We start from the raw sequence: 65,576 nt of genomic DNA, 5'->3' as shown, positions 1-65,576 counted from the left end.
ATTCGAGACATATTTTTTACCGTAAGGTAAGTGTCCCTGTGAATGACACTATTAGGAGGAAATTAAGACATTTACTCGGAAAACTACTTAACTATGACCCATACAGACTATTGGTGTATGCAGATTTATGAACCAGTCCTTCCTTAATATCAACGGAACAATACATTGTATAACCCTTCGGGTGGCAGCACCTCCGGTTGAACGGTAGGACAAATGGCGCGGCCATTTTTTTAAATATGCCTCGGCGTGGCAGAGGCCGCGAGAAGGTTCGGTCATAACAAGCCCGTAATTGGCAGAGACCGTCTCGCGGCCTCTGTGCGACGCTGCATTTCGCGCCTAAAATAAAACCGTGAAAACTATGCCTTGCTTGCTCACTCTTGCAAGATGCATTCGTCAATAAACAAGGATGGTATTCCCTAACGGTCGAATTCCCGCGTAAAACAAAGTTTGTTAGAAATGACGTGATGTTCCTGCCCCACCTCGCCCATTACGCGCCGACCGTCGTCGAGCCGCGAACATTCAAACGTAATCGCACTGATAAAAAGTGAAATAAACTGTGTGAATCGTGTTAAATGTATTGTTTTGTCATAAAGACTGCTTTTTCTACAATCAATTGTTTTATTTCGTAACTATACGTATTTTTACATGAAAGTAGAAAAAAATTGGTAATATGAGATTAGAACAAGTCTAGCATAATTCACATAAATAGAATAGAATTCATTGGTATACAATCAAATAACCCATTTTATGCTGAATTCAGTGATATATAGTTTGTATATATCATTCATAGATTTTTTTTGGGAAACGGTCATATTTCTAACACGCGCCAAATTCGCGATGATCACCCGTTGAGGCCCCGCCACTTGACGTATATTTTTCCAAAATGGCTGCGCCATTCAACCGGCTTGTTATGTCTGTCCGTCTCGCGGCCACCGCCACTTACCGTAGAGACCTCGAGGAGGACAATGCCACTCGAAGGGATAATAGTAATAACATTTATTAATTATTTAAGTTTTCCTCGACATCTGAAATTGTACCAGTGGATAACTGGCGAAATTTCGAATGTCCCATTGTATGACTATGAAAACAAAATGTCGTTGACCCAGTGTTTGACATGGAGGTGCATCAAGTTTACATGATAGCTGTAACCAATGTATGACACTAGTTATGACCCAGTGAATGACACCTCAATTCGTAACTGTCATTCACTCCACCTCCATAGTAAAACAGTGTATGACACTCATGTCAGATACTACTCATATGATCGAAAAATAATTGATTTTTACAGAGTATATTAAATGTATGTCTTACTTCCTTACAACATGGTCAATATTAAATTTCATAAAATAGTAATTTGTGCGAGTGAATGACATAGATGTCATACACTACTAAACGCTAATTTTTTTTTCCAGTGTATGACATGTCTTCAAAATACTAACGCAAGGAAAATAATCTACTTTTAATATACAATATCAATCGTTTGGTTTATTGTGTAACAATATGAATAAGCACTTACTAAGTACTCATAAATTCCTGTTTTTTATTGGCTGCTATTTAACTGATCACCAGATTTAGTAAAATTTAATACCAAAAAAATCTATTTTACCACCCTAAAATAATGAATGATCACCAAAATTATAACACCATTTTAATGTGAAATGATTACCAATTTTATTACACTTTACTATCCTTTTAAAGGAAATGACACCAAACTAATCATTATTAACCCAAAAATACTAAATGATTACCAAATTTCAAACCCCATTTTAATGTGAAATGATAACCAAATTTTTACATCTTGCTATCCTATTAAAGAAAATGACACCAAAATAATCATTGTAAACCCAAAAATAGTAAATGACCACCAAAATTTGAACTCCATTTTAATGTAAAATTATAACCAAATGTTTAAATCTTGATATCATATTAAAGCAAATGACTCCAAAATAATCATTGTAAACCCAAAAATTGTAAATGACCACCAAAATTGTAACCACATTTTAATTAAAAATGTGCAAATAATTAATATAATTACCGTTATCCTATTAAATTAATTAATCCACTTCGTCACCTTTTTCTAGTAGCATTTTATTTCTGTAACAGTCGCAGTTCTAACCTAACCTAACCCACTTTTCTAGTAGCATTTCGTTTCTGTAAGGGTCGCAGTTCAAACCTAACCTAACCTAACTCACTTTTCTAGTAGCATTTCTTTTCTGCAAGGGTCGCAGTTCAAACCTAACCTAACCCACTTTTCTAGTAGCATTTCTTTTCTGCAAGGTTCGCAGTTCAAACCTAACCTAACCCACTATTCTAGTAGCATTTCGTTTCTGTATGGGTCGCAGTTCAAACCTAACCTAACCCACTTCTCTAGTAGCATTTTTTTTCTGTAAGGGTCGCAGTTCAAACCTAACCTAACCCACTTTTCTAGTAGCATTTCTTTTTTGTAAGGGTTGCAGTTCAAACCTAACCTAACCCACTTTTCTAGTAGCATTTCTTTTTTGTAAGGGTTGCAGTTCAAACCTAACCTAACCCACTTTTCTAGTAGCATTTCTTTTCTGCAAGGGTCGCAGTTCAAACCTAACCTAACCCACTTTTCTAGTAGCATTTCTTTTCTGTAAGGGTCGCAGTTCAAACCTAACCTATCCCACTTTTCTAGTAGCATTTCTTTTCTGTAAGGGTCGCAGTTCAAACCTAACCTAACCCACTTTTCTTTTCTGTAAGGGTCGCAGTACAAACCTAACCTAACCCATTTTTCTAGTAGCATTTGGTTTCTGTAAGGGTCGCAGTTCAAACCTAACCTAACCCAATTTTCTGATAGCATTTCGTTTCTGTATGGGTCGCAGTTCAAACCTAACCTAACCCACTTTTCTAGTAGCATTTCGTATATGTATGGGTAGCAGTTGAAACTTAACCTAGCCCACTTTTTAGTAGCATTTTGGTTCTGTGAGGATCGCAGTTCTAACCTAACCTAACCCACTTTTATAGTAGCATTTCGTTTCTGTAAAGGTCGCAGTTCTAACCTAACCTACTTTTCTAGTACCATTTCGTTTCTGTAAGGGTCGCAGTGCTAACCTAACCCACTTAACTGATAGCAGTTTGACTTACTTTTCTAGTAGCATAACGAAATGCTACTAGAAAAGTAGATTAGGTAAGGTAGGTATGCGGTGCGGGGTACGGGGGGTTGAGCGGGAGGGGCTAGTAATTTTGGCATCAGTTTACTTTATTAGGTGAAAATATCGCATTAATTTGGTCTTCAAGATTTGGTGATCATTAATGATTTTTGGTGATCATTCAATATATTTGGTATTTGAATACAATTTGAAGTGCAGTCGTAATTAAAATGGTGGTACTTTTGTATTTTTAGGCCTTATTTTTTTGGTGTTCAGTAATTTTTTTTGGTAAGCATGATTTTTTTATTTAGGGTACCAAAGTATTTTTTGGTGGTCATTATATTTGTAGCCTTTTTTATTTACACTTTTAAGATGCAGTGTCTTAACAGATTTACTAAGAAACCCGACGCACAACTGAATCGATGCACCTCCTAGCAAAAATTACGTCACAAAGTGAAAAATATTTAACGTATTAATGACAGCTTCGGAACAAAATTCATAGATAACACATACAATCGATTAAGTCCTGTTTTTTGTTTATAGTAAAAACCGTTTTCTTATTTTTCAAAATAAACTGCGTAAAAGTCATACATTAGGTCAGTGTCATCCATACGGACGTTTACCTTATACCGTAGGGTCTTGACACCGGGAATGCGAGATTCTCGAAACGATTTTATCGAATGCGATACTCAGTGGCGCTTACGTTTACGTTGAGTCGTTCACACGGACAAACTGGTTTCTCGTATACGAGACGCGCGCGGGGGCAGGCAGCCGGCAGTTGTGTTTGAAACGTCGTTTGCAAAGGTAATTATGGAGGACGGATTGCCGATTACGATCGAGTTATTTAAAAGCTTATATGTTATGCTTATATATATATATGCTTATATATATTCAAAGCTGGTTATTGACATACGAAAATAATTAAAGAACACATGTTCATCATTTCTGATGTCTTGAAAAAACGCTTCGAATCTTCTTTGTCGGTGCCAACCTGTTTTTAATAAAGGATGGAACCAAAATCTTCTCGGGCGCCGATACCTCCTCCTTAAATACCAATATAAAAAAAATTGGAATACGGGGATCCATGTCGGCGTGCACTCAGTGCAGGTAAATTGTATCGAATAGACGCCGTGGGGGCGGCTATCACGTATACGGGAATACCGTATACGAGAAAAAACCGAATGGATCTTGCGCCGTGTGAACAGATGTCCCGTACACGATAAAACCGTATGCGAGAAAATATCGAATCGAATAGTCGCCGTGTGAACGTAGCCTTACGGTGGGGAGGAGGGGAGATACATCCAAGAACCAGTCATTGGCACATTTGTTGTGTCGACCGGTCTGGCCTAGCGGGTAGTGACCCTGCCTGTGAAGCCGATGGTCCTGGGTTCGAATCCCGGTGTATATTTGTTCCTGAGTCATGGATGTTTTCTATGTATTTAAGTATTTGTATATTATATATATCGTTGTCTGAGTACCCTCAACACAAGCCTTCTTGAGCTTACCGTGGGACTTAGGCAATTTGTGTAAGAATATGTCCCTAATAATATTTATAATTTAATTTAATTTTATAATTGTTCGCGACTATACCATTGCATCACTGTATTTAATATTGACTTGTATTGATTGTATATACCAATAATTAAAAGGGTGCAAGTAATAAGTAATGAAATAAAACACAATAGTTTCAAACAAATGTCAGACTAGCTTGCAATGGCTGATGCAAGACGAGTCTACGCATTTGCGTGTATTAATTGTCTACCACGACACGACACGACACGACACGACACGACAACGACAACGACACGAACTATGAACACACCACTACCTATATCCGAACACTTACCTATAACAGAACATACAAATAATCTTCAAAATATACCTACTCTGTGGGTATATGAACATTTTCATATTTTTTATAAAAACACTTAGACATATAGCTACTAGTTATCTAAGCTACGTATGTATATTTGTTATTACTTGTGAACACGCTACGTCATCGATATTATATATAATATTTATATTATATGAAATCACAACTCTACCGATATTAAGATGTAAGTACTTGAAATGTAAGAGAAAATGCTTATGTTTACATGATATATGATAACGGATCGATTCACCTAACAAGCAGACGCAGAGAGGCTCGATCAAGTTCAAATAATGATGTTAAGTATTCATTAGGCTACTTTATCTACGTTATCAATTTGCTAATATTTTGTGAGTATGTATTTTTCGTGAAATACGTTAAAATGTCAAACATGAAGCTTTTCAGCGCTACTTTGTAATTTTAAACTTTATTATTCCTATTAAAAGGAATTATATTAGTTCTATTTAATTATTCTAATTTATTAAAAAGTTATTAATTATATTACTAAATTCTTACACGTTGTCCGGCACACGACTATGTTGACTAGACTTTACTAAACTATGTATGTGATCCCATTACACTTGTTGTCATTATTACACATATATGACATATACTAATACCTACATATACACATACATCCAATATTTGTACTAACGCTATACTACGGCATCTCCGTATTCATTGCCCGAGAATACAGAAATGCACGTAGAATACCTACCTATTTGAAATTATATATCTTACATTAATATGTACAAGGGGTTTGCTTATTATTATGTCGCGTAAAGCATTCTTCAAAGAAGTAATAGTATTGCACAATTCAGTTATAGTCTTCCCAGCATAATATCATATTTACACAACATACACTTTATTATAATACGCCTAGATATAGTAGATATATCAAATGTTATAATTTTTTCTTGCATATACATAATACTTATAACTTTGAGAAAGATTATTACACGGTTATGACTTATGACATATATCTCGAGTATGTTTTTAAAACACGTACTACTTATTTACAGGCGTCTCGTGAGATTAGTAAAATGTAAATGTATATAAAATAATAATTCCTTATCTTATTCCGTTGTGTCAACAAGTATCCGGACACGGAGGTAAACAACATCCAATCTCAGATTACCTTACCTACAGCTACAGCTACAATCAATGTTTGACTTTCCTTAAATTCGACTTTCTCTAAAGGAAGCAGTAAATTTTTACAAAGTTATTATTTAAATATTATCTTTGGTTCGTTACAATGAGTTTCTAAAAATCGTTAACATTATATGTATTTTAAATCTAGAGATTAAGAGTTTTAAAACTGGTTAAAATTAGAAGATCTGAATTAAAGAGATCGTTAAATAAATCATTAATTTTAAGCTTATAAACACAACGTTGTAACATCGCTATGTAAGTAATCAACCAGATCAGTGTCCCACTATAAGATCTTTTTTCGTCGGTCTACTGTATATTTAGTCGAATTAAATTGAAATGAGATTAATAAAATGTTGACTAGTTACTAGAATGGCCTATTGTAAATAGAGTATAAATTAAGTATAAAATTATAGGGGAACACGAATGTAAGAATACATATATCGCCCGCCATTAGATAACCCCAATGGATTCCAGATCATGACAACAAGCGGTGTCCCACCAACAGACATATGTGGACTAAAAAAAGTAAATTCAAGTCAAAGCAACGATAGCAGAAGGGAATATTAGGTCTGAAATCTATCGAGGTCTGGACAATAAATAGAGAGATGGTCATGGTACTCATGGTATGTCAATATCGCCGGGTACCATCTGCCACGTTTACCTAACCAGAAGATCTTGTTTGTGGGGCTCACACCAGCCACTCGGTGGGCGGCTTGGCGTACAGCGGGGGTCCCGGGTCCCGTCACAGGCTGCAAACCGTTGCGTCCGCTGGAGGTATCGTCGTCACCTCCGGATTCATGATAGTCTTGACGCGCTGCCAACCAAGCACGTTGTTACGACACTTTCAGCAAGTAACAGAAATATCAATCAAGGAGACGAAGGCCATCATGTGAAATACTTAATACGGCGATGACAGTTGGTTTAGGCACGCAAAAGTGCAGTCGACTATAGTTTCGTTCGGGTCACTGGCTTTTATTTTACCTGTCGTGTGTGGAGGTCAAAAATCGAGGGTTTAAACCTCAGTCGTGAATGCAAAATATTACTCAAAATTCTTACTTCGCGTCTGATATTAAGTTTATCTGCCCAACGCAGTGTTGCGTGAGACGGCGGAAGAATTTGTAGGCGGTACAAAGAGCAGTAACTAACAGTGTCAGCGTGAGATGGTGCTCGATAGAGACAACGACTGGCAGAGAGACTACGCAGGTTCGATGTAATGGAATCACTCACGTTGTAGAAGTTCCCTGGTGGTGTGATGAGGAACTAGTAGATGATGTAGAGCGGGATGACGAAGACGGTGGTCCCTATCAGCCAGCCAGCCGACCTGGATGAACCAGGCGTGGTACTCGCCGCCGAGCATCTCCTGCTGCTGTAGCTACTCACGTTGTAGAAGTTCCCTGGTGTGATGAGGAACTTGTAGATGATGTAGACCGGGATGGCGGAGACGGTGGTCCCTGTGAGCAGCCAGCCAACCTGGATGGACCAGGCAGGGTACGTGTACTCGCCGCCCAGCATCTCCTCGTGCGCCAGCAGCGAGAACACGAACAGCACCAGCAGGAACACGGGACTATGGGGACATATAATAGAAATAAATTCGATTTATTTTGCTTAAAATATGGTACATAAGATATTGCAAAGCTTGATAGAGGTTCACACCAAGAAGTAGGTACCAGCATCCTGATATATATGATTTATTATGATTAACATGTGGCTACAGGACATTTTGTTATGTACACCATTCTTTGTATTTAGTTAATGGTTCAGTTTATAACGCATGCCAAATAAATAATTAGGTATTGGTAGGTATCAAGGTTTCGTTTATCGGTATCGACATCTTCGGCTGAGTTTCATTTCGCGGCAAACAGCTAAGTGTGCATTTTAAATAACTGGATGTAAATGTATTCCTTGCGGGCTCCCGACCATATTAACTGAGCCGATTGCAGAAGGAAAGTCGAAACTGTACACGAGCACACGGCCGCCCTCGCCACCCACCTGATGTAGGACTAGCAGGCGCGCTAGAATCCGCCCGGCACATGCCCCAGCATGCCCTTGACGTCCTGCGAGAAGCGGCCCACGCCGTACACCTAGCACTAGCGGCCGCCTTCAACACATGTAGGACTAGCAGGAGCGCCAGAAGTAGCCCGGCTCGTGATCCAGCATGCTCTTGACGTCCTGCGAGAAGTGGCCCACGCCATACACCTAGCAAACGCCGGCCGCCTCCAACACGCACCTGATGTACGACCAGCAGGCGCGCCAGAACCAGCCCGGTTCATGCCCCAGCATGGTCTTGACGTCCTGCGAGAAGCGGCCCACGCCGTACACCCAGCAGACGCCGGCCGCCTCCGCGAACACCACGAACAGGATGGCCAGGCCCGGCCCGTACACGTTCAGCAGGTCCACCAGGTACACGCCGCCCTGCATCACACCCAAACATAACACATGGCAGACACTTAGAGCGGTGTAGGGAAGAACAGCTTTACCAGCTTTAAGTTTTATGTGGCACCAGATTTACAATTTACAACTTTTGGAAAGCGTTTCAAAAATAGTGAATGAATTAAAGCCTGACAACAGTTTATTTGACCCTCGCCATTTTGCGGATTTTCAATGGTACTAATTTCTTTTACTGGCAACAAGAGTACTCTTTGACAACGAACGTTGGATGTCATCGAGTGTCACCGATGTATACAAACGGAAAATATCTACGAATATATTCAAATATGAACGGTTTTATTACAAAAATGCCAAAAAAAATTACCAAAGATGCGCAAAAAATTGTAGTGAATGCAATCAAATACTTACAGCTTAAAAAAGACGAAGGATTACATAGCATTCCTATAAACAATGTTTTAAAGTTGGTTGTTGACATGACCGGTATTGACATTTTATAGTGCGGTTTTATTGAACTGGTTAGTTGTTAGGTTTAAACTTTAATATTTCATTTAAGGTTTATGTAGATCGACGATAAAAATCCTATAATCGAATTGGAGACTGAACATTTTATAATCGAGGTTGGTGGTCCTGAAAGCGACACAACATCTGATGAAAATCAGACTTCGTCAGAGTAAGAAAACGAAGAATATAATAATATTGAATATTTAGAATCAGATTTTGACGAAAAGGTAAATTGAAAGAACCGAATTCTCTGTAAGCAATGTTTTGACATTACTTATACGAGTATCAACCACGTATCAACATGAAGCCAATGCCCACTACCCCGACTATACATGACGTACGCACATTATTGCCATACGTAAGCTGTTTGCAGCGACACTATCTCAGGGTTAAATAAACTGTTGTCAGGCTTTAATTATTGAATTAGTGAATTAATTATTATAAAAATGTCAGTATCAATTTATGAATATAATTAAAAATTATAGTGATATGTCATCTGTGAAAATACTCTTACTTTTAAGTAATTAATATAATAAAATATAAATAAATATAGCATTTGAGCGCTTAGGTAATCTTTAATTGAATAGTAACACTTTAGCAATAATAATTTAATTAATGCGAATGTCAATTAGAAGTAATATGTTTGATCGGCAACGCACTTACAACCACTGTTGTGTTGCGGGTGTCCATGGGCGGCGGTAATCTCTTAACATCAGTCGATTCATCTGCTCGTTTGCCTCCTAACTATATCATATAAAAAACCTACTGCCTATTGCCTGCCTACTGGAACTTTCAATGAAATTCGATAAACGATGTAACGATGAAAATGCCGCTACCGCTACCACTTCCATATCCGATAAATTTGCCTGTTGCAAAATTTTAGAATGAAATCGGTTAGAAGCAGAAACCCAATACCGGTATATTTTTCATTCAAAAAATCGGTATCACGGTTGTTTATGTACCTATATTTATGCACTTAATTTAACTATTGTGATCAATCATTATGCTTACCTAAATACTATTCTACAATATCAAAGAAATATTGTGAAAGGTGAGAAATGAGATATTTTGATTTTTAGTTATACCGGTAACAGTTCCTGATTTATTCCGGCTGATTACAGGTATATGTATAATAAACTAAGCGGAAAGATTTCAAAACTTAATGTAGATTTAGCTTGACGTGTTTGATTGAAAATAGGTTTTTATTACGATTGCATTAAGCACCCCAAACAGGAAAGAATTAAACTACGGTAAACATGACCGCATCAATATACGCCACTCCGCCTAATAGAAACCCTTGATTTTCAGCGCCCGTGGAACAGCGTCTCATCCATCTCACTACTTTTACACCTCCTCGTACATTACGCGCTATCAGCGCATTACAATAACTAAATAATTCATTCGCTCTCGCAATGACCGCGATAGTGACCGGACGAACGCGCCGATAAATTGCTGGGGAAGGCCGAAGGGGCACATTGCTAAAGACGTTTTCTGTTCTGCACACTCTAAACTTTTAAATGTCAGAAAAGAAAATGTGATCGAGCGTATGTATGTATGGCTAATTCTTTGGCACATCTGCAGCCTTAAACAATAAATGTTATATCATCAGGGGGCTCGGCCAAGATGAGAATCGAGTTACATCGACGAACAACCGAAGACGACATTGTTGGAACTCAGGTTAGCAATCCAATGCAATGATTTGTGGGCGTGAAATCAGATCCCGGGATTCGCAGGTCAGCTCCCTAACTCCATGTGAGACTATCGAGTGTTACAATTTGTGTGAAATGTGAGAGCTCCTCAAATCTGTTTTGTGGTTCCTCGATTGGGTCATTCGCAGAAGTGTTTGTGATAGCAAGTGCGATAGTCGCTTTACACAGTAGGTACCTATATGCAACTAATATTTATACCTTATGTACTGTCCTTCTAATCTAGCTTTTATCTCCAAATGCCTAAATGCCTGTAAAAATTATCGTTTTAATTGACACTTATTTTGTTAACCAAAATTTTTAATATTGGGTTCGGATTAATTGATTTAATATTGGACCCAATACTTAACCCGCCAAATGTAGGTTAATTAAAAGCAGTTGATTAAATCTCATTAAATCACCATCCATTACAATCATTTTTAGCTCCGTTTCGATATTACGAAGCGAAAAAGACATGCAAGGAGAAACCGAGGATAACTTACACAATATCGTAATTCATAACAACATACCACTCAGATCTTATAACATACCTAATAATTTAAACTTTCACGATTATTAAACATTATTGTGACGTCTAGGTTCTGTTGTACAGTCAACGGTAAAAATATGGGTGTAGACAACTTACTCAAAAATATGTCCCATAGTTCTTAATTCACTGACATAAGAGTTATGGGACATATTTTTGAGATGATTTGTACACCCATATTTTTACCGTTGACTGTATTACAAGGTGATAAATAAAACTCAGTTGGTCAGTCAGGTGCTTGCGACGACCCGCCCGCACGCCATGACAGTTGACAACAGAATGTCGACTTGCAGGGAGTTCGCAATGCACTTTTATTGTATAAACGTCACAATTATCAAACTACACAACGGGACTTAATCGCGTATTTAAGTTTTAAGATTTACCTCCGACGTTTCGAGGACGGCGTTGTCCCCGTGGTCTCGGAGAAGACTGGCTCAAGTTGACATCAACATCTTCTAGCCGCGCGAGTTTTTCGAACTACCCGCACTTGGTCTTGTTTATCAGTTTGACGATATTCGTTTCCGCTTACATTTACTAATGACTGGATTCCATGTGGATGAGATCTTAAAACCCTCGTCCCGATTAAAATTGCAATGTTTTTTTATTTCAATGGCTTCCCGCCCATTTCCACTGTAGAAATGGCGATCTGTGGAAAGGATTTTAGGGTTATGCAGCTCAATCCAGTGGTTTGGTCCTGACTCCAGCAAATGCTCAGCCACGGCAGACTTGTTCACCTGACGATTTTTGACAGCTGCGATATGTTCCTTAACTCTTTCTGCTATGGTGCGCTTAGTGCTGCTTTGGTGGTTTCTCACCACCATCCCCGTCACTTACAATCGGTGGTAGTGATCCAAAAGATTCGAGCCTTAGGAGCTCTTTTTTCAGGGCTCGCCTCATCTCTTGAAGCCTAAAAGGCTAAAAGCCTATTTAGCTCTTTAGCCCTCGAGCCTAGTTCTATTTAAGAGCCTAGACTCTTGGGGTTAATAACCTTATTAAGCCTCTAAAAAAAAGCCTATTTAGCTCTTTAGTCCCCGAGCCTAGTTCTATTTAAGATCCTAAACTCTTGGGGCTAATAACTTTATTAAGCCCCAAGAGTCTAGGCTCTTAAATATAATTAGGCTCGGGGGCTAAAGAGCTAAATAGCCTTTTAGGCGTCAAGAGATGAGGCGAGCCCTAAAAAAAGAGCTAAAAGGCTCGAGTCCTTTGGATCACTTCGGTGGTTACCTCGCTTGTAAACAGAGCACATGATTTGTGTGACCCTGAATATTTAAAGAGTGAGATGTCGTGTAGCAACAGGATAGTTGTAGGGTGACTGGAGAGGGTTAGAAGTGATAGGCTCGGTGTCTAGTATAATAATTCCATTTATTCTATTCGCTTATGCGTATATTTATATACATGTATTTTATCGCTGATACAAGCAATATGCATTATGTCGCAGCAATCCATGAAGTTACTGTTAAACACTAAATGTAGTTGTTTACTACATTACAGTCGCATATTCAGGAGGTACTAAGACGGAACGGGTACAAGGTAAAAAAGTGGCAACCCAGACGAAAGGCAAGAGGGAAACGTCCTGATGTCTCCAGACAGCCGGCATTTTTGCCATATGTAAAAGGGGTAACGGATAAAGTTGGCACAGTACTTGGAAAGTACTCTATAAAGACGGTGTACACTCCTTTATCCAAAGTTGCAGGGAGCCTAAGGTCACCGAATGACGTTATTCCGTTCCAGTCACCTGGCGTTTATAAAATAGATTGCAGTTGTGGTAGTTCCTGTATCGGAGAAACTAAGCGCACCATAGCAGAAAGAGTTAAGGAACATATCGCAGCTGTCAAAAAATCGTCAGGTGAACAAGTCTGCCGTGGCTGAGCATTTGCTGGAGTCAGGACCAAACCACTGGATTGAGCTGCATAACCCTAAAATCCTTTCCACAGATCGCCATTTCTACAGTAGAAAAGTGCGGGAAGCCATTGAAATAAAAAAACATTGCAATTTTAATCGGGACGAGGGTTTTAAGATCTCATCCACATGGAATCCAGTCATTAGTAAATGTAAGCGGAAACGAATATCGACAGTCGATAAATCGAATATCGTTAGTGTTGTGTGTCGACAGAGTAACATCCCTAATGCGCAAAACGTTCAAACTGATAAACAAGACCAAGTGCGGGTAGTTCGAAAAACTCGAGCGGCTAGAAGATGTTGATGTCAACTTGAGCCAGACTTCTCCGAGACCACGGGGACAACGCCGTCCTCGGAACGTCGGAGGTAAATCTTAAAACTTAAATACGCTATTAAGTCCCGTTGTGTAGTTTGATAATACCTAATAATGTCTGGGAGACCGAGCTTTGCTCGGAAAACATATAAAAACTCAAAGATGCGCGTTTTTTTATTTTTTATTTTATTTTATTCGGGATGCTTACTGCCTAATATACATAGGTTAATAGACTTATCTACTATATGCAAATTACAAGCTTCCCAGCGATAAGACCGATTCTAGATCGATTTATCGCCCCCGAAAACCTCCATATAGCAAATTTAATTGAAATCGTTGGAGCCGTTTCCGAGATCACCGAAATATAAATAAACCAGAATTGCTCGTTTAAAGGTATTAGATAAGTAGTAGCACAGGAACAACTCTATAGCTTTAAAGTTAAAAGTAAAGTGCATTTTACTTAATTGTTCTAAACGAGACGGCATCCAAAGCCGAAATCGAACCGCCGATCACAGACACATAAGTCTACACATCGGTAACTCGTGGCATTTAGGTAGCACTTAAAAGATTAGTTTAATTAATTCCTTTTTTTAGTGGTTTTTTTTCTCGACTCGTATAGGAAGAACATTGTCACATCACTAGTCTGTTAGAAACTGTCAAGTGCCACGAGTTACCGATGTGTGCTCATCACTAATCTTTTAAGTGCTACCTAAATGACACGAGTTACCGATGTGTACACATAACATAGTTGTATTATTTTCAAATATATAACACACAATACAAATATTTTATTTATCAAATAATTAGGTTTGTTCCGTAATTATATATTCAAACGAGCAAGTTTCAAGAGCTCTAATGCTCAAATAAATAGTAGGAAAATCGGTGAAATAATATTTTGTGCCGATGATGAAATTGACGAGGAGATGCAAAAAACGCAAAATGCGCAAAAAGAAATTGGAAGTCGTTCGGCATGATCCTGTGTTCTCGCGACGTTGCGGGGTGCTCCTGGTGCGGACGATGTGGTCTTTAATATATGATGATAGGGTCTGGTTTTGCTTGACCAAGTAATTTTTAAATGTAGGTAGTGCTCTGATGCCTTCAATAATAAAGGTAAAATAATAATATACATAAATGTCATGCTTGATATTTAATGAGCTGTTTATACGACGATGAAACGAGCAGTATACCTATAATTATAACAAGTATTATTTTATTTACGGGTTACGAGTTCATGTAGTATAATATACTACATAATCTTTCTTAACCTTGTAAAGGAATTTAGTTATGTATAATGAATAAAAGCCAAGCATTGTTAGGAAACAGACGACAGGATGTCAAGTTCACGATGAATACTTCTCGGTTAATTAGCTAATTACATTTTTTATTTTGTTCCTCTACAGTTATTTTTATTTATTTCAAAATGCCGTGAGTCGTTAATTAGTTAGTAGACTATATTGCCAAGGAAAGTTAAAGTACCATATCATACAGGGACTTTATAATTTGCACCTTATTCCTTCGTGTGTAACGTGTAAAGCAAGGCAAAGCGGCTCAGACAGTCGGCTCGAGTGGCTGCACATAGGCTCATGAAATGCGTTTTTGAAATTCACAGGCCAATTCGAACTGGCCTGACTGATCAGAATGACAACTAACTAATGGCACCCACCGCGTACTCTTAGTCTCTTACCCCGAATTACATGTTAAATATGTGCAGTACCAACCCTTGCATTTCAATAAAATTTCACCGCTGATAACGGGGTCTGTTCATTACGCTCGTACTTGTCCGTACATGTATTGGCGCCGGAGAGACACACAATAACTAAATAACACGATTCAAATATCATTCTGAGGTCAGTGTACGTTCGAAATGGCCTGTCAGTCTTTTACTGGCAAACCGTGGTCTGCAAGAGTTAGTTAATTCTAAATTTTTTAATAATTATTTGAAGATTATTTTTCATTTATTTTTTGCCTAGAGAAACCTACCTTATAACAGGTTGGTTAGGTGTGCGCCGTGTGCGAGCCATTTGCAGGAATCATTATGAAAATTCTGAGTTCCAATTCGTAAGAACTATAACGAGGAATGCTTAAAGAAAAAAATCCGGTTCTTTAATCCCAAACCAGTTCCCGAAGTATGCCATACTTACAAAGGTGCAGGTGGGTAACGCGCAGATATAGATGAGGCATAATAGCACAGCGACAAATATCTCTCGGTGTCGGCCCAGCGCGCGCGGGTACTCGTCGCAGAGGGCCGTCGTTACCGCCTCCAGACCTACACAAAAATTACCACTTCATTATTGTAAAATATAGATCATCAATTCATCAAGTATCACAGTGTATAAGGAACATAAGTTATGCCCTGCCCTGCCAGGCTTAAGGATGACTCACGCTAGACCGAGCCGGGGCCGGGCCGGAGGTTCCGGAGCTAAGTTTTCTACGGAAAGCACCACGTGATCACCGATCAGCCGTCATAGAAAATGACATATCGGACGCCTCGGTCCGGGCACGGCCCGGTCTAGCCTGAGCCATCCTTTATCCAAGAATTGTCAAAATGTGATTTATCCTAAAGATAAAGATAAAAGATAAAAAATAGTTTATTCAAGTAGGCATATTACAATGCGCTTATGAACGTCAAATAAAGCTATACCGGATCTTAAAACTGATGTATGGGAGCGTTTGAACACAGTTAATTTTTTTCCTCTCCAGCGTGGTATACAGTGCTCCAAATTCAAGTAAGATACTAGATTGTGTTAATCTCGACAGTCAAGTTTAGGCTGTTGTGGTGTTATTTATCAAAGTCTACAGACTAGATCCCGATTATGACACGTGAGGTAAAATAAAAGACTATAACAATAATGTCATGGTGGCGATGGCCTCGGGGTACACGATGAACACCAGCCCCAGGCCCTCAAGGCCCACCTCCTCGACGATCTCGTTGTTGAAGAGTTACCTCCGAAGGTGCTGTCCAGGCCCAGCGTGATGAGCATGAGGAAGAAGATGATGGCCCAGAAGACGGAGCCCGTCATGGTGGCGATGGCCTCGGGGTACACGATGAACACCAGCCCCGGGCCCTCAAGGCCCACCTCCTCGACGCTCTCGTTGTTGAAGAGTTACCTCCGAAGGTGCTGTCCAGGCCCAGCGTGATGAGCATGAGGAAGAAGATGATGGCCCAGAAGACGGAGCCCGTCATGGTGGCGATGGCCTCGGGGTACACGATGAAGACCAGCCCCGGGCCTTCCAGGCCCACCTCCTCGATGCTCTTGTTCTGCACGTGCGCCATGTACCTGCTCACAGAAAGAAAAAACAGGTTAGCACTGGAGGTGAACTGACTACTATCTGTGGTCTCAGGTTACACGTAATTTAGAAAAACTTTGCCATATACACCACGCCTAATTTACGATTCTATACAGTTTTATTTTGTGTACCTGACAAAGTTTTATATTCGTCGTTTTTGCCCAATCTGACTTATAATGTATCACTCATGGTGAACTTGGTATTTCTATTATCATTAAACAAATTGCAATACATATTTGTAATAAATTTGAATGTAGCTATGTTACCTTTACCTTGTGCTCTTCGCGGTAGCAGTTGCGGATAAATATGTCAAAGAAGAATTCTCACCCTAGGACGGAGAAGATTACAAAACCAGCAAGGAAACTAGTCAGGCAGTTGATGGAGGAGGTGACGAGTGCGTCGCGGTAGCAGTTGTTGTTGAACTTGTTGTAGGAAGACAGCGCGAGCAGCGTGCCGAACCCCGGACCCAGAGAAAAGAAGATTTGCGATGCCGCGTCGATCCACACCTGGCAACATGACTTATTATAGGTAATATACAGTGATGTGTCTGAAATGAACGCCCGTCAAGAGTAAAATAATCAAGAAAAAATAGCATTTGAAAACCATAGGCTCCATTATTGTAACTTGTAGTTAACTCAGGCGGTTCTCACCTTAGAGTTTTTAAGCTTGTGCCATTCGGGAGTGAGGTAGTAGCGGATGCCCTCGGTGGCGCCGGGCAGGGTAACTCCCCGCGCCAGTAGGATCAGTAGCACCACGTACGGAGCCAGCGCTGTCACCCACACCACCTGGCACAATAACAACACAGAGTACCATATGTATGCTTAGTAGCTATAGTCAGTCCATGAAAAGTCTGCAGCGGATTTGACCCACGCAGTGCACGTGTTATTTTAAACGTCAAACTTCTATGAAATTATGACGTATAAATGACACTTGCACTGCGTGGGCTATCAAATCCGCTGCAGACTATTCTTGGTCCAACTCTATGCGCACCATCATATGTGACACAAAAATGTCAAGTAGAATAAGTACTTTCTGTTCTAAGGCTGACGGTCGGAGTAGATTTAATCAGAGAATGACTTTGATCGGAAAAGATCTGATTATAGTGTTAAGAAAGGTAGATTAAATAAAACTAGTCCTTGACTTCTCTGAGAAAATATTAGTAAAATTTAAGTTGCTTAAGGAAGTATACCTTGCCGGCACTGCGCACGCCTTTCCAAAGCGAGAAGTAGACGAGCACGAAGACCCCAAACACGCAGAGTGCTAGCGATGGCTTGATGGGGCCCATGTCGTCCAGCCCGTTGGACCGCTGCTGCTCCAACACGTTGCGTCTGCGCACATTCATGTATTTCAATAACGAATACCTAACTGTAAACATGTCAAGAAGATTGATAACTAATAAGGTCTTGGAGGGATCCTATCTTGCCCACGTTTGTCCTATTCCCGGTAGATCTAGAGAGACTTCTAGCATATTTTCTTTTAGAATTATCGTAACGTAAAGAATTCGCTAACATTGAATACCTTAAGAATTAAGATTATTGATTAAAACAATTGATTCATTGTGCCTGATCTATTTGCTGGGAATATTATGCAGCTCGAAAGAATCAACAAACAAGCTCCACTAAAAGAAGATCGTTGCTCACGAAGTGGAGTTCATCAAGAAAGCGGCTCTATGCCACGGGCAGGAAATATAGGTCTTGGAAAAAAGGAAATGATATTTAATTCCAGCGGTTGTCTCTGGTCCAGAGCAGCTCCGAGTTGATGGAGGCACTGTGGTGGAGGTGTTAGGGTTTGTCTACTACGCAGTGATGGGGGAGCAGAGGAGGGTTTTCCAGGGGCTGTCTTTGATTCAGGGTCCGAGTTCCTAGAGCCCAGAGGATACTCACTCAAAGAACTCTTTGGCAGGGGTTGAGGCATTGGGGTTAGTTTGCTGCGCGGTGACGGGGGAGCAGAGCGGGGTGTTCCAGGGGTTGTCGCAGCTGGTCCAGGGCAGCTCGGAGTTGATGGAGGCCAGGGAGGCCACCAGGTAGTACACCGCCCAGCCGATGATGGTGTTGTAGTACATGCCCATGTAGATGTCGATCATGCAGATCGCGTAACCGACTCCTGGTAGCAAACACACATTTTAATCTCGAGCACAATTTGAATTTTAAATAGGTAATTTGTAAATAGAATGAATAACACGTGCGATTGAGGGGCCCACTGATTAACAGTCCGCCGGACGGTATCGGCCTGTCAGTTGTTCGGAACTGTCAAAATTTTGTTCTAACTGACAGGCCGATACCGTCCGGCGGACTGTTAATCAGTGGGCCCCTTAGTTTTTTGTTGGTATTTGGCAGAATAGGTAGATATGGTTAATTAATTAAGATACGTATGCGCTTCTTTGCTACAGGTAAAAAAGTTGTTGTATCAAATGGGCATTAGCATGTCAACGTAGCGTATTAGCGTGTACATCAAGCGTATGATCAAAAACGCACGTCAAGGATATGAAATAATTAAAAAGAATGTTATCAGACTTATAATTCTCATCGTAAGTCCGAAGAGGCCATTGTAGCAGACAGACGGACAAAGTAGGATTAATAGATTCAGAGCAGGCCGCACGCCGCACCCGAAGCCTGAACAAAGATGCACACAAAAAGCAAGCGACGGGTGCCGAGCGCCGAGCGCCTTTGAATGGCTTGGCTTTATACCTTTTTATTACCTACCCATTCTATTTGTGGGTACCACTACAGACCACTAGAAGAAATAATAACTAAATTGAAAGTCATGATTGAAAATCATTATGATATTATAATATATTCGAACGAGCGAGCGAAGCGAACGAAGTTCTTACATTCAACTTTCAACACGCGGCTGGCTAGCGGCACGTCCCGGTATTTCGATGTTTTTAAGCTGAACTGTCAGAAGATAGTTTGATACTCAATAACTAAAGTAAATTTGTTCTAATTTAAATGAAATTGGGTAAACATATAGTCGAGGGCATTATATTTTAGTCATTAAATTATGAGCAGGCTCAGTCAAGAGGTTATTGAGCTAGAAAAGCTTAGAAGGCCAAAAATTGAGGCTTGCTATTCTGGTCATTTTATTTGCAAGAAAGTATGGTCGAGTTTGGTATCAAATGAAAGTGCTCGCCTTACACTTTTATAATATTGTTTTTAAATTTACCATTTTGAAATAATTAGCAAGATAAAAATAAGCCATAGACCTATATAATAGGGACAAGACATATTGTTCTATACGTAAAATTGCTTATACAAATAGCACCCATTTTGACGGCACACACATAAATATATATCTATCTCGTTTTTACTCAGCACTGTTACCAACAGCAAAAAAAGATGACAGTATTTCAGTACGTACATAAAGTGTTTCATGAAAATACGTATTAATACCTAATGCGGCCGAAAATCCGCCATGTTTAGCGGCCCAAATGTCATTGTCAGTCAGTTCAGCCGGTACTTGTCCTGTCAAAAAGTCGAAGAAAACCACCAAATCAGCCATCTTTAACCTTACACAGGTACGCTATAATTTACATTAAAAATATTGGTTATTGTTAATGTTCCTGGGAAATTTAAAGATGTTTCACATTATAAATAGCAAGCTACTTATGTGCAGTTATAGGTAATGAAGTGATTTGCCTTGTTTAACTATATTTTTACGCTTAAATAATGTAAACATTTGAGCTAGGGTTAGACATTATTTATCGACTTTGATATCGATTTATTGTGATTGCTAATTTATATTTTCTTATTTTATAGGTTACCAAGAAATGAACATAAAAAGAAAAAGTGGCTGAAGACCCTGACCGACCGTCTCGGGAGCACTCGGGTCCGTGGGGTCGTTACTCCACAAGCTGCCCTGCGGGCTTTTTTTATATTATTATTATAGTTTTTTATGTAATCGTATGTTTTCGACATTAAGAGACTATACATCTCTAAGTAATTGTAATATGTTAGTTTGAACTGGTAGTTGCAGTTAGTTGTATTTTATAAAATTGTTGATGTATTGTTATTATTTTTGCTTCTATGTAAATTCAACGTTGACGTGTAAAGGTGCCCTTGTGGCCTATTTGCTGAATAAATGTTGAAGAAGTTGAAGTTGAAGAGCGGAAGTCATTCCTTATTTTTGTAATTAAAAAATAAATGTTCTGAAGGTGTTTTGTTTTTTTCACCCGTCGCTTGATAAGTTTGAATTTGTATCGCTCTCACTTATAGGTACGGCGCACCAAGGTCGAGGTGCGGTGCGGTAGTGTGTTACGGACTTTAGGGTTTTGGCAACACATCAAAATTGATTGTAATAGAGAGGTAAAGTCTAAGAAAAACACGTACACTTATTCTGACATCCAAAACAGATGGCGCTGTACTGCGCCATGTGTTTTGCGGTCACTGAGTTGTCAAACGTCAACTTTTGAAAATCAGAGTTACCGTAAAAATCGCAATATGTATGAGTTGTACAGCGTCATCTCGTTTACCTGTCAAATTCGAAGCACGAAATTGTCTTAGATTTTACACATCTTACTCAATCAAAGTACCTATCTTTTCACATATCAATATACTTACTCATAAAGAATATTTACTTAATACTTACTTACTTCCTATTAAAATATAAATTCTACAAATAATTCATACTTAGTATTTTAAATAAAATGAGCCGCGTCCGCGAACGTTAAAAAGTTATCGATGTATCGATAAAATCTAGTAACAGTAAAAATCTTTTGGGCAATACAAAAACCGCCATGTTTAGCGGCCGGATGACGTCACAGTGGCACGCATTTTTCGTTAACGTTTCACTTCCATAGGTTTCATATTTCAGTGGGCTTACCATAGTTACAGTTTATTTTAATCTATATGGTGACTTAAATCTATCAGTTAAGGACAGACCTTGCAATAAATCCACGGGATTTTTGATCCAATGCCGCCTATAGTGCGACATAAAATAGTAGAAATTAAATAAAATGGAATTCACAAAATGTCCATACAAAATTGTTGCCATGTGTAAGCATTTTACGTTAAAAATGTGACAGTTACGTAGAAAGTGGCGCCCTCATTTATTAACCGACTTCCAAATTTCAATTATCAATTCGATTGTGTGTTTTTAGGGTTCCGTACCTCAAAAGAAAAAAACGGAACCCTTATAGGATCACTTGTGCGTTTGTCTGTCTGTCTGTCCGTCTGTCACAGCCCATTTTCTCCAAAAGTACTGGACTAATTAAGTTAAAATTTGGTACACATATGTAAATTCGTGACCCAAAGACGAATATCTTACGTAAACAAATGAATTTTAATCATGGAGGCCACTTTTGGGGGGTAAATGAGTAAATTAAAAAAATTTTTTTAAACTATATTGTGTTACATATCAAATGAATTTAAAGAGCTCATTTTAAGAATGTCAAATATATATTTTTAGTAATTTTAAAATAAATAGTTAAGAAGTTATTTAAGAAAATAGCCAAAGCATTACCACCCCCCCCCCCTTTATCTCCGAAACTACCGGGTCTAAAATTTAGATGACAGGAAAACCTATTAGAAATGTGCAGTCAAGCGTGAGTCGGACTATTTACTTAGTTTTTGATCTGATCCCTACGGGTTATTTAAAGGCAATTTATTCGCGTTTCACATATAAAAAATACATTGTTAAAAATTGGGTAATGTAAGGAACCCTTGGAACGCGAGTCCGACTCGCACTTGACCGGTTTTTTTGTAATGTTTGTTACTCCATATCCCCGTCATTACTGGACCGATTTTGAAAATTCTTTTTTGGATTGTATGTATATACATACAGATTGGTCCCGTTTTTGTCAAAACCCAGTTCTGATGATGGGATCCATGAGGAATCAAGGGAGCTCCTCAAATCTTAAAGGCATACATATAGTGATTTATTTGTTTTTATCAACAAATCAAGCAATAAGCATATGTACATTCAAAAAAGTGACATTTGATGAAGTAGAACTGCTGATGATGATCAGAACGGAACTCTTCAACGACGCATAGTTCACGTTTGGCGATTTGTCCTCTTCGTTATGTTTGTTAAGCAAATTAAGTTTTTAAGCCACATTTTTGTCAAGCTCGAGTTCTGATGATGGGATCCATGAGGAATCGAAGGAACTCCTCAAATCTTAAAGGCATGCGTATAGAGATTTTTGTATTTTCATCAGAAAATCAAGCATTTTCATTAGAAACTGTCGCATTTGATGAAGTAGAACTGCTGATGATGATCAGAACGGAACTCTTCAACGACGCATAGTACACTTTGGCGATTTCGAATTTCTATTTTGACGGAGCTGGCCCTGGACCCAGACCTGGACCTGGATCCGGGCTCTTATCTGGACCTGAACCCGGACCTGGATCTGGACTTAGACCTGGACCAATACCTAGACCAGGACCTCGACCTGGACCCGGAACTGGACCCGGACCCGGACCCGGACTCGGACCCGGACTCGGACCCGGACTCGGACCCGGACTCGGACCTTGACGCGGAAAACCACTGATACCTAAACTAAATAAACCACTATGATTACTACCATAAAATGTAGGTACTTACTTATAAAGTATAATGATGCCAAACTTACTAGCCCCTCCCGTTCAAACCCCAGTACACCGCACCGCACACGCCGTTAAGTGGGTTAGGTTAGGTTTGAACTGCGATCCTCACAGAACCGAACAAAAGAGGGTTAGGTTAGGTTAGAACTGCGAGCCTTACAGAAACGAAATGCTACTAGAAAAGTGGGTTAGGTTAGGTTTGAACTGCGATCCTCACAGAACCGAACAAAAGAGGGTTTGGTTAGGTTCGAACTGCAATCCTCACAGAACCGAACTGCTATCACAGAAGTGGGTTCGTTAGGCTAAAACTGCGACGTCTGCGACCCTTACAGAAACGAAATGCTACCTACTAGAAAAGTGGGTGGTTTTACCTCCTTAGAAGTCGGTTTATTTTTCTTAAAAAATATTTTCTACTATTTTACGTCGCACTATACGAGTAAGTAGGTGCAACAAAATCGCTCTATATAATTTTTGCCAAACCGCGAGTTCTCAGTTCGGGGCGAACTACTAGTATATTACCTATTCTTCGAGCAACACTGGCTTCCGACACGAGATATTATTAATCTAATATCATGGATAATCAATTGTTTGGTACAATTGAATGGTCTCTATTGTTTATGTAATACTAAATATCCCCGCCTGCCTTCGTAAAATAGAGGTACTTAGTAGCTGCATTTATATGCCGCGGCGCGAAGTTATACCGACAAGGCACTAAATTGTCACAAATCCGATCATCGAGAGCACAAAACGAATTCAGCAGCCCGAGAACTAATAACAAATCCACACCAATTCAATTAAGCGGCGCGTAAACTTGGCGGCAACTTGTGACGTTTCAGCCGCCATCTTGGATCGAATCAGCGCCATCTGTCGGCAATCAAATGATGCTGCGCTGGTAATTAGTTTATGAGTGCGATAACAGATTGGAAAATCTAATAATATCGCTGCGAATGTGAGAGTGAATTTGCTTTGCTGACTATACAGAATCATTTTTACACCCTTCATTTGTCATACACGAGTGAATGCTCTGATTCTACTTAGGTCATTCTTAACAAATTTTGAATGAGAGCAACCTGAAAATTACGAAAAAATATACTTGGCTATTTCATACATTTCGTTGCAACTGATTAAAAGTCAATATGGGAGAGACCGACCGGCCCCCAGCCCCAGTGAATGGGATAAAGGGCAAGCGAGCGAATGATGATGATGGGAGAGACAAAGATTTATCGCGATATCTAGGTTAAAGTGCTATTGTAAAAGTTGAATAATAAGACATACGAAACTTTCACCTCGCTAATTGCTATATAGGGGTTGAAATAACACCCGGAATAATCTGTATAAAATAGCTTGTACAGTGCACTGTAAGTACAGCGCAACGCCAAGCTGCAGTCTAGAGGAATAAATATGCACAGAAAGTGATTTAGAAGATGTTGATGGAGATGGAGAAAGTGGTATTTTAGGTAAGTACTATAATGATTATACGTAGAGGTTTGGGCACTAGAGTTGAAGTCACACAACAAACACAAAAAAATCATGTAGGTAATGACAGCGAGATTTTGAAATTAGTACTCTTTTTTCGTACCGATTGCAAGTTGAACCGCCAACTGCAAAATGGACCAAATAGAGTTTCTTCAAATAATTTTTATTTCATTTATAATCAGGTTCAAAAATTTCATAAAATATTGTACAAAAAATATATACAAATAATCATTAAAATTCCTCTTAGGGGCTATTCATAAATTACGTCATTTTAAATTAGGGGGGGGGGGTCTGGACATCGGATGACGGTAGCATGAAGTAGGAGGAAATGGGGTCATTTGAAGCATGATTTTTTGATGATTATAGGGGGGGGGGGGTCCAAAATCGTCAAAAATCGATGACGTAATTTATGGACAGCCCCTTAATTAATATTAGCATTATTCACACAATTACCTAAGTAGGTCTTTAAAGTATATTTTTTTATGGTGTGAATAAGTCACATTCACTCATTCCCTAATTAAATATTGTTTTTGCGATTGGTAATCAGTGTACATAGTTCTGTTGTGTGTGTAATCATTCATCTCAACAACTCTCCTGCCGATATCTATGTATACGTATGTCACTAATATCTGGGAGACCGAACTTTGCTCGGAAGACATATAAAAACGCAAAAATGCGCGTTTTCCCAGAAATAAGACCTAGCTAGACCGATTTATCGCCCCGAAAACCCTCATATAGCATATTTTATCGAAATCGTTAGAGCCGTTTCCGAGATCCCCGAAATATATATATAAATAAATATATGTACAAGAATTGTTCGTCTAAACTAAAGGTATTAGATTAGATAGTTAAACCCCCTTATTCATATATAAACGCGCTACAAGCCTCAATTAGCTAATAATCGTTTGCCTTTATCTGTCATTTTGACTTATGTATTTGTAAGAAAGGGACAAAACATAATTTACCTATATCCAGGCCCGTAAAGTTATACGAATAAGGGGGCTAGTATCTATCCATGTTATTTTGACTGACCGTAATTATTGTATTTAATTATCAATGTTTAATACAGCTCATACGACATTAACGAGATATAAATATCGTTTATCAGTTATCACTTTTAATGCCACATATGTGTGTTGGGGCGTTCCATGGGGCGTTAGGAAAGCATCAGTCAGGGCGATGATTGTGCATCGATAGGCAGCAAAGACACGCTGATAGCGTTTATGACGCGTTTTTATGACGGATGATATTCCAATTGCTGTCTGAGTGCGGGCAAATAAAACAGTGTAGGAGGAGGGCATGCGTGCCACTCATGTTTAACTTAATGTATATGAATACTGTTCAGAAACGTTCAAAAATTGATTAATATTTGATCCTTTTTCTTTAGCTTAATTTTAAGGTCTGCAATAAAATCAAGAGAATTCACTTTGCCGCTTTTTGTGATTTGGAAGTAAACCAGCGTTAATACCACAGTCCACTTCTTATTTCACCACCTTTACGACACCTGAGACCAGCGAAGATTTTACAATACCTACATATTCTCTTATATGGATAGGCCTTAAAGGTCACGTTATACCGGATCCCTTAAGAAGATAAACGTTCGCGCATCAAATGGGATCACACAAAATTTCTCAAAGGCATCGCTGGAATTTATAGACTTGATTCGGGAACCACTGAATATGGACCGGCTAATGTACGGTGATTTGTACTCCGTAAGTGCTTATTGATAGTGAAATTTGTGTAGAATTATTTAAGCTGAATTATTGTAACTATTACTTACCTCTTTAAACGCTAATTAGATGTCTCACTCCGCAACTAACGTAAATTATATTATTTAGCTCCCTGAGCTTGGAAATGAAAGTAGGACAAAAAGGAAACAGACTCAGATGAAACAGATCATAGAGAGTCTGAGTCTGAGGGCCTTTTTAGGGTTCCGTACCTTAAAAGGAAAAAAGGGAACCCTTATAGGATCACTCGTGCATCTGTCTGTCTGTCCGTCTGTCACAGCTTATTTTCTCCGAAACGACTGGACCAATTAAGTTGAAATTTAGTACACATATGTAAGTTTGTGACCCAAAGACGGACATGTAACGTAAACAAATTTTAAACATGGGGGCCACTTTTGACGGGTAAATGAGAAAATTAAAAGAGAATTCTAAACATATATCTAAAGTAAAAAAATGATCACCCCCCCCCCCCCCCCCCCCCATTTATCTCCGAAGCTACTGGGTCTAATGAAAAAAATACATAAAATAGTTCTTTACCTATAGATGACAGAAAAAACTATTAGAAATGTGCAGTCAAGCGTGAGTCGGACTTATTTACTTAGTTTTTGATCCGATCCCTCCGGATTTTTAAAAGACATTTCACACATGTTTCACATAAAAAATACATTGTTAAAAATTATGTAATGTACGGAACCCTTGGAACGGGAGTCCGACTCGCACTTGGTCGATCGTTTTTCGCGATAGGCTCTGGCCACACTGCTGTTAACACCGACTTCGCAGTGACAATGAATATTGTAATTGTAAGTGGTATTGTTATTTCGTAGTGAAGTCTATGAAATAGTTTTCGACTGGAACATTTTGCATAAAAGTTCCTTTAAAAAGCTCTAACAAAACTTGTCTAAAGAATTGTTTCGTATTAAGAGTCGACAAGTTTTCTAGCTAGGGAAGGAACTTGTGATTGGTCAAATTACGATGTTGGTCGCTGACGGCGGGGCGGGGGCGAGGGCCCCGGGCTGCGGGGCTCCGCTAATAGAGCACGATCATATTCTTATACACTTACTTTTCGAACATTTCGGGATTTGGAAATAAATACTCGCTTTAAATATTCTGAATTAGTAAAAATACGTTTTGTCTGAAATGCTTCTTAGTCGATAGATAACTTTAAAAAAAATGCCTAAAAAGTTGTCTATTTTCACTTACAACCACATAAAACTTAAGGTAAGAACATGTATTGCAAGATTGACAAGTTAATAAGTTTAACCCTTATTAAGGCAGAGGCGATTTAGCAACATACTGCACTTCAAAGTCTTATTAAGTAAAACTAACAATCCAAATTAGGGTTAACAACATAAGAGGTTTATTAAACGCCAAACAATATCATTACGTTTATGAACATAACCAGTCATGTAATCACTACACAAAAAATAGCATAAAAACCTACAATAAGTAACGCGGGTTCAATTTTACCCGCCATTACCATTATTTTATATTTTTTAGCAATATTATTTTTCATTAAATTAATAGAACCGATGGATTATACATTAAATAGCACGCAAGTTCTAGCAACAAATGAATAGTTATTCACCGAATTATCGGCAGTTACGAGTAAAGCCAATAATATTTTTTTTTATTACTTAATAAAATGAGTGTATCGATGTTTTACTGTATATCGACTGCTTTGTATCTGTTTCTGTAACGGACAAACAATGCGGAGTGCCGAGCTCTGCGATCAGGAATCAATCAATCATGCAATCCTCGAAATCACGGCTACGGCTCGAAGTTGGCGTGTCGGCGCTCGCAAAACACCGTCTCTACTTTAACTCAAGTGCTATCTCTGTAGAATATTAAGTCAATGTCATAAATATGTATTATACTAGTATACTAGTTTATGTATTATATGTTGCCAAGGGAACTGAAATATCTATGCCCGTACGAGCTTAATAACAAAATTAGTACCTACTCGTATTCACATATCTTAAAAACTAGGTATTCAAACACTAAATAAAGTGCAGCAAGTGCGGTGGTATTATATATTCATTCTCAGAGAAAATATAAATTACGACTTAAAATTTAGGTTATAAAATGGTAAGTTATAATAAAGTAAATTAAATAGTAAGCCACAGAATAAGTAATATAGGTACTATACCTATTAGTAATGCTTGGTGTTTTGCTCGTGGCACTTCTAGATCGGGGATTTTTTTTCAAGTAGGCTTAGCAACAAGCACTTATGAATAGTCCACTTGGGCCATTAATATTTTTTATTTACCTAATACATAAATAATTACTAAGTAGGTACTATACCTACCTACTTAATATTATAAATACGAAAGTAAATCTATTTGGCTGTCTGATACTTAGAAGGAATATTCTGCAGACCAGCACTAATAATGGGTTTAGATGAACTGGTCCGCTGCCCGCGCTAGGGCTCGGAGCGCGGGGCATGGTCTGGAGCGCCCTGCTAATATTTGCGCTGCGGATTGAGGAATGGCGTCGAGGCCGACATTAGGCACACGTGCGTAGCCACTATAGCCTCTTTTACAAATACTACGAACGCTCACGATTAATCCATAAAAAAACCATTAATGTTGTAGATCCCTGTAGTAAATAGAGGATACTTTTTTAGAGTAGAAACAACCTAAAACAACCCAACACTTTTTTAAATACGCCCAAATAAAAAAAGAGCAATTCTCTAAATATATAAATTCCGTAATCTTTCCTCTTCCTTCTCTACGAGGATTGTATTCACAGTCTACATGCCTTAGCACACTTGTCAAATAGACGCTAGAGCAAGACAAAGCCGATTGCTGGCTCGCAGTAAACGCGGCCCTTTATAAATATACAGCAGGCAATGCTTTTAACGGTGGCGCTGCTTAAAATGTATGAACGCCAACAGCGGTCACATTTGTTTGGCGAGTGATAGCTTTTAACACGAGAGGGTTTCGAACCACTCTAGCGAGGAGATCGGGCTCACAACTACTTACCCCGTGTTTAGAGTAGGTACTTCATGGGGGTTTGATTAGAAGATAGCGCCAAATAATTAAAAACCTTTTAATTTTGATTGTGTACGTGCAATTCTACCCGCAATCACGATTATTAATGAATTTATATAACTAACTTTATTTCAAACGATTCGACTAATGAGGTTCATCGAAAGTGGTAGTACGAAAAGTTCCACATTTATTAGTTTAACAACACGATTGTTTTGTTGTTGCAGTTAGCAGGGTTGGGCAAAATACTGGCTTCCACGTATTTCAAATACAAATTACAAAATACATTTTTAAAAGTATTTGAAATACCAAATACAAATTACGTTGGTGACTGGTATTTGAAATACAAAATACAAATTACAGTGTTTAAAATAATGTATTTCAAATACAAAATACAAAATACTTTTCATTTTTTTGTTTAATCATTTAGTTTTTTTAACGAATATCCTTTCCTAAAAACTTATTGGGTCATTGCGCTTGTTTTCGTCCAGCTCTAGTTTTCGTCCACTTGACGAAATTTGAATATAAATCTACATTGCTGCACAAATTTGGACTGATTTCAATCCTTAGCTAAACAATATATCTGTCCACATATAAAAAATATATTTCGCAAATAGTAAATTAAAACTGAAATATATTATTTGCTAATCTGTCAAGTGGTCGAAAACTAGAGCATGGACGGAAACTACTGCAAATACCCTATCCCCTGGCTGTTGACGAAAAGTTCCGCGCAGAATAGCTCGCTCGCGCATGTACCTATTTGCCCTCGTACAAGTTGTACATTATATTAAAAAAAAAACGTTCCATTTTAGGATCATAGAATTTAATAAAATGTATTTCGTAGAAATGTATTTTGATGCTTGAAGTATTTGAAATACAAAATACTAAATACATGTGAGTTCAGTATTTGAAATACCAAATACAAAATACTTTTCCAGGTAGTATTTGAAATACAAATACAAAATACTAAAATGTATTTCAAATACGTATTTCAAATACATGTAATTGAAATACTGCCCAACCCTGGCAGTTAGTATTCCCCTTTCAGAATTCTAGACACATTTTTGAAAGTTTAAGCTTAATGTTTTACTGTTGTATTTTTTGAAGTTTGTTACTATTTATTGCATTTTTTTATGTAAGACCCTCAATGTCTTTTATGTTTATGATTAAGTAATATTATGTTTGACTACCAACCTACTTGAACTACCTAAATATAACCCCTGATTTGTACTTACTGATAAAATAAAATATAGTATTCGCAACTTCTCAGCGTCGACAAACAGTTAGGTACCTATTGGTCGTAGTTTTCTAGTGATTATCCTCGGTTGGTAATGTTTAAAGCTACTTTGATGTGTTTGTAAAGGCCTGAATGGCGGAGCCCGAGGGGCCCTTTCAACATGTAAGTATATCTTATCTATCGGCTCGGAGCCACTTTCATAAATAAGCTATTGATCAATGGATTTTATTTAATCGTAATTGATACCGCTTTACCTACAACATTTGTAGATATGTATTAGATAAGACAGATTTTGTACAATATTAGAACAGTCGACTAAGTTCATAGGTCCTATGTATTGAAAATAGTTGCAGCACTGATCTGTATTAAACGTGGCAGGTATATAATAGATGTAACGTAACTATAAGTAAAAACCTGCCAATGTCGAGCCATGCTCAGTATAGGGTTCCGTAGTTACACGTCCATCAAAAAGACTTATTGCAAAATCTCAAAATCGGCTGAAACGATCATGTTCGCTATAGTTTTCCTTGAAAGTATTTACTAAAAGCTTTACTTTCACGATTTTTCATATTTTTTGCACACATGGTTCAAATGTTAGTTGGGGGTGACTTTTTTCTTTCTGAGCGATAATTTCCGATTGAAAGACCTATCTGATTTCAGAGCGAAAGACCTATCTAACGACACCCCACACTATAGGGTTGAAACAAAAAAAATCTGCCCTACTTTTCGTGTAGGGGAGCTATACCCTAAAAATTTTTTTTCTAGTTTTTATTGTACAACTGCCCGATTCAAACTTTAAGATACGTCAATTAATAGATCTAGAGACGATATGGATTAGATGTGTCAGTGTCAAAAGTGACGTTTTTGTTTGAAGAACTTTGTCGGCGGGGCGCGACTTTGTCGGCATAACTGATTTATACGTCCATGCTGAAATGTGATCTTTCTCGCTATATAGCTCTTACCTTCACGGAGCAAAGCCGCGGACGGACGGACAGGGCGAAACTATAAGGGTTCCAGGTTGATTATGGAACCCTAAAAAGGTACAAATATTTTTGTGCTCTACAATGAACAGAATCTGCTAGGGGGCAACATCGAGTAGGAAACAACGTAAATCCAACTCCATCAGAAATAGCACTTGTACATTTTTTTATTAACTGCCCACATTTAGGGAACTGCGATCTGCACTGGAACAATGAGTCCCGGCCGGCACGCCATCCCCTGGCCCGTGGGACTACAATCGTACAATCAATCACTTAGCGCTTCATCTCCTAAGCAAACGGGACAATCGGCAATCGCGCCGAGAATGACGACAGAAGTAAATACGTATTTAATAAACCATAGTTGTACGAAAATCGCGTCGAGGGAGTCTTTCGACTTTACGTCAATCGGTTATAATCTGTCACATGAATGTTGTAACATTGATGATACCTACTTACGAGTACCTACTCATGAATTTACTAGCTACTCTTTGAAGCTTTTAGATTGGCAGGGTTAGAACAGTTAGCCACATACGTCACTTTTTTGTATGGAAATGAGCTCGTATGCGCCTACGGTACTTTGCGATCCGAACGTTAGTAAAATGGGGTTGGCAACTGTCAAAGGTTTGCGCCATGATGGCGCCATCATAGCTTGAATGATAGAGTGACCTTTGAGGGCGGGGCAGATGCGCTTCCAGAGCGTGAGGCAGCCGCAGCGGTGGTACTGCCCCAGCGCCAGCTCCATGAAGAAGAGTGGCAGCCCGCCGAACAGCAGCATCACGCAGTACGGGATCAGGAACGCACCTGCAACATTACTCTTTTCAGAGACACACTTCTACTTTCTACTCAATGGAATTTTAACTCTCGTGATTCATATTAACACTATAATACGCCTTTGAAATGGATGTAGTGATCTAGGCTTACCGAATAAAGTCGTGCGTTTCGCTTAGTGATTAAAAATACAAGAAATACTATAAAACTTTCAGCAATCGTAATAAGTTAGTAACCATAGGTACCCGGAATTCTATCACCCAAAAATATTACGGATTAAATTCAGTGCATATTGATAATATTGATAAGGTATTCTACGTTATTAGTAAGTCCATCGTGAAAAGCGTTCAGGTAGATAATAAAAGAGCATTGTATTTGTATCAGAGTGTCAGTTACGAACACAACTCTCTTGACTTTTCTGAGAATGTTAGCTTTTGGTAAACTTCTAAACCAAGACACCAAATATCTTTAGATCAAGAATCAGTTTCTTCGTTCGTACCTACGTATTTTTTTCTGTTGGAATACTTAAATCAAAATGAGTATTTTAGTAAAGGTTACCTCCTCCGTTCTGGTAGCAGATGTAAGGGAAGCGCCAGACGTTGCCGAGGTCGACGGCGAAGCCCACTACGGCGAGCAGGAACTCCGCCTTCTTGGCCCACGTCTCGCGCTGCCGCGCCGGCGTCAGCGACACCACCACCGCCCGGGCTTTGGGCGCCGGCTGCAACATACCTACGTTGGTTAACAACACAAATACCGACAGCACCATTCTTGGCCCACGTCTTGCCTTTGGCGCCGGCTATTGGTTATAATAGACGGCACATCTTTGGCGCTCGTCAGAAGCTTCTTTATATTATTACCAATGTGTCTAATTTGATTATTCTTCTTCATTCTATATTTGCCCCTCCCCCCTACTTACCGGGGCGGTGGCGTCGTTGGGGGTGGTGGCGGGCGGGGGATCCGGTGGCATGTCGTCCGGCTCGTCGCCGGCGCAGCGCCGCTCCGGTGCCGGACTGTCCCCCTGTGTCAGTGTGTAATCAATAATTAAAACCATCAACCATTCTCAACTAAGGACATAAAATCACGATTTCTTGAAAGGATTACATCTATACGTTCGTTCTTGCGAGAGAAATTAGTCAATTGCTAGTCACTTTCTAGCTACCGTTTCGATGGAGGCCTGGAGGTAACGTACCTAGGAGGGGGTAAGGTAGCGTCGTATAGAGCTAGGTAACGTAAACAGCGATGGATAGTGTACTTTCGTAGATTCTTATTGTTACGAATCTTGTGTTTCTATTACAGTATTAATACTCGACTTTAGATTGATTCCTGGGGTCTTGTAAGTAACTTCACAAAACTTCTATGCTTATGATTATGAATATGTTACGTAGGTCAGGACTGTAAAAACGTGCTGATATTAGAGAAAAGCTAACGGTTGAGTACCGTTCAGAAAGCCATTACCATTACATTTGTCGGCCCAATCTCCGAGGCCTTCTTGTTTGTGCTCGACTGTCAACACAGCCGCGAGTACTACAGTCCACCCATTCACCGGGCATTTTTACTCCTTTCCCTGTTCCCTTATATAAAATGACCCCTAAGCCCTTAGTAAATGTACGTAAACTTGGTTCAATAGTATATTGGTGTGATAAATCGCTTGGTGAGCGCCGTGAGTAATCAGGCCACAGTCAACACGTGGCTCTGGTTGACAAACAGACCGACAGATTGCCGGATAAATAAAAATAATGAACAGTGACCGGCCGCAGTGCACACTTACCCAGAGGAACCACTAGATTTACCAGGTGACTTACAATTCACATGTGTGTAGATCGACTGTACCTATATAAATAATGTAGTGATTAGTAATGTCCCATAGCCACGATTTAAGATCTCGCCCAAAGACGGAAAGTTTTTCCATTTTCAAAAATGATTTCGTTTAAAATTCGGCTTGAGGCGTGTGTCAGATATTTAATGTATGTTTGATCTAGCCCGCTCCTATATGTTTACCTACCTACAACGCGTGACATTATATGTACCTACATTACGCGGTATGTACTTATGGGGTGCGAAGTGGTCTTACAATGACATGTCGTACGTAGAGAATAAAAATACGCGAGTGAAACCGATGTAACACTTAATTAACTGTATGTTAACACTTTATTGTACATAAGACAGATTACAAACACAATAAAAACAAAATATAAACAATGTACAAAGGAAAAAAACCGGTTTTAAAAACCTCTAGAGCTTACTTGCCGTTTTACTAGGCGATATTACAGATAGCATGAGTTCTTTGACGAAAATGTACATATTTTAGTCACTTGTAGTCTTGTTCGGTCTGTTTACTTTGTAATTACATGTATCAGGTGCTCTTCTACTGGTTTTCTATGACATTTTTTACATTAAAAATGTTGACTTCTTAATGTGGTTGGGTTATCGGCGGCTGCTAACTTTGGCTGCTAACTTCACACCGGTGTACAAAGGCGACCTTATCCCTATAAGTAATCTTGGGAGGGATTATCTTAATTATAGTAGGTAGGTATTATATATATATATTTTTTACATGGTTATTTCAACATCTTCAACCTTGCAATTAGTATAGAAATGATGATAAGTCTAAACCTAAATTAGCCTGAGGCATATATATGTTACGGTTAATGTTAGAAGGTTGATTAAACTTAAGTTTACCCGGGTATAACTAGTATTATCCAAGCCTTTTGGGTAAAGTCCGAAAATTTAAATAACTTTAATATGTATTCGGGGCTTACCCGTACACACCTAGGTCTACCCAACAGCCCAACACTGGCTGGGTAATGGTGTAAAAGTTGATTTAATTTTCGGGCTTTTCCCAAAAGTCTTGGTTAATACCTACTAGGTATACCCAGGTAAACTTATGTTTACTTAAATTAAGTACACCTATAATATTACCCACGTACGGGTAATGCCAGAATATTAAGTAAACTTAGCTTTACCCGGGGGTTACTTAGTATGTATAACCCATGTATAACCAAACTTTTTGGGTAAAGTCCGAATATGAAATAAAAAATAATAATATGTTTTCGGCTTTTACCCGTAATAATACGTAACATATATATTATGCTCGTACTCGTAGTTCATCTCTTGGCAGTTTAAGTTGGAAATGTGGCATGCTTAGTGGACAATCTGCTCAATGTAATCTGTCACAGGTTTAGCGGGGTTTGCTTGTTGCTTCGAGGAAATGGCGGGGAACGGCCAGATGTTTCCGACTGTACCGCGACCGAGTGATGGCGGCGCCGACTGTACGTGGCGAAACGAAGGCTTGTTTTCATTAAATGGTGTGTGACGCTTGGCGTTGGCCAAATCTTCAGACGAACGATAGGTATAGATTTAGATTTAGATTTATTTATTTCATAATATGAAATTACAATATAAATTATTTTACACTAATCTATACGAATTTATATTATGATCGTCAAGTAGGAAAATAACAATTGATTATAATTATACAAATGTCAAGCAATACACAATTTAAAAACCATTATAAGCAATCGATTAATTAACTAAATTATTAACAATGTCAAATAATGTAAAATGAATTACATTCAAAATTATTTTGTTTTGAGTTTAAAAATTGCCTTTTAACCTTCAACTGACGCAATTAACCAGGAGTAATGTTTAGACATTAAATTTAATAATAATAATAATTTCGTACCTTTTGGTGTCGAGACCCTTGGCCCGTGGGGTCCCAACGCGTCTACCCTTTTTAAGGATCTTTCAAAAAGGATAGCTGACGCCACTGGTGACCGTAAATCTGGCAGCTTCCTCGCACAAAGAATAAGTATTGCGATACAGCGAGGAAATGCTGCCAGTATCTACGGCACCATTCCGCAGGGGGATATTTTGTAATTATTTATTTTAAGTTTAGTTTTATTTATTTTTAGATTTAGTTTTTAAGTTTTGTAGGTTAGTTATTTAATTATGTTTTTTTTCCTAGTTATGTATATTAAGTTTGTATGCATTATAAATTATATTTAAAACTAATTAACACATATAATAATAATAAAGCATTTTATTCTAAACGGTATGTAGTTTTGTACGGTATATATTTTATTCAAAATGATATATTATTACTTATATAGATACCATTTTTTTTGTATTTAGTTTTTGTTAATGTAGTTATATACCTATCTGTTTTATTTGTTAGTAGAATTAGAATAAAATTAAACTTAGGTTAGGTTCGTTTGTACGCCCATTTTTGGACTATATTTCTTCATATTATTAGGTGGGTAGTTTTATTGACTGTTGACAACATTCAATGTCGACCAATATAACAAAACCTTGTTCATGGATCTCCGCCTTCTTCCCCGGTCTTAATATTGTAGTAATGATGCAGCTCACAGTTTTCCTAACTCGGATGTGAACTTTGATACCTCCTCGCGTAAACTCATTCCGCATAGCGGGGAGCAAAAACCGACGGGAAATTTGCCGGATCATTTAGCGTTCCAATCGAAACTATACATTAACTTGTTTTTGTCCCCAAACACCAACATAAATAATAATTAAACTAGGCGTAGTGTTGTTTTGGACTTTAAAACGCATTGTTTAGGATAGATATTTATCGTATTTTTGAGTTAGTTCCCTGGCTCACTAGCGCGCTCGTCTTCATTACGTTTGTTTCTCGAGTTCATCTCCGCCGGCGCAGTTAATGGCCTAACCGGATCAATTACTGCTAATCCGACACTAAACCTCCTCACGTCTCTGAACGATCACTTAATGAACGTATACAATAAACGCCTGCAAATCAAAACGTCTAGCCAAAGGATTTAATTAATTCCAAGTCACCCCCGTACACAGCATGTAAATTAAATACAAGCAAGTAGGTAAGTACTCAAAGTTAACAAACACAAGGGATAAGTAAGAAGTAATTTTAATTGATTGTTTCTGAAAAAAATGAGCCAGTCAGATTAGCACTATGTAGTATTAACAAATCCTAAAACGTGCACGATAGCTAGTTGCGAATTAGTATTGACAATACCTACTTACAAATTACCATCTTTACATTCTTTACTATCATATCGAAAAAGGTAAGAATAAAAACTAAAAATTCTCTCACGTGCTTTGCACCACAAATAGTTATTCAGCAAAATCGTAAAGTAAGTAAATTTTCAGTTTTATTAAGCCTGTAAAATGATTGTTTTATGTTATGGGCACACTTAGGTTTCAAATGATCGGATAACATGGTAAGTACAGTTTATGGGCACTCGTCCTAAAAGTAGGAATAACAGTTCGGAGACCGGCACGCGTCCCGCCGTTAACGGTAGGGCTGGGCCCGCCACGCGCGGGACACGGCACTCCGCAGCGCAGCGGGAAATAGAGCTTCTGTCTGTCTAGAGGGCTTAGACAACATGACAATCATACGTTGACAAACGACAAACGAAAAGAAAAAACCGGCCAAGTGCGAGTGGGACTCGCGCTACAAGGGTTCCGTACATTACACAATTTAAAAAAATGTATTTTTGATGTGAAACGTGAGTGAAATGTCTTCAAAAAACCCGTAAGGGTCGGATCAAAAACTAAGTAATAAAGTCCGACTCACGCTTGACTGCACATTTCTAATATCCTGTGATCTATAGATAAAGACCTATTTCGTGTATTTTTTTCAAAATTTTAGACCCAGTAGTTTCGGAGATAAAGGGGGAATGGTAATTTTTTGCCTACTTACTTCTTCCTCGCGTTATCCCGGCATTTTTGCCACGGCTCATGGGAGCCTGGGGTCCGCTTGGCAACTAAACCCATGATTTGACGTAGGCGCTAGTTTTTACGAAAGCGCTGCCATCTGACCTTCCAACCCAGAGGGGAAACTAGGCCTTATTGGGATTAGTCCGGTTTCCTCACGATGTTTTCTTTCACCGAAAAGCGACTGGCAAATATCAAATGATATTTCGTACATAAGTTCCGAAAAACTCATTGGTACGAGTCGGGGTTTGACACCGCGACCTCCGGATTGAAAGTCGCACGCTCTTACCGCTAGGCCACCAGTGCTTTTTTGATATAAAATATGCATAAAATATTTTTAAAAAAATGCATGTTAAACTTATGAGTATGTGAGTGTAATTAGAGTATGGATGTTTCACTTTCCGCTTCTGTTAAGTGTTAGTGTTAAGTCGAGCTTTGGGAACATAATTATACTCGTATGGAATATATCATTTATAATTTCTAGTGAACCGGTATGTTAATAAGGTTGGGTAGTAGAGTAGTGTTGTAATACTGATAATGTATAACAAACGGCATTTTAACCTACATATAAGTAATTACACATCAGTTGTACATTACTGTTGTTTTATTGTTACTTTTTTAATAGCGTTTAGGCGTTAAGTATGTTGATTAACACATGTGTAATTATGGTCCCACATACCTCAGTGTGCCCGTCCCGCGTGTGCCGCCCTCGCGCCGCGCAACAAAGATCGAGATTAAAAAATGTTAAATGCAAAACATTTAGCGGCCTTTGTGCCCTTTACGGCGCGAGTTATAGTCGATAAAACGGCCATTTATCATTTAATGGCTAGCCCTGAGCTAGCAGATTTAAAGAAAAGTCTAAGAAGGGCCGACAGACGAAATTCAGCAACTTATCACTTGGCACAAGTGTAGTCGGCGTAAAATTGTCATACAAGTCGTAGTTGAGATGCTTCCCATTGAATCAACCGATTTCAAAAGGTTTAAGAACGATCTCATTTTACAACAGCATGAAGCAAAAATAGGTATGTATAATATGGTCCAGGAAGATATAAGGAAGATCTTAATCTTTAATTTCATTTATTTCAGCATATATGTATAAGCATTACAGTGATATACCAAAGCCCTTGAATACTGGTCAAGACAGATACGATTAAACATCTATAAACATTCTAAACACACAACATTAATTAAATAGCAGTGCCATAATAAATACATTAAATTCAATAATAATGTCTTATAAGAAATACATAGGTACAAATATCAAATCTAACATTAATTAATGAAATGAAATGAAATATTTTTATTTCGAACAATGGTCCATATATAGGGTTAGGTATTACAATAACTTATATCTATAGTTAGTATTAGACATACGTATATGTAGTTAATATAATTAAGTAGCAACAATAATTAAAATCATTACCAATACCAATATCTAATTTTAAATTATTGCAATGATTAGGTATAAGTATATTTACTTAAGTGGTTGTAAGTAAGTAACCTCTGTGTAAGTACACTCGGTAAGAGAACAGCTAAACAGATATATTTCAGTCGTGATCTTGTTCAAAATATTTAATATTGCAGTGACCAACGGCGCTCTAGCTAGTAAGTTGGTATCTTATCTTGTATAACGGTTAACCGGGTTTGGAAGCGCATAGATATCTAGGCTTCCTATTGTTGCCTTACCTACCTAACCTAGGTACATAAGTAAGCTAGCTCCATATGTCTGTCTGTCTTTTACCTTTTCATGGCTAAACGACTGCACCTCAGGACTGCTGCACTAATTTTGATGAAATTTTGCACGCGGAAAGCTGAAATCTTGGGTATATATTTAATATAATATTTTTTTTTTTTTAAATATCCAAAATTATAACAATCATAATACACTTAAATAGAACTTAACTAATGTAAATATACAAATATGGTTTTAAAAAGTAAACAATGTTTACTTAACATTAAATATAAAATCTTCTATGTAAGCGATAATTATATCTGGCTCGAACATATTTTACATCAATACCTAAAGTAAGTAACTTAATACTTGTATCTTAGGTATTTCGTGTTAGTAGGCCAATGTGGTGTAACTTATTAGGCAAAAACAATAAAGATTATATTAGTACGTGACAAAAACGTATGTAGGTAGGTACTTAAATAACTTTGTAGGTCAAGCAATGAGCGAGACAATTAAATGCTAACCTAAGTATATAGCAGAATTATTATTTATAACAACCAATAGGTAGGTAAAGTGAGTGGACTATATTAAATAAACAAATAGCAACTGGTGACATAACTATTTTTATGCAAAAAGTGACTTATACTATTTTTAATAACTCTTGCTATTATACATAGCGCTCTAGGCGCTCTCATAGTCTATAGAACTTAAATATCTAGTTTGCGCATGTTTCCTCGCTGGGCACTGGATGGACATAAGTAGGTATTTTTTTTTAGAAAACACTTCCTAAGGGAAGGGAACCGAAATTACACAGACCGAATCCCACGCGGGCGGATTCGCAGTCACACCTATAGTTTATAATAAAATGTCTAAGTAGTAGGACATAAATACCGGAATTCCTAGAAGGCTAACGAATGTTAAATGGAAAGCTATTATTATTATTCCCAACGTATTGGAACGGGGTACAACTATTTTATAGTCAATTTAATTATTTTTATTTTTCCAATGTTTACAATGATACCTACTTTTAATTGTATATATTTCTGACATACCTATTGTATAATAATAATGTAAATTACGCATCTGTGACAATGTATTATCAATACAAATAAACAATATGAATATGAATACCTTCATACAGAGGTTTTGACATTGGAAATGTCTTTTCGTTCACTCCAGTACGGGCTCAAAAGACGCATAATCACGAGAGCTGTAAGTTGCAAAAATAATTATTCGAGAAAGTCAAAAACGAAAAAAAATATGGTCGAACAAGTGAAAATAAAATTAAGTTTTTTCCGAATTTTTGATTTTGGTGCTCGATAATTTGAAAACGAAGAATGATATCAAAAATTTGAGAAAAACGGCTCTGGACAATTTAGTCAGCTACAATTTGAGTCTAAAACAAAGACGATCGGGTTAAGGGTTTGCCCTGTAGCCTAACCTTAAAATAATCAAAAAGTCAGAACGACATTTTTCACATGACATTTATGACTTCATGTTTCGCAGAGTTCGTTGTCGGTGTTTGTTGTGAATTATCGGGATTATGACGGCAGAATAACACTTGCACTGCGTGGGCTATCAAAATCGCTGCAGATTTTTCTTGGTCTAACTCTATCTAACCTGTTTGAGACGGGCGTAGATAACGTGTTCACTATTCGACAATCTATGCATTCTTGTGGTGGTGGAAATAGAAATAGAGATAGAGATAGAGGTAGAGGAAGAGGTAGAGGTAGAGGTAGAGGTAGAGGTAGAGGTAGAGGTAGAGGTAGAGGTAGAGGTAGAGGTAGAGGTAAAGGTAGAGATAGAAATAGAAATAGAAATAATTTTATTCGTGAGCACAAACACAAAATAAAAACTTATACAGAGAAACATAAAAAAGAAAAAGTGCCACGAAATGGTCTCACCTCAGCATGTTGCTGGCGGCTGCTAGCAGATAGCTGATGCTGAACCCTGGCAGTACCTAGTGGAGCTCGGGTTTAATACAACATAAGCACACGCTGTTTTGGTCATCGGACTCGTCTCGATGAGCACTTAGGAGAGTAGTACCCAAGATAGAGCTGATGCTGAACCCTGGTTGTACCTAGCGGAACTCAGGTTTGGTGCAACATAGGCACGCGCTGTTATGGACATCCGATTCGTCATGATGATCAAATGGTAGAGCATTATCCAAGATAGCTGATGCTGAACCCTGGTAGTACCTATTGGAACTCAGGTTTGGTGCAACATAGACAAACGCTGCTATGGTCATCTCTCGTCGCGTCAAACTGCTGTCAAGAATATTTCATATCTTGCAGCAAATGGGCCGCTCCCGATCAAGACTCGAGTGACGATAACGGCGATGTGGCTACCACTTCTCGAGTTGACAACGGATTTGCCGTGTAATAATTTTCTTGTACTTTGAACATTAATATGTATATCCTGCTTATTAATCGAAAAATGAAATATGTACCTATACTTATGCGCCACGGCGACAATTATTCAATCGCTTGTGGAAATTTTGCAATTTGTTTGTTCACATGCGTTATGTCCAGGATATTACTTGTGTTAATTTAAGAATAAAATAATTATCATTCAACGTTGTAGTTTTATTTTGTAACTTTTTCCTTATCCAGACTTTCTCGTCGCTCAGCGACAATATTTTTTCGAATTCCATAGATTCATTTCCAATGTGCTCGATAGTCGTGTGAGGCACGAAATCTGTGAATTTTTATAATACCCCATCGAACGAATGACCATTAAAATATAGCCAAATACTTCTTATTACTCAGATTAGATTAGTCCGCACCAGTTGCCACAAATAGGTAAATAAATCAATCAATTCAATATCTTAAGTACCTATAATTAAGACGGATTGGGAGAACTCTTTAAATTAATCGAATTAAATCAATCAAACCGGACTACGATGACTTGTTAATTTGAGAGAGTTGTTTAACTTTTGCAATCGATTTAAAAATAAATTAATTCATGTTTGACTTATGAATAAAGATTGTGTAATGTTTCTAATTTTATAACTTGTGCCATTGGTTTAAAAAAAGTTATTTATACATAACTGAATTAACATTTTCGATATTCTAATTAATTCGCTCATTCCTAGGCCAAAGAATAGGCATAGCTATTCAGCATGGGAATGTAGCCAGCCTTATGGGCACCCTTCCGCAGGGGACAGATCTGGGGGACCTAAGATAGGTGGGTAAGTTTTATTTATTTATTTTATTAGTTTTAATTTATTTTATACTTAGTTTATACTTAAGGCGATATGATTCGACTCATCAACGAATCTGAGGGGGTGAGGTGCGCGGCAAACCGTGAAGCCCCGCCCGCGCGTCCCGCGACCCTCTCGCCGAGCTCGTGAGCGCGCGCCGCGCACGGTAAACATTGCAGACGGGTCACAGTATAATGATCTTATGATGGCAGTATTTTAACTAGACCGGGAAATGGTCACGTTTTAGAGTTTTTATTGTATATGTACGTATGTATTTTTTGCATTACGTATTTCTGATCATTTCATGTAGAATTATTATTTTTAGATAGACATGTGTACTTAAGAACGTTTTAATTTCATGGCAGCGTGTTCGAGTTAAAGTACCTAAAGGAAAGTAACAATTTTAAAGGAGACGGTCAATTAAGGGTTCTATTTATAAAGGTTATTAACCTTAATCAATAATTTTACTTTACAGATTCCTTTAACTCAATAACGCTGCCGTGAAATTAAAACGTTGTTACTGATCAGTAGTACTTATTTATAAGCTCTAAAAACAAAAAAAAAACAGTTTCAAAGTAAATTTCTGATAACTTTTTGTCAGTGCAAGCCTTATGGTTTCGTCTTGGCAACATTTTACATGAAAATGTTTTGGTGGGTCTCATTATCACAATTTCCAATACTTTTGTTGCCTAACTTACTAAATTATTTTTTACAATACCTATCGACTTTATACCTACTTTAATGATCACACAATTTTAACGAAACAATGTTTTCAAAAAAATAATTCAATTAAGTGCGAGTCAAACTCGCGCACCGATGGTACCTACATTTTATTAAGTACATTATATATATATTTTTTAATTAAGTTGTAACTGACTCATCATGATCATCTCAGCCATAAGACGTCCACTGCTGAACATAGGCCTTCCCCTTGGACCTCCATTCCGGTCGGAAGCGCCCGCATCCAGCGTCTTCCGACGGCCTTAACAAGGTCGTCTGTCCATCTTGTGGGTGGACGTCCTACGCTGCGCTTGCTAGTCCGTGCCGTCCGTGGTCTCCACTCGAGCACTTTTCGACACCATCGGCCATCTTCTCTGCGCGCAATGTGGCCTGCCCATATATATATATATATATATATATAACATTTTCAAGAAGTCTGGTCGCTTGTGGTGAAAAAAAAAATGTATGGAGAACAGAGTGGCCAACTTTCTTAAAAATAGTTTATCTAATACTGATTCTAAAATGGTATCACACATGCTATTTACATTTCTACAAATAAAGATATGGCCTAGATGGTGTTTAAAGTGAAGTATAGTGCTAACTAGTAAAAAAGACAAAAGTGCGATTATCTCGAAAACCACGAAACTTTTACTAGACCTATAAGTGCATTTTCTGGTCCAGCCTAAGCTGCCCTGTCGATGGTTAGAAGGTTGTCCATTAATTACTGGACATCCTGTATAGAGATGTAACTAACCCAAATCGATAGTCACAGCAAGCGATTACGATTGGATGGCACGTAGACTGAGGTATCGAATTGTGACGTATAATGAATTTTTATTTGCGATTTAAATAAAGCTAGAATTATATGGTTTTCGCGCAAGGCATTTAATACACCGACCGAGTAGGTCGCACCCATCGTCAAAATCTAAACTAACTGGGGATCTATTTTAAAGTTTATTTATGTTATTTCTGTGTCAAATTTGTTGTCTGTTAGGTGACGATAAATATATCCATATTTACAGTTGATTATCCACCTTTTCCTTATTTTTATTAAAAGAAAAATGAAAAATTCATATCGATTTACTTAGACGACTACCGATTCATAAAGGTGGTGTCCGGCTAGCCCTAAAATTAAAAAAAAGACGTAGAACGTAAACGTTCGTAGTGCAATTGTTTTCCTTTGTGATTTCGATGTGCGAGACATTTTACGTTGTATTGCTGTTGTGAGTGACAGATGTCAAATAACGCAAATAAATATGCACACAGTATATGTCAGTGACTTTAGTTCATCTACGGATCTCCTCATTTCTGATTTGATTACGCAGAGAAACTCCGAGCATAGCCCTCTCCATAGCTCGTTGAGCGACTTTGAATTCTCAGATGAGGCCGATAGTGGAAGACCACGTAACTGACTGAATAAGTCCTAGACTTTTCCCGTGCCTTCGACACTATAAATATTTCGCTATTGCTGTCTAAACTTGCTTACTATGGTTTCGACGTCGGAACCGTAAAATGGTTTGATAGCTATCTCTCTGGTCGTTCGCAGAAAATTGGGCTTCGTAATTATTCTGGACTAACAGACTACTCTTTAAATGAATCTGTAAATTGCGGAGTCCCTCAGGGGTCGATCCTGGGTCCCGTTTTGTTTATTTTGTACGTGGCAGACATTGCGAGTTGTATAAAGAACTGTCACTATCACATGTATGCAGATGACCTACAAATTTATAAAACGTTCCATCCCCGGGAGACACAAACTGCTGTGGAGCTGTTGAATCAGGATCTTGATCGTATCGACATTTGGTCTGGACAGTGTGACTTAGTCCTTAACCCCAACAAGTCAAAGTTTCTAGTGCTTGGCACTAAAGGCCAAGTTGACAAAGTCACCAGCTTTGATATTAATGTTATGCTCGGGAGGGAACGCCTCGAACGAGTCTCTGCAGCACGTAACCTTGGCCTACTCTTAGACGAGGGCTTGCGTTTTGAACAAAATGTACTCGATGTCGCTAAAAACTGCTACTATAGATTGAAAGTACTATACCAGGTTCGTCAATATCTCAGTGTCGACCTTAGAATAAAACTATGCGACACTTTAATATTATCCAAACTCAACTATGTCGATACTGTGATTAATGGTTGCTTACTGGCTCGTTCGAAGGCACTCCTTCAACGCATCCAGAATGCTTGTGCCCGTTTCTGTTTCCCCATCCCTCCACGTACTCATGTCACCCCTTATCTTAACAGTGGTAAGATTTTGAAAATGGAAGCACGTCGATCGTTGCATTTTGCGACCCTACTTTTCGGTGTAGTAAAATTTCAGCAGCCCCAATACCTTTTTAACAAGTTGTCGTTCTCCTCCCGCCCAATGAGAGATGCCATTCGACTTCTCTGTCCGAGGCACGGCGGTTGTGCAGCGTTTCGTGGCAGTTTTCGCTATTCTGCCACGAAATGCTGGAACAACATACCCCCTCCAATACGTAACTCAAAAACATTACACACTTTTAAACTTAAATTTAAACAATATCTTTTCAGCTTGCAACTGCCGTGTTCTTAGCGTTCCATGCATCTTAGTTAAATCATTTCATAGGTATATTTTACTTACTTCCGGCGTGATATTGTGCATAATGTATATTTTTTGTTGGTTAAAACCGTCGATCGTTGCCTTTTCTATAAACCGATTTACAACTACCAACTCACAAATTTTATATTATTTTAATTCTTTATTTATTCGAGTTCCCTTTTTTATGTATATATGATCCACTATATTTAATATTTAATATTATACTAAATACATGCCTTGCCTGACTTCTTTTATATATATTTACATATTCCCAACCCACTCACTTCCATATCAAATTTCATTTTTTTTTCTTTTCCTTTTTCTTCATGTATAAGTTTCTAATTTGTGTTAAATATTAAGTATCGAATCACATTTTGACACTGCCTTTACTGTTCTGAGCTATCTTCTTGCCCTGGGCTCCACGGAAGACCAGCGCTATAGCATATATATTATGTTAGAGCATATGCTGAGTGGTGTCCATTTGTAGCCTCTATAGCAGCATCAATACTACGATTATTATTGCATGTTAGTTAAGCTAATAATAGTTTAAACTGTTTAGTGTATAAGATCCTCTTTTTTAAATTTATATGTGTGGTGCTGTATGTAGATGGTTTTTGCAATAAACGTTTTTCTATTCTATTCTATTCTATTCTATTCTAATAACACAAAATATTAAAAAAACTTGTCTTATACCCGCCTTATTTTGAACTCCCTGTAATCACACCCCGTATTCCGCACCCTTCACAAATAATCTGATTTAGTAAAGTTTACTAAATGTTTTTTTTTATGATCTTGATCGCGTAATAATGTGTAAAACCCAAAATAGCGTCTTAAAACGTATTAATTTTTTTATAATGTGATCTTATTAAGCATTTATATGAGAAGAGCGACAAAATTTTACGATAGTTATTTATAATTTTTTTTTCGTTTTCAATAAAGAAGGAAGTTTGAGAAAATTTTGTTAATTAACAATTGCCTAAATAACTTTTAGATAAATTTCTACAAGTAGTACATTTGTTGACATGTTTTAAATACACCATATTTTTTTTTTAATTTTTAATGAATATTTAATACCTTTAAAATTACATATATTTAATGTTACGTAATCGCTTTTTCACGCCGAAAATGAGGCGTGGAGGACTGTGTTCAGCGTTGTATAAAAAGTATAAATAATGGAGATACAGTCCTGCAAGTATATAATGTTGTATTGGAAATATCCTCCTCTTTAATAATATTAACTACGCTACTAACGCCCGAGGGCGCGTGTTGTTTGCTGTTGGTGCTGTTGTTGACGTGTTGTTGTTGCTGTTGTTTGTGCTGTTGTAATTGCGTAGTAGCTTGTTTTCCAAAGGGAAAAAGAAACAAAGTTGTACTTTTGCTAGGACAAACAGATCCGCGTGCGAGCACTTCATTCCTGTAGCTCGGTAGCAGTCCGGTTATGTAAGGGTCGCAGTTCTAACCTAACCTAACCCACTTTTCTGGTAGCAGTCCGTTTCTGTGAGGGTCGCGGTTCTAACCTATTTAACCTAACCCACTTTTCTGGTAGCAGTCCGTTTCTGTGGGGTTCGCAGTTCTAACCTAACCTAACCCACTTTTCTGGTAGCAGTCCGTTCCTGTGAGGGTCGCAGTTCTAACCTAACCTAACCCACTTTTCTGGTAGCAGTCCGTTTCTGTGAGGGTCGCATTTCTAACCTAACCTAACCCACTTTTCTGGTAGCAGTCTGTTCCTGTGAGGGTCGCAGTTCTAACCTAACCTAACCCACATTGTTGGTAGCAGTCCATTCCTGCTGTTGTTATTGTTGTGTAGTAGTTTGTTTTCCAAAGGGAGAAATAAATAAAGTTGTACTTTTGATAGAAAGAAAAGATCCGCATGCGAGAACTTCATTCCCGAAATCGTAACTTTTCCTATTGGGTCGTGTTTCAGCTCCAACTTCCTCCTCACGTGTGACGCTTCGGGCCTTCGGCCCAACGCGGAGCTCGGCCTTCGGCCTTCGCGAGCCTTGACGCTTCGCCGTCGGGCCTTCGGCCCGCCGGCTCCGCTTATCAAGAAAGTTGACTTTGTAGGACGTTTGGAGGAACTGCATTCACGCAGCTCGGCCTTCGGCCTCGCGTTTTGGGAGTCGGGGTGGAGGCTCCGGGCCTTCGGCCATCCACTGGGGTCGGCCTTTGGCCTCCCTGCCTGAAGCTCGCCCTTCGGGCTCGCTTAACACACTTTTTGTATAGGATTTTGCTTTGTTCGTCATTCCCGCAGCTCGGCCTTCGGCCTCGCCCAAAATTACTGGGGGTGGAGCATGCTTGGACATTCGAGATAAAGCTCCGGGCCTGACGGCCCAACGCGGTGTCGGCCTTCGGCCTCCCAGCCTGAAGCTCGCCCTTCGGGCTCGCCTAACCTACTTGGAAATTTGAATCTGGCCCGTGTCCGCCGCCATTTTGGATTTTTCCAAAAAATTTTTTTCACATGGTAATCTTGGGCTCCCAAGCTCGCCGCATGTCAAATCTCAGCGCGCTCGGACCAACTTGAAAAAAATAAAAAATAAACTCGGCCTGTTTGAACATTTTTAAATGCAGTTTGTTTTGTCTTGGGGCCCTCTATGACATTTGGTCGAGCACCCCCCACCCATCTCGCACCGTTTAAAAGTTGCCATACAAAATTAAAATGACCATTATTTCCGCCATCTTAGATTTTTTCCAAAAATTTTTTTTTCATAGGAATCTAGAGGCCTCTATCTTTAGCCATGCCAAATCTCAGCGCGCTCGGACCAACTTGAAAAAAAAAACAAAAAAGTCGGCCATTTTGAAAATTTTTAAATGCAGTTTGTTTTGTCTTGGGGCCCTCTATGACATTTAGTCGAGCACCCCCCACCCATCTCGCACCGTAATATGAATACTTTTTGAGATATTGGAGAAATTAAAGATCTCTACTTTTTCCCCCTTTTTTGCTTATAACTTTTGATATTTTGTGTGTGCTACTACACGCTTCGAATGCATTTTTCTAGGCATTATGACGAATCTAATGAGCACACGTATTTTTAGGAGTATTATCTCTATTTTTCACCGTGTTCATTTTCTCGAACAAGACTAATACAACCAAGCGCAAGATGAACTACCTGTAGGCACCTTGAACTCTCAATTATATTTAATTCATGTCGACCGTGGTCAAATATTAAAATTAGTGATATGTATTTAGTTCTTAAATAATTGTATTGCGATATGCCTATTAGGGTAATTTTTTCAATTATTTAATTTGACATTTTATATTTATTTAAATTTATGATTATGATGATGAATTTGCACGCTTGACGGGCGTGGCGCGTTGCATGCGATCCGAAGCCGGGCGCCTTCGGCACCCTCATACTAAAAGCGTAACACTATACATATATTGTAACATCCCCATACTGTATCAATCCAAATAAATAATTTCTGATTTTCAAAGGAGTCAAAGAGCACGAAGGAATATAATCATTTTGCAGATCGGACGTAGGTATATCAGTAAAGGTGAAATACTGTAAATATATCATACTTACATACTCACAATTATATTATCTAGGAATATAATATTATTTACCTACATTGAAATTGGTTGCTGACCTAGTGAAAATACTGAAATATTTTAACTGTTGATGTAGGAAAGCTAGGCGCTTTCAAGCACCTCGTAAAGTATTAGATGCTTCTGTTATCAGAAAGTGTGTTTTTATAGCACTTAGTGACTTTTTCTTACGTTTCATATGCTTTGTTTCCCATTGTTTGTAAATGGTAAAATCACGTGACCGCGCGGAACACACTGACGCAGGTCCGTCCTCTACAAGCGCTGTCGCGCGACTGAAGAGGGCGTAAGTGCGTTCGCGAGTGATGGCGGTTGCGGATTTAGTAGGTATTGAAACATAGAAATTATTTTAATGATGTTACCGAGACAAAGTGATCCAAATCATCTAGATTATCTTATTACCTATACATTTATATAAAAAACAAGTCAAAAAAGTTTGTATTGTAGCTCTGAGATTGATTTATTGTTAAAAAACCGGCCAAGTGCGAGTCGGACTCGCGTTCCAAGGGTTCCGTATATTACACAATTTTTAACAATCAGTGCCGGATTAAGATATTTTGATGCCCTAAGCATTTCTAGGTGCCCCCTCTCCCTAGGGTCATCAAGATTACATTGATTTTTTGGTAAATTGAGAGAAGTTCATTGCCGCATTACAGCTGAGAATGGAAATCAGTCACATCATTTTATCACGAAAATTGACAGTGCCGCAGCAGTAATGTTGCAACAGAGTACCTAATGCTGTTGCAGTCGCCACCCGAATGTCACCTTTATCATAGCGTAGAAAGTAATAGAAACGCGAGCGAAGCGAGCGCGGAAATTTTTCGATATAAAAACGCAATATGATAGACAGTTGTACATTTTTACTTTTAGTATGGAAATCAGTCACATCATTTTATCACGGAAGTTGACAGTACTGCAGCAGTAACGTTGCAACAGAGTAATGTTGCTGCAGTCGCCACCCGAATGTCACCTTTATCATACCTTATAAAGTAATTGAAAACGCGAGCGAAGCGAGCGCGAAAACTTTTCGATATAAAAACGCAATTTTAGTTTTAGTCCCAACCAGGCGCGAATCCAGGATTTCATACAGAGAAGGGATGGGACAGTTTTCTATCAGCCTAGCTTCGCATAGGGCTCGATATTTAAGGGTCTCAGCGAGGTTGTTTTCATGCATAAAATATGCAAGAAAGCAGAGAGCTTGGAATTGAATTGGCGAAGTGTGAGAAAGGCAGTAGGCCCAGCTGCGAAAGAGGAAAGCTTGGATTTGGATCCACGCCCAAGTGTAATTAAGGCAGAAGATCAACTTTGCCGTAAGGCAGAAGGCCTCGCATAAGACCTAACGCCGAACCGCAAAAGAGTGGGTTGAAATCGAATCTATGCATGTAATCACGACTCTTCTACTGCTACCGATTGTTTCCCAAAGAATTACGCGCCATTATTTTTGCAAATTAGCTTTTGGACAGCTAAAAAAATCGTGTGGTAAAAACGATGTGTCTGTCCCTAATTTTAAAATTTGTTCACCTTTTTCAACCTGGCATTTTGGTGCCCTCCCTGAACGTGGTGCCGTAAGCACGTGCTTGTTTTGCTTATTGGTTACAAAGTCTTTATTAATTCAACCATTAAAGTCGACGAGTACAAAAAACTTTAAGCTAGCTCTCAATTTAACATTTTTTTTAAACATTATATTTAATTTGACCTTACAATTACTCGTAAGTAGGTAAGACCGTTAAATATTTAAAATGATTATCTTATCAGAAAATTATCACCAATTACTCTAAGAAAACTACTACTCTAAGTAATCCGGCACTGTTAACAATGTATTTTTTATGTGAAACGTGAGTGAAATCTCTTTAAAAAATCCGTAGGGGTCGGATTAAAAACTGTAATTAAGTCCGACTCACGCTTGACTGTACATTTCTAATAGGTTTTCCTGTCATCTATAGGTATAGACCTATTTTATGTATTTTTTTCAAAATTTTAGACCTAGTAGTTTCGGAGATAAGGGGGGGGGAATGGTCATTTTTTGCCTATTTTCTTGAATAACTTCTAAACTGTTGATTCGAAAATTATAAAAAAAAAATATTTGAAATCCTTAGAATAAGCTCTTTCATTTGATATGTAACATGATATAGTTTGAAAAAAATTTTTTTTTTATTTTTTCATTTACCCCCCAAAAGTGGCCCCCATGTTTAAAATTCATTTGTTTACGTTACATGTCCGTATTCGGGTCACAAACTTACATATGTGTACCAAATTTCAACTTGATTGGTCCAGTAGTTCCGGAGAAAATCGGCTGTGACAGACGGACAGACAGACAGACAGACAGACAGACAGACAGACAGACGCACGAGTGATCCTATAAGGGTTCCGTTTTTTCCTTTTGAGGTACGGAACCCTAAAAAAGGCGTAACTTTGGATTTTTTTTCTATCGAGCAAAGTTTATCTAATCATGTTTTTGAGATCCAAAACATATCTGCCAGATCCTTAAGTATAAGATATATTTTTTTCACAATTTTAAAACATTGTTTCTTATATTTCCGATGGATTCAAAAAACTGGTTCGCTTAGCTCGTACGGGAAAAGCACGCCTTAATTTTAATAACAGTTTATAAGTTTTGATATTATAAATAGTTTAATTAGCAATGAGAATGTAATCTATATCGGTAATAAACAAGTTCTAATTAAAAATTCATAGTAAGATTTTCATATAGGTACCTACTTAAATGTTTCTTTGGTCATTTTTAGGGTTCCGTACCCAAAGGGTAAAACGGGACCCTATTACTAAGACTCCGCTGTCCGTCCGTCCGTCCGTCCGTCCGTCTGTCACCAGGCTGTATCTCACAAACCGTGATAGCTAGACAGTTGAAATTTTCACAGATTATGTATTTCTGTTGCCGCTATAACAACAAATACAAAAAAGTACGGAACCCTCGGTGGGCGAGTCCGACTCGCACTTGTCCGGTTTTTTACACTCATTTCCTCTGCTATGGTCGTAGCATTGCGTCGTAGCCGATAACTGAAAATTCAACTGCAACATCGGAGAAGGAAAAATATAGGTACCAACTGTTCTTTGTGGAATATACATTTAGTGTTATTCAGCCTGTCACAAACATGTAATAGGTAAGCATCTATTTTTGCTCGAGTTTAGCTGTAACGCCTGACTTGTGTGTGTAATGTAAGCCTCAGTCAGCGCTGCCGCTGCGGTCGAGGTTTAGCCGCGTGCCGGCCCGGCTGCCGCGCGTGCCTCCGGCGCGTACCGGCCCGTACACGAACGTGTCAATAATGCTGTTAACTGGCAATTTGGAAACCTTATTATTATTACAATGGCATACATTCCACCGACGGTCGGTTAATTGTTGCTGTTAGTACATTGCAAACATTACGATACGAATCAGTAGGTAGCCTGTATAGTTAGTGTACCGTGTGGTGCCGGCATCAGAAAAGAATAGCACCACCCCATCTCGTCCCGTGGGTGTCGTATAAGGCGACTAAGGGAAAACTGGCGACAGATATGCATATGAGCAAGGCTCGCCCGTATCCTTAGCGGGGTCCTTGCTCACAAGAGCTGTGCGCGCGCCACATCGAAATTAAAAAAAAAAAAAAACTGTAGTCGAACGAGCGAGCGAAGCGAAGTGAAGTTCTTACATTCGACTTTGAACACACGGCTGGCTAGGGGCAGGGCACGTCCCGGCATTTCGATGTTTTTAAGCTGAACTATCAGAGGATAGTTTGATACTCAATAACTTAAGTAAAAATGTTTTAATTTAAATGAAATTGGGTGAACGTATAGTTGAGGGCATTATATTTTAGCCATTAAATTTTGAGCTGGCTCGAACAAGAGGTTATTGAGCTAGAAGACCTGAAAATGCTAAAAAGCTATTTGTGAGGGGTCTTGATATTCTGGTCATTTTAATTGCAAGAAATTATGGTCGAGTATGGTATCAAATGAAAGTGCTCGGTTTACACATTTATTATTTTAGGTTGTATTGTAGGAACAATTGCTTCATAAGTCAGAAACGCGCATGTGACACCCTTAATATATGAACATCCATATACTACGAAAACCGCTTAGCGTTACTTGTTAGTCTCCATAGGCTACGGTGGCTAAAATCGAGAAAAAAACTGTTTAAAAATTAAATTTAGCAAGGAGCAAGTACCAGGGCTTCATGAGTTACGAGAAGGTGTCGTTGACCAACCCGCCGTGGGGCGCGGGGCGCGGCGGCCGGGGCGCGTACTAGTATGAAGGTATTGCGGCTACTCGCGTATCTTGGCTGTATACTTTTGGTTTGGTTTGTTTGTATGATTCTACTAGGTTTCCATGACGACCATTTTGGTATCTAAGATGGCGGCCACGCATAATGTCGTAAAAGTCGTCATGGATGTCGTTTTATAGGTTTTAGGGGACGCATATTTCGAAATTAATGACCATTTTGGAATCCAAGAGGGCGGCCACGCATAATGTCATAAAAGTCGTCATAGATGTCGTTTTATAGGTTTTAGGGGGCGTAGATTTCGAAAATGATGACCGTTTTGGAATCCAAAATGGCGGCCATGCAGTATGTCATAAAAATCGTCATGGATGTCGTTTTACAGGTTTTAGGGAGCGCACATTTAAAAAATGATGACCATTTTGGAATCCAAAATGGCGGCCATGCTGTATGACATAAAAGTCGTCATGCATATCGTTTTATAGGTCATCGTCATCATTTTCGTAATCTGCACACCTGTATCAAATAAGGTATAGATGCATCCTAGTAAGTCAACAACATCTATATCTACTATCGAAATATACTTTTGATAGTAGTAGTACGAAATGTAATCTGAAAGGAATCAAGTAATGCATTCCTGTAATGAGGAATCGACATTGATTCCAATTACTAGTAATTGTAATATTTGAAAAATTTATTCCTGATTGCTCAAATGTAATTGTACTTAGTAATTCGGTATTGTTAGATTACAAAGTAATCTGGGAATCGGTAATCTTTTTGGCTAACCGCGAGTTCCTAGTTCGGGGCGAACTACTAGTTAGTAAAATGATTTCAAGTTATTTATTTATTTATTGGGTCAGCACCGCGCACCCCTGGAGATGCAGGTGTTCATACGCTACGGTGTTTGCTTCCCATCAGGCGGAACGCATTATTGTTTGCCCCCAGCGTGGTATATACAATATGCTCGGACAATCCAAGATGAAATGTGTTCCGCCAACGACTTCAGACATCCTCCAGAGCATGTTTGAAGGCTTGTGCCTTTTGAGAATACTTGGGGCATTTTGTAATTTCTCTCTTTCTAATCTTTCTGCATACTTACCTACCGTTCAGCGCGGCAACGCCGCCAGCCTCCTGGGCACCCTACCGGACGGCACGGACCTGGGGCCAATTTTTTATTTGTAGGCTTTTTCTTTTTAGGCAGGTAGTTTTAGCAGGGCAGCTTTCTCGCCCAAAGGATTGCCATCGCTATACAGCGCGGGAATGCTGCCTGCGCGATGGGCACCTTGCCGAGGAGCCTAGGCTTAGAAGGTAGGTTTTAGGGATTTTTTTTGTTAGGTTTAGTTTTAGTTAATTTATTTTATAAGGTACTTGTATTAAGTTTGATGTATAATTGTGTTTAGATGTAATTAAACATATTACTTTTCTGACAATGAATTATTTAAATTTTTATCTGTAATATTCTGTTGTGAAGTAAGAGTCTACTTATCTAATCGGATGCGGACACGGTTCTTTGGTCGGAAGGAAGTGTGCTTTGGGCACAATAAGAACTCCGGCCTTTTCGCGGACAAGCGCCCAAATATTCGAAACATTACATTACCGTGGAATGGGGTTACTTTGAGTTCTGGGTTTACTTTGATAAAAACTTTACTTCGTGTTCAAACTCGAATATGACGCTTTCTGAACGCACCCTGTGGATTGTTTTTTTTACGGTTGGCAAGATTGAACGTCACTGTCAGTTAGTGATTTGTATCCGTGGGATCAAGCATGTCGATCGATGGGAAAAAAATTAAAATATGCAAGTATCAGTTTTGTGTACTTTTAATAGCCTGTATAACTTCTAATGTACAATGTTATATATAGCAAATACATAAATTTGATGTAATCCATTGAATCAGGCATATATCGGCCTATAACATCGATTCTTGTAGGAAATCATAATCATGGCGGCCATTTTAGTATCTCGGTTTTTGTGGCATGGGGTGTTATTGATCGCCTATAAGGGTTTACTTTGATCACTGATCAATGACAACCGACGACATATAGTTTTTTTAGATTATTTAGACATTGAAGGTTTTTTAACTGATTTTTGTATTATTGTTTTAGAATAATGCCTGGAACTACTCTGAAAAAGTTTTAAACCGGGCTGTGACAGAAGTGGTCGAAGGCAGGCCGTCGATAAGCCAAGCATCCGTACATCATCGTATTGTAATTACATATTGTTAATAAATTTTGATAGGTTTTTATTGTTCAATTATGCTTCTAACCTAAAATAAGTAAAATATGAGACTGTTTTGCAATAAAGTTGATTTTTTCTAAGCTAACCTTTTTTCACTTTGTCAAAGTAACTCCAAAGGCAATAAAATCCTTATAAATCCTAAATCTGCGAACGGATTTTTTTGTTATGTTTTGAAGTTTTAGTCCCTATAATAGGGGTTACTATCGAATTCCGTCGAAAAAAAGGGGGGTATCAAAGTAACCCCAAATTAAGTTTAAAGTTGATCACCACTTTAGAATTTTTTTTCAAAGGACACATTAGTATTTAAAAAAATATTATTGGTGAAATCGATAGAGGAGCAAAAACCGATATTGTAATTTTTTTAATTTATTTTTAGATTCCATATTCGGGGAGATAACTAAATATTAATTTTGAAATTGATCAAAGTAACCCCATTCCACGGTACATAAATCTCGTCTTGATTTGACATTTATTTGACAATACTCACAGTCAGGGGCGTATTTTGAAATTTGGCGCCCCGGGCCAATAAATTTTGCCGCCCCAGAAGTTAAGGAAAAAAACAATTTAAATAAAATAATACTAATTATTTTTGACGTGAAACGTTAGGTATTGTCTTCAAAAACCCGTAGAAGGGGGGTGGCCCAAAAACCAGATATAACGAAGTGTTATGGCGTGGTGGCTTGTCTCTGTAACTATGTTATTATAATACCTTACTTAATGTATAGTTTTGATATCAGTGTATAGAAAAAAGTAGCAATTACTCGGAACTGCGTGTGCACAGAGGACATTATATTAGATGGCGCTGATAACGCTGATTCTGCGCTAGAAACGGCGCATTCGGAGCTAAAATGACCCCTATTTGCAGTGTTTATTTAATAAGTAATTACTCAGTCTATTAACCGATTCTGGTGAAATTGGTGTCATACCTATTTGATAGATCTTGAATATTCAATGATAATAAAATTATACAAAAAAAATACGAGGTATTATAATACGTATAAGCTGTAAAAAACTAAAAATGTGGCATTTTTTTACAGAAATACGATGTTCTTGCTAGGCCACCGTGTGCGAAAATTAATGCACAAAACTGACGCAAAATGACCTCATATAGGAGGATGAAACAAAAACAGTTCTTTACGGTGCTTTTTAACCCTATTAGAACATGTTCATCTCTTCAAATAATGCATTAAAATTTATGGCCGCGGCGGCGCTATAGCGGGGATACAGGATACAGGGTGCCTGAGACTGTAAGCTTAGAACGCTCTTGCATACAGGGCGCATGCGGCACCATTTACACTTTAATGTCGGACAAAGCTTTGACATACTACTGCGGGGTCTTTTACACTGTAAAGTCAGGCTTCTTACCTTTAGGGCGTCTCAAGCGCCCTTTACACTATAAGCTAAGCTTTGCACGCTCTGATTTACAGAGCGCCTGCGGCGCACTCGACACTGAAAGGTCACGCGAAGCGCGCTCTTTCATACAGGGCGCCTGCGATGCCCTTTACACTATGGTGACTATGGGATCCCTATAAGCGGCCCTAAGCGGCGTTTGCAATAACTGTTTCACGTAAACCACCATTTTTAGGGTTCCGTACCCAAAAGGTAAAACGGGACCCTATTACTAAGACTTCGCTGTCCGTCCGACCGTCCGACCGTCCGTCCGTCCGTCCGTCCGTCCGTCCATCCGTCCGTCCGTCTGTCCGTCCGTCCGTCTGTCTGTCTACCAGGCTGTATCTCACGAACCGTGATAGCTAGACAGTTGAAATTTTCACAGATGATGTATTTCTGTTGCCGCTATAACAACAGATACTAAAAACAGAATAAAATAAAGATTTAAATGGGGCTCCCATACAACAATAGTAGATTGTACAACAAGGGCATAAAGTGACCCATTTTTACCCGAGGCAATTTTTTGGTCTGAGCGAAGCAAAGGGGTCATCCATTAATTACGTCACACGTTTAGGGGGAGGGAGGGGGTCAAGAAAATGTGACATATTGTGACATGGGGGAGGGGGGAGACACAAACTTTGTGACGTCACTTTAACTTCATCAGTAACCGAAATTTTTTTTAAATTATTTTATTCGCTGTACATTTAAATAACAAGTTTTTAAAACGATAATCGTTTTTATTCTTTTAATTTTCTTTCCTAAGCAGTTTTGGGTTATAAAATTACTAATATTTATATCGTCAAAAATATTTTGATAAAATATTAATAATACTTAGGTACTTACTTAATTCGATTTGGCGATTTCGTAGAAAAAATGTGACGTCACACTAGGGGGGAGGGGTTTGCCAAATGTGACCAAATGTGACAAGGGGGGGGGGGGAGGGGTCAAAAAACCTAGAAATTCGTGTGACGTAATTAATGGATGACCCCAAAGACCAAAATAGTAGACGAGGGTAAAAATGGACATTTATGCCCTCGTTGTACACGCTTTTCACTTCGATTGCGAGGAAAATAAAACACATTTTCACGGCAATTTACACCACGAAATTGGCGTAAAGCGAAAGAACTTAATAGGTACATAACCAATTCCCGCCAACTAACTTTTTAATTATTTTTTTTAATTTTCAACATGTGATCAGAGTTTCAGTAGATATCTCTTGACTTTCATTGATGATTATTCTAGAATGACTTTTGGATATTTTATCAAAAGTAAAGATGAAGTATTGTCTGTATTTAAAACCTTTAAGAGTTTTGTTGAGAATCAAACTGACTTAAAGATAAAAGCAATTCGTTCAGATAATGGCACTGAATATGTGAATAAACAGCTACAGATGTTTCTGAGAGAGCACGGCATCCAGCATCAGACAACCATACCATATTCTGCAGCCCAGAATGGAGTCGCGGAACGCGCCAACCGCACAATTATGCAGGCAGGACGCTGCATGCTGCAGGATGCTGGAATGGACCCGAGGTTCTGGGCCGAGGCGTTGAATACAGCAATATACATTAAGAATAAGTCACCAAGTAAGGCGGTAAGAGGGACCACACCTGTGGAGCTATGGTCAGGTAATAAAGTTAATTTATCAAATTTGAGAGTATTTGGCTGTGTTGCCTATGCAATGATCCCTAGTGAAAAACGTAAGAAATTAGATGCAAAGAGCAAAATGTATGTATTTGTGGGATATTGCGATGGATCAAAAGGATATAGACTGATTGACCCTCAAAACCCGTCTAAATGTATTAAGTCTCGAGATGTACAGTTCTTTGAAGAGAAAATGTATAAAGATATAAAACTGAATCAGCAAAATCCTACTACTGATGGCCAGTTACATTTACTTAGTGATGGCATGGATAATACTAATAGAAATGCAGAACCTTTACCTGCAGATCCTTTGCCAGCTGATCCTATTGAGGAAGTACCTGAAGTATCTGAAAATGAATCAAGCACTTCTAGTTCCAGTTTTGTGGATGATCCTAACGATGTCACTTGGAATCCTGATATGACTACGGATCAAGGCTCCAGTGAGTATGAAGAAATGACAGACTCCGCTAATGCTGTGATTGCAATGACAGCTGCTTGTCAAGGTGCTGAACCAAAGACAATTCATGAAGCGCTGTCAGGACCTGAAAAAGAACATTGGAAGGAAGCAATTGCGGATGAGTACAAGTCATTTGAAAAGAACAGAGCCTGGACATTGACAACATTGCCTGCTGGAAAGAAAGCTGTAAAATGCAAATGGATTTTCAAAAAGAAACTTGGATTGGAAGGTCAGCTACTTCGTTACAAAGCTAGACTTGTAGCTAAAGGATTTACCCAGGAATATGGCATAGACTACAATGAGACCTACTCTCCTGTGGTAAGATACTCAACCATACGTACTTTACTTGCCCTGGCAGTCAACTTAGACATGAAAGTTGATCACATGGATGTGAAGACAGCCTTTCTTAATGGTGATTTAAAGGAGACTGTGTATATGGAACAGCCAGATGGGTACAAAGTAAAAGGTAAAGAAAACTACGTATTCAAGCTTAACAAAGCAGTCTATGGACTGAAACAGGCATCAAAGGCCTGGTACGACAAAATTGATAATGCCCTGAAGGTTCTCAAGTTCAGAAAATCACTCAGCGAGCCCTGTGTTTACATAAAATCGAATGATAGTGGTAACCTCATTATATTAGCACTATATGTTGATGACATTCTGATTTTTAGTAAAGATACACCAGAGAAGAAAAAGCTGAAGGAAGAACTGATGAGAATATTTGAGATGAAGGATCTTGGTCGTGCTACGCATGTACTGGGCATGAGATTGACTCAAGATAAAAATAAAATTACTCTTGATCAGAAAAATTACATACAGAAAGTATTAGAACAATTTAATATGGCGGACAGCAAGCCTGTGAGCACACCTTTAGAGACCGGCTTGAAATTTGAAAAGGGAGAACAGACTGATCCTGACTCAAAGTTCAGAAGCCTGATTGGATGTATTATGTATTTAGCGGTGTGCACAAGACCAGATATTGCCCATGCAGCAAGCCTATTAAGCCAGTTCAACAACTGTTATTCTGAAACGCACTGGAAAGCGGCGAAGCGTGTTCTTCGATATTTAAAAGGAACAATGGATTATTCCTTACAATATAAGAAGTCAATACTCTCTGTTACAGGATATGTAGATGCTGATTGGCCGCTAGACCGACGTTCGTATACAGGGTATGTGTACAAGATTGGCGACTCAGCTGTGTCATGGGAGAGTCGTAAGCAAAGAACCATTGCCTTGTCTTCAACCGAATCTGAGTACATGGGGTTATGTGAAGGAGCGAAGGAAGCTGCATTCATAAGGACCTTTTTACATGAATGCCTAGGTAAATACTTACCCACTTTCCCGAATGAAGGTTGAGGGAGGCGATGGCTGAGATACGCGACATACTGGTGAACGGGTGCTGTTTGTGGAGACTGGCCTGTTTAAGCTTAACATGAGCTATTATACTTAGTAACTTTATTTTTGAGTTTAATTACAGTGAGACGCCTCATTCTGCTCTCGTATGTTTCTTTTCTCTTAATGAATGTGTTAATTATAAAGGATTTTGACTCTTGGAGACCCTATACATCTCTAAGGATAATTTAATAAACTATATAATCTTATAGTTCTGACACCTAGAGACATACATATTTACACCTCTAAATATTATAGATTTTTTTTGTGTTCCTGTATCTGTATTTTTTTTATTATAATTCTCTTTATTTATTTTTCGTCTTACGTTAGGTTTGTTATAATATGAATATAAAAGTAAAATATAAAAACACTTACAAAACAATAAAAAAATACATATAAACACATTATAAAAAACCTAACCTAGGGTGCCGCCGGCAGCGGGGCTTGGCCCAAGCTGCCGGTGGTCAGGGCCGCAGAGTGAGGAACCGACGTACTATACGCGCCGTGTCCAATATTACCGCCTTCTGCATCTGACCCTTGATCCAACCACCCAGCGAGAGTCTCTCTAGGTGATGGTCGAGACTCTTCGCTATGAGACCGTTCGCTGACACAACTATCGGAACAATGATCGTCGAGTCAACATCCCACATGGCGGTAATCTCGTGAGCTAAGTCTAGGTACTTGCTGGACTTGTCCTTCTCGGCCTTCACGAGATTCTCATCATGGGGGATGGTGACGTCGGCGAGCACGGCCCGGCGCTGCGATCGGTCTATCAGCACGATGTCAGGCTTATTGGCGACAATAGTCCTGTCGGTGATGATAGATCGATCCCAATAGAGCGTGGCACGACCATTCTCGAGAACAGGCGCAGGTAAGTACTTGTAGTACGGTACTTCGCGGTCCACAAGGCCGTATAGAAGAGCAAGTTGCTGGTGAATAATCCTGGCTACGAGATTATGTCTGTGCAAGTACTCACCGTTAGCAAGATGAGAACAACCGGAAATGATATGCCTGAGTGACTCTCCGGGACGGCGGCATGCCCGACAAATGTCGACCGTACCGTCCTTCAGGATATATTTCCGATAGTTGTTCGTCATCATCACTTCGTCCGCAATTGCACAGGCAAAACCCTCGGTTTCTCCGAAGAGGTCCCCGAATCGTAACCAGTTCACCGACGCGAGCAGGTCCACATCGGGTCCCGTGAGGGCCTTGTAGAACCGCCCGTGTAGCGCCTTACTCTCCCATGCCGCCTTGCGATCCGCAGTACTTAGTACCACAGGTTTGCGCCAGTTCTCGTTTGCCAAGGAGAGCGGCGTGAGGTTCCTGTCTACTGCCACCACATCACGATGCATCCCACACTCGTTGTTAAGGAAATAATTCCTGAGATTGTACACCTCGCGGTTGTGGAGATCCTTGGCGTTTAGGAAGCCTCGGCCTCCACACTTCCGTGGGATGTACAATCTCATAACTGACGAGCGTGGGTGTAGCATGCGATGTGTGGTGAGCAGTGACCGGACCCTCCGATCCAGGGCGTCCAGCTCGGTCTGAGTCCACCTTAGTATGCCAAAGGAGTATGTGAGAAGAGGCATTACCCAGGCGTTGAAGGCGCGCACTTTGTTGCCTCCTGACAAAAGACTGTTAAGGACTTTTGTGAGCCGACTGAAAAAGCGCTCCTTCACCGACCGTCTAATACCCTCGTCCTCAATACCCAACGACTGTGACATACCAAGGTATTTATAGGTCTCTGATTCAGAGATAGACCTGAAAGACATTGTCTCAGAAAGTTGTAAATTTGTTGAATTTACAACCTTCCCCTGCTGTACATGCATAACCGCACATTTATCGACACCAAACTCCATGTTGATGGCACTACTGAAGACTTCGGTGGTTTTCAGTAGCTCCAACAAGCCTTGGGTATTTGGTGCAAATAATTTGAGGTCATCCATGTACAGAAGGTGAGAAATAACTTCACCCTCTCTCCGAAGCCGGCAACCTAGTCCCAAATCCTTCAGCAAGGTGCTGAGGGGATTCAGAGCTAGGCAGAACCATAGCGGACTCAGACTGTCGCCCTGAAATATTCCTCGCTCAATCCTTATAAAATCCTGTGGGCCAGGTCGGTCATCCCCGCCTCCTGGTTGACGAAGGACTGTGGTCCACTGCCCCATACACGCGCTTAGGAAGGCTCTCAAAGCTGCATCAACTTTGTACAGCTCTAAGACCCTCCCCAGCCATGAATGAGGCACCGAATCATAGGCCTTCTTGTAGTCAATCCAAGCGGCTGAGAGGGCCCCCTTGGTCCGCCGGATTTGTTGGCAGATGGTCATGTCTATGAGGAGGAGCTCTTTAGTACCACGGGACCCAACCCTACATCCATTTTGAGCAGAGGCCAAAATATTGTTTGCGACAATGTGCGCGTTGATTTTTGCTCTCAAAATGGATGTAAGGAGCTTGTAGAGTGTAGGCAAGCATGTGATGGGTCTGTAGTTCTTCGCTTCCGTGGTACTACCGGACTTATAGAGCAGGAAGGTGACACCAGTTGTTAAGGAAGGTGGGAGAGAACCAAGTTCGAGGGCTTGTTGAAATTGTGCTGCTAAGTAGGAGTGCGAGCATCGGAACCATTTTAGCCAGAAGTTGTGCAATCCATCCGGCCCAGGACTTTTCCAGTTCTGGGCCGTGCGGATGGCACAACTTACGTCATCGGGGCTGATGGTGACTGCCCCCATAGGTTCAATGGACTCGCACTCACGCTCGACAACACTCATCCAACTCCCCTCGGTGTGTCCGACAGGCACCGACCAGATGCTACGCCAGAAGTCATTCATGACAGTAGCATCCGGTGGCCGCGAGTCGGATGCACGAAGGTTGGTTTCCTCCCACCTTCGGTACATCTTCCTTTGGTCACTCTGGAAAAGACGATTCTGCTGGAATCGGTCCACACGCTCTCTGTAGCGGCGAATACGGTTTGCCCATGCATAGACTTTCTGCTTTAGAAAGTCGATGCGCTCCGTAACGTTGGCCATGTAGTCGCGGGGCCTGATATCCGTCCCCACGAATGCCTGGTTTACAAAGCGCATTACTCGGGGGCGATTGTTGCCCCCCCTGAAGCAGATCAGCTTTGCGATAAGAGTCCTAAAAGAGCTGATACGTCGCTCGATCCGTATTTGCCATGCGGGGGCACCTCCGGCGGTCCTAGGTGCACGTTCAGAGTCCGGAAACTTGACTCGTGCAACACGGCACGCCGCGATGGCTCCGCAATACATGATCGCGTGCGTATCATCTAAATCTTTACTAGTCCGCAAATATGGCTCTAGTAAAGCGTTTAGGGCTCCCATTAGCGCTAGATTGTGTTTATTCATAGGCAAACGTGGTAATCGTGGCCTAGTATCGGGTGTGGAGCGGTACCGCGTAATCGCCTCGTCCAGAGTCCTCCTCAGTTGCTCATTGGCTGTACTACCCACACTCTGCGCGAACTCCTCCTCGTCGGCACTGAGATCTACCCGCGGCGCCCCCGGTGCCTGGTCGGGTGCCGGCACCGGATCCGGCGACGTGGCGGGCGGATCCCGCGCCGAGGTAGAAGCTGCGCGAGCAGAGAGAGCCTCCAGGCGAAGCCGATCAAGTGTCGAGTCATCCAACCGCTTTTGCCGCTGGATGACTCGCACCTGATCCGATAGTCGTTGCGCAGTCACGTCGATGGTCGGTTCGAGGGCCTGAAACAGTGGAAGCATTCGGACACGGTACGCGCATAAGTTGGTTCCCCCCTCTGTAGCCCCATAGTAGGCGCGCATGACGTTCTCATTATTGGTTTGAGACCATCGCATGCGACGCACTACACCACCGGCAGCGGGAGCCGTGGGCGGGGCAGGATGTCCCGCAGGCCCCAAGCGTGCCGACAGCGGTGGCCGCCCGCGCCGCGCAGGTGGTCGTGACGGCGGTGGCGGCGGCCCGCACTCATCGCTCGACTCGCTGGTGTCGGGCGCGGTGGCGAATTCATCGCCCGACGACGATTGCGAGGAGACGGATGATGCGGACGGGGGTGGTGGGCGTGCGTTTCGTGGAGACGCTAGTTGAGCTCGTGTTTTGCTTCTCGTTTGCATTTTCGTTCACTTAGGGAGTTTTGTCGTACATGTTGAACATTATTTTCCATGGTCGATTATGATAACCCGTACATATATACGTAATAGTATGTAGTAGTCTTGGATTATATTTTTCGTAAAATTAATGTAGAAAGCAACATGTAAATACAAAATCTAGAAAATAATTTAAGAGATTTTACAAAAACACGACTGACGTTGACAGCGTCATTTTACTTTTTTTATTATTATTATAGTTTTCTTTTATGTAATTCTATATTAAGAGACCATATACATCTCTAAGTAATTGTAATACGTT

The 65,576-nt window shown here is 39.4% G+C and overlaps 1 protein-coding gene across 1 annotated transcript; it reads right to left on the bottom strand.

Annotated features, from left to right (window-relative positions):
* Positions 1 to 6,746: 6,746 nt before the first annotated feature.
* LOC134796475 (sodium-dependent serotonin transporter) lies at positions 6,747 to 33,515 on the bottom strand. Its single transcript, XM_063768667.1, has 12 exons — positions 33,381 to 33,515; positions 33,023 to 33,182; positions 32,363 to 32,497; positions 18,637 to 18,856; positions 17,943 to 18,081; positions 17,404 to 17,538; positions 17,081 to 17,259; positions 16,574 to 16,743; positions 15,607 to 15,731; positions 8,360 to 8,544; positions 7,513 to 7,696; positions 6,747 to 6,946 (listed from the first exon to the last, which is right to left on the bottom strand). Exons 1-12 carry the CDS (start codon positions 33,513 to 33,515, stop codon positions 6,875 to 6,877), a joined length of 1,839 nt encoding a protein of 612 aa, XP_063624737.1. The 3' UTR covers positions 6,747 to 6,874.
* Between the last annotated feature and the right edge of the window lie 32,061 nt (positions 33,516 to 65,576).

This window comes from Cydia splendana, chromosome 13 (genome assembly GCF_910591565.1).
Source record: "Cydia splendana chromosome 13, ilCydSple1.2, whole genome shotgun sequence".
In the NCBI taxonomy this organism is placed as follows: Eukaryota; Metazoa; Arthropoda; class Insecta; order Lepidoptera; family Tortricidae; genus Cydia; species Cydia splendana.
This window is presented reverse-complemented; position numbering and strand designations above follow the sequence as displayed.

Coding starts and splice junctions, on each gene's coding strand:
- LOC134796475 (XM_063768667.1), bottom strand. CDS start 33,515: ATGGTTTTAATTATTGATTACACACTGACACAGGGGGACAGTCCGGCA. Junction 17,539..17,942: donor GCGTGCGCAGTGCCGGCAAG/GTATACTTCCTT, acceptor TTATTGTGCCAG/GTGGTGTGGGTGACAGCGCT. Junction 15,732..16,573: donor CCTGGACAGCACCTTCGGAG/GTAACTCTTCAA, acceptor ATTTTTGTGTAG/GTCTGGAGGCGGTAACGACG.